At 53.2% G+C, this 70539-nt stretch overlaps 2 protein-coding genes and 1 long non-coding RNA gene across 3 annotated transcripts in view; 1 reads left to right on the forward strand and 2 right to left on the reverse strand.

Annotated features, from left to right (window-relative positions):
- Positions 1-224: 224 nt before the first annotated feature.
- DCHS1 (dachsous cadherin-related 1) lies at positions 225-41082 on the reverse strand. Its single transcript, XM_032101287.1, is given in 35 exon segments — positions 225-5292; positions 5515-5653; positions 6220-6506; positions 6972-7102; positions 8940-9094; positions 9237-9448; positions 10461-10574; positions 11050-11913; positions 12438-12647; positions 12920-13045; positions 13493-13732; positions 13985-14819; positions 16375-16532; positions 16700-16796; positions 21468-21655; positions 22036-23055; positions 23348-23584; positions 24582-24813; positions 24912-25100; positions 39273-39401; positions 39404-39471; positions 39474-39996; positions 39998-40291; positions 40293-40313; positions 40315-40338; positions 40340-40432; positions 40434-40475; positions 40477-40575; positions 40577-40594; positions 40596-40673; positions 40675-40746; positions 40748-40797; positions 40800-40920; positions 40922-40963; positions 40966-41082. Coding segments are annotated over 35 exon segments (9807 nt in total). The 5' UTR covers positions 41050-41082; the 3' UTR covers positions 225-2677.
- Positions 41083-59948: 18866 nt separating this feature from the next.
- On the reverse strand, positions 59949-62658 carry LOC116440465. Its single transcript, XR_004238591.1, has 2 exons — positions 60360-62658; positions 59949-60153 (listed from the first exon to the last, which is right to left on the reverse strand). It is a non-coding gene; the product is annotated as an uncharacterized LOC116440465 (long non-coding RNA).
- A 974-nt stretch (positions 62659-63632) lies between these two features.
- Positions 63633-70539, forward strand: part of LOC116440453 (tRNA wybutosine-synthesizing protein 4-like) — an 18853-nt gene continuing 11946 nt past the window's right edge. The window contains exons 1-6 of the mRNA XM_032101302.1: positions 63633-64127; positions 65857-65938; positions 66249-66429; positions 68752-68908; positions 69343-69532; positions 69937-70044. Of these exons, the coding sequence (XP_031957193.1) occupies positions 63958-64127; positions 65857-65938; positions 66249-66429; positions 68752-68908; positions 69343-69532; positions 69937-70044 (888 nt within the window). The 5' untranslated portion in view covers positions 63633-63957. The remainder of the gene's footprint in view (positions 64128-65856; positions 65939-66248; positions 66430-68751; positions 68909-69342; positions 69533-69936; positions 70045-70539) is intronic.

Here is a 70539-nt window from a genome sequence, read left to right on the forward strand (position 1 = left end):
CCTCGCTGCTGGACAGCCCAGGGCCATGGTCCTGCTGCAGCTTCGCTGGCCTCTCAGGGAAAGAACTTGACAGGATGCAGCCATGGATGTGGGTGCCAGGGCCTGGCCAGGCCCATGTGAGCCCTCCGTGGTGCAGGTCCAGTCTCCCTCCCCCTGCCCCCCCCATCAGTCCCATGGGGACATGGTGCCAGCCTGGCATGAGCCCACGACAGCAGGGATGGGGCTGTGTCTGTACAAACGTGTGGTTTATTAAGGCATTTTTTGAGACATTGGCACTTGGGTTCAGGCTGCACCGGGTGGCCCCTGCGCGGCCGTGGGCAGCGCTGGTACATGCAGCACCACGAGACACAATACAAAAGGTACAAACGAGTAAAAACAGGAATTGTAGTACAATGTGTAAAAATAAATAACTGGGGGCTCAGTGACCCCAGCCCAAAGCAGGGTGAGTGTGTCTGACCCTTCCTGTGGCGTGCAGGGTGACCCATCTGTGTCCCCATCCCAGATGTGCAGTGGAGCTGGGCTGTGTGGGCAGCCTGGGCAGCACAGGGCCAGGGGGCATGGGGCACCCCAGCATGGGACTGGGGGGCACTGGGTAGCCCTAGAGTGCCCCCACAGAGCTGGGGGACACAGGGCACACCCAGAGTGCCTCTGCAGGGGCCGAGGAGCACAGGGCACCCCCAGAGTTCCCCCATGGGGCCCGGGGAGCACAATGTGTTCCCACAGTGCTTGTGAGCAGGACAGAGAGGGGATGGGGATGGGGCTGTCCCTATGCCAGGGCATCTCAGGTCCCTGTGGGTCCCTGGCAGAGTGGCCATGGCCCCGTGTCCCCTTGGGGGTCTCCGTCACTGTTGCACAGGAGATCCCTGTCCCCTGTCACTGCTCTGTGCTCAGGACAGCACCTGGGACCCACTGGCGTGTGCCAGGACCCGCCAGGACCCCATGGCACAAGGGGGATGAGGGGCTGGCTATAACAGATGGAGCTGCAGCCACAGATGGCTCTTCATGGGAAGTGGGGGGGACGGGCAGAAGTGGTGCATTTGTCTGCTGTGACAACACCTTTGGGGCTGGGGCTGCAGCCACACTGCAGACGTGCTGGGTCTGGGGAAAGTGATGGGAACGAGCTTCCCCCTGGCCCTGCTCAGGCATGGGCTGTCCTCCCTGACCCCCAAATACACTCATGACCAGACTGGGCATTCAGGGCTGCTGTGGGGTACCCCATGCTGTTCCAGCCCTCGCTCTGCACCCATGGCCGTGTGGGGATCGCAGCCTCCGGGAGCACCAGGGCTACAGTGGCAGAACCCAGGGTCACACTCCCAGGGCCCACGATGCAGGGCTGCTCCCTGTGAGCAGCCGTGGGCTCAGGAAGAGCTCTGGTGCGGGCTAAGGGTGCTGTGAGTGTGACGCTGCCTGTGTGGCTGGCTGTGCACAGTGCTGGGAGGAGATGGGGACCGGCTCCACTGCAGGGGCTCTGTCTGGGCTCACAACATGCATCATGGGGTTGCAGAGCAGCCCTGTACAGAGGGCTGGGGCCAGGGGCAGGGGATTCTGGCACTTTGACCATGTTCTGGAGGTGGCCCAGATGGTCCTGGGGAGCAGTCATGCAGTCTGGGAAGGCCAGATGCCCCTTGTCCACACTGTGGCTATAAGAGAACATGCTGGGCCATGTGGCTTTTTGGGGTACCCCCTCCCACCTGTGCCCCTGCAGCTGCAGGCTGCCTGCTGGGCCTGGGGCGGGTGCGGGTCACAGCAGCCATCACCACTGCTCCTGAGGCTGGGCTGTTCCCGTCAGCTCTCACACAGCTCTGCCAGCCCCATTGTGCTGCCCGTGCCTGGGCACTGTCCCTGCCTGGGACCCCTGCCCAGAGAGGTACGTGGTCCCAGGAACGGGGCTCCCATGCCGAGCATGACATGCGCCTCCCTCCCAGGACCACAGGAACCATCCTGAAGCTCTGGGCAGGAGATTCCCTGGAAGTGTCACCTGCATCAGTGGGTAGTGAAAGGGCTGTAGAGACCTCAAAGGCTCTCCTGTCCCCGCCCAGCCACAGACAAGCAGCGAGATGCAGGCATTGCTGCCTTTTGCTGCAGCCAGCTCGGTGAGTGTCCCCTCCCTGTCAGGGGGCAGGTTCATCCCCGCAGGGAGTACACGCTGATGGGCAGGCAGCATGTGTGCCCTGGGCATCGCTCCCTGCCCTGGGACATCATCCCCAGCCATGGGTCATCGTTCCCTTGCCCTGGGAGCTCCTAGGGTCCCTAGGGAAGGCTCAAGGTCCTCCTGCACCCAGGCGGCCACATGGCCCCCGGAGCTGGGTAGGGCAGGGTCTGGGCCTGCAGTCCCTGGCCCAGCACCCCTCAGCTCCCAGCCACTCCCGGAGCACCAAGTACCGTGAAGCACCATCCTGCCCAGCGCCAAACTGAGCCACTGCAAGCAGCACGTGGACCATCACCCCGGGGTGCCAGCACTGGGGTCAGCAGTCCATAGGGCACCAGCCAGCACAGGGTCTGCCAGACTGTGGGGAGGGACAGGGGCCCCAGCCCCCAAGGACACCTGCAGACCCTGGGGGCCCAGGCCTGGCACAGCGCTGGGAGCAGGATGAGCACCCATTTTAGCAGCCCTGGGCCGGGCCCCGCTCTGGCGCCATGGCAGCGGGCTGGGGCAGAGGAGTCCAGGGGCCCAGCTCTAAATCCTGAGCTCGGCCTCCTCAGGGGGCTCCAGCGAGTGCTCAGCGCTGATGGTGGAGGTGGATGGCCCCTGCGAGATGCCGAAGGGCGAGACCACGGGGGAGCGGGCGGCCAGCGGGGACAGCGATGGGGAGAAGCTGGGCGACATGGCGGAGGACGAAATGGAACCCTCGTGGCTGATGGGCGAGCGGCGCAGGGAGGATGGGTGCGGGAAGGTCCTGCCTGGTGGTGGCTTGGGGGGCACAGACTTGGCACCTGGATGGGCCACCGAGGTGATGAGGGGCGGGGGGTCGATGCGGGGCTTGGGCTCTGCTTTGGGCTTGGCTGGGAAGGGTTTGCGCAGGGAGCTCTCATCCTTGAGGCGGGCGATCTCTGTGAAGACACTGGCCAGTGGCTGAAACTGGGGACACCAGTTCAGCAGGTAATCCCAGTTGTAGCTGCCACGGAGCTCCTCGTCGCTGGCCACAATGGCGGTGAGCGAGCCCTCCACGGAGGGCTTGCCGTCCTCTGGGAAGGCGTAGTCCTGGGGCTGTGAGGAGACACTGAGGCCGCAGCGGACGCCCAGGAAGGCGCTGCCCCCACCGTCCTCATGGTACAGCTGCAGGGGTGGCCCTGGCAGCAGCAGCCCAGAGCCCTTCTTGCTCTTGAACCACTGGGTGCTCTCCAGCGCAGCTGGCTCACAGGAGATGTCGGAAAGCTGGTCGGCATCCTGCTGGATGCCAGAGTCAGGGCCACGCGCAGCGATGTGCTCCTGCATGGAGGCTGTGATGCTGGCCACGCGTGGGTACTCATTGATCATCCGTATCTCGTCATCCTCAGCGGCTTCAGCAGAGCCACGGCCACTGGAATGCGAGGGGTCCAGTGAGCCGCCCCGGGTGTAGGGCCCTGCCGGCTCGGTCCCATACCCTGGCAGTGCCTGGTGGTAGATGTGCTCAGCCCCAGGCAGTGCTGGCTCCTCACGGCCCAGCTTCTGCAAGGACCCACTCTGTGCGTGGGCCAGTGCCCCCTCCCCCTCTGCCTTCTTGTGGCCCCGGCGCTGTCGGGAGCGCACCAGCGCCAGCACGATGGCCACGGCGGCCAGCACCACCACGACGCCCAGCGAGGCGGCCACAGCCACCAGCAGTAGGTTGAGGTCGGCTGCCAAGCCAAAGGAGGTGTGTGTGATGTCAATGGTGACCTGCGCAGAGGCCACACGGGAAGCAGGCAGGGGACTGCGTGCCTGCACCTCCAGGCTCATCTCCCGTGGCTCCCTCTTGGCGCGCCCAGCGCCGGCTTGGGGCTGGCTGTCCACACGCAGGTAGATGAAGCCTGTGGTCTGGTTGATGGCGAAGTATGGTGACGGCTTTGCCAGGGTATACAGCACAACACCGTCAGCCCCCTCATCCTCATCCGTGGCCAGCACCCGCCCAATGCTCTGCCCTTTGCGCGCGCCCTCAGGCACCTCGAAGTTGAAGGAGGAGCTCAGGAAGATGGGATCATACTCATCTTCCCCCGTCACCAGCACCCGCACAGTCACAGTGGCCGAGGCGTTGCCAGCGTCGGTGGCCCGAACCAGGAGCTGGAAGGCTTTGGCCCGCTCATAGTCAAAGGTGAGGCGGGAGCGCAGCTCCCCAGAGCTCCCATTGACAGCAAAGGCGTCCCGGCCATCCCCCATGGTAGGGTCCCCCACTGCCTGCTCCAGCACCATGTACCGCAGCTCCCCAAAGGTGCCGGTGTCGGCATCGATGGCACGCAGCGTGGTGACCAGTGTGCCAGGTGGCAAGTTCTCCCGGATGCTGGCGCTCAGCACCTCCACTGGGAAGTATGGCTTATTGTCGTTGATGTCCTTCACCTCAATGGCCACGGGGACCAGCGCAAAGTGCCCACCTGGTATGTCTGTGGCCCGCACCACCAGTGTGTGCAGCGCCTGGACTTCCCGATCCAGTGGCCGTGCCAGGCTCAGGGCCCCTGTGCTCTCGTGCAGCTGGAACAGCCCATGCTGGTCACCTGAGCTGATGGTGTAGTGAATGCGGCCACGCGGCCCTGAGTCGGCATCGTGGGCTGCCACGCGCAGCAGCTCGGTGCCAGGCAGCGCAGCCTCGCTCACTGCTGCACGGTACTCGGCCCGGGTGAACACGGGCGGGTTGTCATTGACGTCCTGCACAGTGATGAGCACAGGCACGGTGGCACTGCGTTGCGGCAGGCCCCGGTCTGAGGCTGCCACGGTCAAGTTGTACACCGGGATGGACTCAAAGTCCAGGGACTCCACAAGCACCAGGGCTCCCTGCGTGCGGAGCTGTCCCCCAGCCCAGGCCACCCGGCTCTCCACCTGGAAGGCGTTGCCGCCATTCCCACTGACGATGGTGTAGTCAAAGCCAGCATTCTCCCGGGAGAGGTCGGCGTCACCTGCCTCCAGCGTTAGCACAGTGGTGCCTGGGCGCAGGTCCTCGGGAACACTGGCATTGTAGCATGGCTCCTGGAAGCGGGGACTGTGGTCATTAACATCCAGGACCTGGAGTTGCACTGTGGCCCAGGATGAGAGGCTGGGAGAGCCGTGGTCGCGGGCCTCCACCACCAGGTCCAGGGTGGGCTGGCTGACATTGAACTCCACCTGCCGGGTGGTGAAGAGGGTCCCTGTGGAGCACAAAGCCAGGGTCAGCATGGGAACCAGTGGGAGCTGGGAAGGGTATCAGCTGGAGGGGCATTTGATGGTCACCCTGCTGTGTCTGCCTCACCAGCTACACCAGAAAGTGACCTGGTGAGGGCTTAAACAGGGCCAGCACGGGAGCACTCCCCTCCACAGGCACCCTTAGATTGACCCATGAGAGAGGCCCACAGAGCACCAAGCCCACACACCATTGCTGGGGTCGATGGCAACATCAGGGCTGGGCACAGCCAGGTGGAAGGTGATGTCCCCATTGCTCCCTGAGTCGGGGTCAGTTGCGCTCACAGTGAGGATGACACTACCAGCAGGTGTGTGCTCTGGCAGCAGCACCTGGAAGAGAAGGAAACTCCAGTCAGCATCTGGTTTCCCCCTGGCAGAGCCCCCAGCAGCGCTGGGATGGGAGTCTGGGGCTGGCCAGGCAGCCATAGCCAAGGTCGTCCAGCCTCTCACAGGCAAGGGGCTTGTGCTCCCAGACCCTTCAAGCATTCCTGGGGCTCCCCAGCCCCTTGCCCAAGTTCCAGAGCTGCAGCACACACTGCCCAAGCCAGCCTTCAACATGGACCTGCCCATGTCTCGCCACAAACATTTGTCTGGGCTGTGGCCCATTTCCCACCCCCTCTGGCCTTCCCACTGTGCTCATCCATTTCAGCTGGACCCTCTGCATCCAGCTGTGCCCCTTGCAGGGGCTGGTCCCAGGGTCACCTGCCTGGTTTCAACTCCTTCTATGCCACAGTGACAGCATGAGGGATGTCAGGATGTAGATATGGGTCAGAAAGCGAGACCAGAAGGGGCTCAGACCCATCCTCTGTGCCTTGTAAGGGCAAGGGAGGCAGGCAGGAGCTGCAGAGGGCGTGTGTGGGATGGCCCCTGCTGCCTGGCACACCTGGTGCATGTACCTGATAGAAAACCTGGGTGAAGGTGGGCACATTGTCGTTCACATCCTCCACAAGGACGGTGAGGTTGGCCTCAGTCTCATGGCGTGTGTCAGAGGCGCGCAGTGTGAGGGTGTAGCGGCTGCGCTGTTCATGGTCCAGTGGCCCTGTCAGGGCAATGTGGCCACCATAGCGCAGCACCCCGAAGGTGTCTGCTGCGTCCCCCTCCAGCAGCAGCGTGTAGGAGAGCGCAGGGCCCGAGTCCACATCGTTCCCAGTCAGCTGGGCTATCTGGGTGCCCAGCAGTGTGTCTGTGGGGAGCAGAGATGTGAGTGAGCAGACCCATCCCTGCCCAGCATACCTGGCTCAGCTGGTGGAAAACCAGTTCAGTCCAGAGCCTGAGCACCGGGAAGAGGGGAAGATGCCATGGGAGAGGGAGATGCCGGGGGGAAAAGGAAGGTCTCGGGGGCTTGGCAGGACAGGTGGAGGTTTGCATGGGCACAGGGCACACTGGCTGAGGACTGTGAGCAGGCAGGGCAGGTGTCTGCAGCCAGAACCCCGGACATGAGGCAGGGGCTGGGGTTGGGTTGGTAATTCAGGTTCCTCCCTCAGGACACAGCAGCACCACAGAGGTCATGCTGGAGGGCTTGGGGGGCTTCAGCGGGCCAATGTGACCCAGCCCCTTGCAGGGACTGGCCTGGCCTCCCTGTGGGCTCCTCCCCACCCCATGGTGCCCACTGTACCCCAGTTCTGGCCCTCAGTGCTACGGCACTCACTCTCAGGGACACGAATCTCCCAGGGGACCGGGATAGTAGGGCTGTTGTCATTGACATCCATCACCACCACGGTCAGCGTAGCCGAGCCCATGAGCGGTGGTGTTCCTCGGTCCATCGCTGTCACCACCAAGCTGTGGGCAGGCATGAGGGTCAGATGTGTGCCCACACATGTGAGGGAGCACCTCACCTGTGTACAGTTCCTGGGACATGCACTGCACACCTGCATTGCACCTGGGACATGAACTGCAGGTGTGCACGGGGCTGGAGCGTGTGCACATGGTGGGGAAACCGCACAGCAGCTCAGAGTCTGGGGTGATGGATCTGTGCAGCACCTTCTCCGGAGGTGTTTAAGAAAAGACTGGTTGTGGCACTCAGTGCTCTAGTCTAGTTGACAAGATGGTGATCAGTCACAGGTTGGACTCAATAACCTCTTTTCCAACCTCAATGGTTCTGTGGTTTGGAGAGCATGTGTGGGTGTGGCAGGGCATATCACCCCTCTCCCCACCACAGGCGGCTGGTGCAGACAGGAGAGACAACCCAGGCAGGCAAGGCCCAGCAGGTATCATCTCCTGGCACCAAAAGGTCTGCCAGCTTAAGAGATGTGGGGAGAGATAAACAGAGGTGACCAAAAGGCCTGTTCTTACACTACATAAGTACTACAGATTACCACAGAGGCAGAAGCCCTCTACACACACGCACTGAAAGTGTGCAAGACTTCTCCCTGGAGTCTGGACACATGTTCTGTGGTTACTTTCCCGGGAATTGAGGGAAAGGATTTCGATGTGTGCTCCATCAGGAATTGGATGGTAAGAAACATTGGATCCTAAGTTATATTATTTCTTCTCTAGATGTAAAATTAATGGTATCTTTAACCCCGCATGTATAATACTACTTGTCCTCTTTTTGTCCTTAGTCCTGTGTGGTAATAATCTGTTTTAAGTCTTATGTCTGTTAGTTTTGTGTCTATTAAAGAAATAATTCATTCTATAATCGACCGAATTGGCCATGATTAAAGAACTTGCGAACGAGAGTGGGTCTTGGGGTGCTGGCCACCTCAACAAAGCTACTGCCTGCTGCCAGAGGCCTGGGCAAAAGGCAGGGACTTATCTAAACCCACATCATCCATTCATAACAGTGGGGCACTGTGTGTGGTACATGGAGAGCATGGTGGGGCAGGGCAGCAGGTTTTTGCACACCTAAGGCATGTGTTGAAGTCTAGAAGGTGTGTGGGTGCAGGCAGAGCACCTTGCAGGGTGCAGGCAGGTGTCTGGGGTTCTCTGGCTGAAGGGAAACACTTGGAGCCTCTCTGGAATGGCGAGGGGTGTGTGGGTGGAAGGAATACCCCAGACTCCCCACACTGGGGAACAGAGCAGAGGAACCCAAAGCCATGGGGGCACATGTGGAGAGGGAGAACACAGACTGGGGGACCACACCTGAGCAAGGTGTGGGGGAAAGGGCAGGAGAAGCCTCAGATTCATGGTTGGGTGTTTGCCAGCATTTCACATACGTGTGGCTAGAGTGGATGGATATGTCCAGAGCGTGCACACATTGTGAGGGGCCCAGAAGGCCTGTCTGGATGCAGGGGGACATGTGGGGGACATGCTCAGGTTAGTGCAGGGGTCTGGAGCCATGTGGCAGGACACAAGGATCCTATGCTTGGAGGTGGAAGTAATTGAGCAGATGCAGTGCGGATTAAGGAGGCAGGAAGGGGAATGGATGAACCTAGGGCCCTCTCACAAGCTCCTCAGCTCCATGGAGACCCGACTGAGCTGTGCGTGGGCTCATCTTGGCCATCTGCCTCCTGTGTCCTTCACTCCCACTGACCCTCAGCAGTGTTGCTTGATAGAGCCATTTCACAGACAGGCTGGGACAGCTTTGGGGGCACCAAGAACAGTGCTCCCTATGCTCCTGGGCTGTGCTCCACAGCTCTGTCCCTGTCCCAGCATTCCCTAGCCTGGCTGCACTCACCGGGTCTGGGACCAGATCTCTCTGTCCAGGATGGCAGCAGTGGTAATGGTGCCAGTCTGAGGGTCAATGTGGTACAAGCCCGGCATTGGCAGGGACTGGTTGATGGCATAAGTCACCTGCCCATTTGCTCCCTGGTCCAGGTCATCTGCCAGTACCTGCAAAGCCACACGAGATTCAGCTGTGGAGCCCCTGAGGCAGGACTTGTGTGCTAGTGCCAACCCCAGGCCCATGCAGCCCCCATCCCATAACTCCAGCCAGGCCAGGGCTCGGGTGTCCCTGTTTGTGCCCCGGCCATACCTGGATGACAGGTGAGTCATAGCTCTGTGACTCCCAGATGAACGCCACATAGTTCTGCAGCTGGAAGCGGGGCAGGTTGTCGTTCACATCCTGGAGGTTGAGGTTTATGGCCATAAAGCCAAAGGAAGCCGTGGTCTCTGCCTGGATCACCAGGCGCAGCCGGGGGCTGGCCTCGAAATCCAGGCTACTGGAGTCCTGCACTGAGATGGCACCTGGAAGGAGGACAGCAAGAAGGGGGGAGCAATGTACCAGCACATCCATCCATCCATCCATCCATCCATCCCTCCATCCACTCATCCCTCCATCCGTCCATCCATCCATCCATGCATCCATCCCTCCGTTCATTCATCCATTCATCCATTCATCCATCCACCCACCCATCTCTCCCTCTGCTCACCCATCCCTCTCTCCACCCATCCACCCATTCTCAGGTGGACAGGACACACACTGAGCTCTTCCAAGCCCTCCCCACACTGCCAGCTTCTCATCATTCTCAAGAGCTGACCTGAGTGAGGACACCCACACCTTGCTGGGGACAGGCGGCTCCTGCTGATGTTACAGCATGCGACAGTCCTCCCACCTGGAGGCTCTCCCGAAGGTGTGCAGCAGAAAGAGCTGCTCCTACCATGACATAAGCTCATCCAGCTCCAAGCCAGGGTCACCTCACTGCAGCTTTGAGTCCAGTCAGAGCCTTGCAAGTGCTCTGAGGACAGATAGCCACTGCCACTCACCTGAGCCACGGGCAGCTAGGCTGCTGGAGCGACAAGGTGCTGCTGTCCCACCCAAGAAGGAGGAGGGCAGCCAGCAGGATCTATTAACTAACTGACAACATTTCTATGGGCACATAGGGACACCTTCCCCTATCCCAGGTTGCTCAAAGCCCTGTCCAGCCTGGCCTTGGACACTTCCAGGGATGGGGCAGCCACAGCTGCTCTGGGCAACCTGTGCCAGAGCCTCACCACCCTCACAGGGAAGAATGTCTTCCCAAAATCCCATCTAACCCTGCCCTCTGAGGTTTTGGGAAAATGTCTAATTATGGGGGACCACAACTGCACTGGGAGCAGTGCTAGCAGGTGCTGGTCAGTGACAGGGCAGCGTCCACATTCCAGTACTAACACCTCTCAACTAACTGGTACAGAGTGTGGATGGTGTTCCTGTGCCCTGGGGGCCCTGAGCACTTGAGCAGGTGTGAGCAGAGCTCCCCAAGTGTTCCTGGAGCTGTACCTGAGTTGGGCTGGATCAGGAAGGTGTTCCTCTCGTTGCCACTAATGATGCTGTAGGTGATGCGCCCCGAGGAGCCCCCCGTGTGCATGGCCTGGACACTCGCCACCTCAGTGCCTGGGAGAGCGAAAAGGTATGAAGGGACAGTGGAGCCTTGGGGCACGTGGCAAAGGGTCAGGGTGATGCATGGCAGCATGTGCTGTACCACAGGACCACCAGTCTGCCTGAGGACACTGCTGACAGGGGACTGAAGATCTCATGGTAATGTTGGGCTGGGAGCCTGGAGTCATGGTGCCTGTCCACGGCTCCTCTGTGGTCTCACTGTGACCCCGGAGACCTTCTGGCAGCATTTGGACACCTGTGGCTGCCTACAGTGATCTGAACCCACTGAGGCCAGCCCAGAGGGACACCACCCTGACCAGCCTGGGCACCACTCAGACCCTGCAGTTCCTTGGGTCTTCCCAAAGCATAACAGGACTTCCCCAGACCCCATAGTGCCCCCTGGTCTGAGTTCCCCACAGCGCTGCTCCCACTTCCCCTCGTGCCCTATCCCATTCCATCATAGCACTTTCTGGTCACTGCCATTGGGTACCTGGGGTGGCATTTTCGGCCAGGGCCACATCACTGGTGCTGCGGGGAAAGCGCAGCCCCTGGTACGGCTCCTCCTGCACATGGATCACCACTACCCCTGTGGAGGAGAGCGCTGGCTGCCCCAGGTCGGTGGCCAGCACGAAGAGCGTCCGCTGGCGCTGGCTGAGTGAGCCAAGGGGCTGCAGCAGCTGAATGTCCCCCGTGTAGGAGTTGATTGCAAAGGCAGAGCTGGGCGTGGCAAAGCGGTACAGGATGGAGGCATTTGCACCTGCGTCCCTGTCCTCAGCCCTCATGGTGGCCACCACCTGCTTGAGCGGCGTGTGGCGGGACAGGTTGACGGTGAGTGGGCTGTGCAGGAATGCCGGAACGTGGTCGTTGACATCTCGCACCATGACAGTGACACGCACAGCCGTGCTCTTGGGCTCCCACGGTGCCGAGTCCACTGCCATGGCCAGGAAGCTGTAGGTGGGCTGGCGCTCCCGGTCCAGTGCCTGGGCACTCCGGATGCGCCCACTCTGTGGCTCCACCTGGAACATGCCCAGCGACTCATTGCCCAGGTAGTAGGAGACCTGCCCATTGGTGCCCTCATCTGGGTCTTCGGCCACCAGCTGCAACACCAGGTCACCGACTGGCAAGTCCTCTGGCACCTCCACCATGTAGGTGGCCTGAGCAAAACCAGGTGCATTGTCATTGAGGTCCAACACCTGCACAGTCACCGACATAGTGGCACTGCGTGGGGGGGAGCCGTGGTCCTGCACCACTACAATGAGGCTGTAGGAAGCAATTTGCTCTCGGTCAAGGGCGTGTGCAGTGGAGAGGACACCAGAGATGGGGTCTAGGCTGAAATCCTGCCCAGGGTCTCCACCTAAAAGAGAAGAGGGGGAATAACAAGGCAGCATGCCTGTAACTGGAATGAGAAAGGCCCTGGAGAACATGAAGCCCATCACCACGGGGTCTGGCAGGGTGGGTAGAGTGAGCCCTAGTGGGAGCAAACCTCCTTGGGTCAGCTCCATGTGAAGAACTGACTCTAACCACTCACAGGCCAGTGCTGCAGCCATGGGGAGCCGCCAGACAGCATGTGACAGGATACAGCGAAAATCTGACTTGGCAATCTGTGAATCAACAGGTCAGAGCAGCCAGAAGAGGTGTGGAACTGGTCTAAGCCTGGGAAACCAGACACAAGCCTGGGGAACGAGTAGTGCAGCCTGTCTGGATCTTAGGGTGCTCTTTACTGGGGGCAGAGAGCTGAGAGGTGGCAGCAATGCCATGCAGTTTGGAGCAGGAGAGAACTGAGGTGGAACGGGACTGCTGGAGGTGATGTCCCCAGATCCAGGGAAGCCCAGGGACAAGTCCTTGCCCAGCCCAGCACTCCCAGTGCATCCATCTCACCTGCCACCCGGTATTCCAAGCGTCCGTTCTCTCCACCATCAGGATCAGTGGCCCGCAGGGTGTAGAGTGCCACATGACTCTGGTTCTCAGGAACCTCCACGGAGCAGGACTCGCTCTCCAGGTGTGGTGCATGGTCATTGTCGTCCCCCACGGTGACCCGCACCGTAGCCTTGGTGAGGCTGGGCGGCAGGCCGGCGTCCCGCGCGTAGACTGCAGGACACAGTGAGAGCAGCAGAGGCTGCCCTGACGACTGCGAGCTACGGCCACAGCGGGTGTATGCCAACGCCCAGGCACCCACCGGGGCAGCCAGGCATGAGAGCATTGGCATTCCTGCACCCCCAAACCACCCCACAGCCCTGCTGTGCCCCACAGCCCCTCCCCCCTCCCCATGGCCTTCCCTCTCTGCAACACTCCTCGCCCCAGCAGCAGGAAGCCCCTGCCTACCCCCACCAACCCCCTGCCTGCTGCCTCCCTCTGCATACCTGTCAGCACATGCTGCTCCTGCTCCTCCCGGTCCAGGGGACGCGTGGTGACAATGAGCCCCGTCTGTGGGTGGATGGAGAACGGCCCCCCAGAGAGACCCCCATAGGACACCTGTCCATTGGCACCTGCGGGGACGAAAGTGGTCCGAGGGCAGCCTAGCAGCAGCCCCAGTGCCTCATTTGGCTCCCAGCCCTGCACCTCCTTGCTCCCAGCTCTCACCTGGGGCTCATGGGTTGTGTGAGATGGTGGGCTCGCTCCCTGGTGGCAGAGGTGCGGGGGGGAAGGGGGGTCCCAGCCTAAGCCAGCTGGTGGGAGGCCAGATGGGCCAAGGAGACCCCACAGAACAAAGGCCACGGGCCAGGGGACCAGAAGGAACCACAGTCCTTGTTCCATTCCCACCCTCTCCCAGGATTCAGCCCATCTCCCACCTCCAGGCCAGGTGCTGATCCTTCCCTCTGGTCAGCCAGGCTCTCCAGACCAGCAGAAAGGAGCAGGGTATGCCCAGACCTGGGACTGCATCTCCAGATAGGCCCTGACTGAACTGGGCAGCTCACCCTCGCCTGCATCCTCACCCAGATCCCGGTCCGTGGCCAGCACCTGCAGCACTGGGCTACCAGCCGGAAGGTTCTCCATGATGTGGGCTTCATACTCAGGTTTCTCAAAGGCAGGAGCCTCATCATTGACGTCCAGCACCAGTACGGACAGCAGCTGTGTGGCGGAGAGGCGTGGGAAGCCATGGTCTGTGGCCACCACCGTCAGGTTGTGCTGTGCCACCTCCTCCCGGTTCAGGGCCCGCACAATGGACAGTGCACCTGTGGACACAGGATAGGGGCAAGCTGGGACCAGTGGCACTGGGGCTTATACCTTGGGACTACTATGTGGCTGCAGGCCCTGGGGTGTGCTGGGACAGAGAGGTCTCAGGAGACAGCAGCACTGTGCCAACCAGCTGCTGTGCTTGGGCCTCCCCACACCCCCAGTCTCGCTCCTCCAGGCTCCACAGCCCACACTCTCCTCCTGTGCACTGCGTACCCCTGACACCACCCCTGCACCCTCCCCGCCCTCACCAGTGCTGGGGTTGAGGTGGAAGCGGCCATCACTGTTGCCTGCTCGCAAGGAGTAGCTCACACGTCCGTTCTCTCCCAAGTCGCTGTCCTGGGCCACCACATGCAGTGCCACAAAGCCTGTGGGCTGGTCCTCCATGATGCTGACGGTGGCCGGGGAGAGGAAGACGGGCACGTTGTCATTCTCATCGGTCACAAACACACGGGCTGTGACGGCAGCTGAGCGGCGCTGGCTGACATTGCGGGCCTGGTCTGTGGCCTCCACTACCAGCAGGAAGGAGGCAGCAGCCTCCCGGTCGAGGCCCTGGCGCAGGGTCAGCTGCCCTGAGCGGCTGTCGAGCTGGAAGGGGGCTCCGGGCGGCTCCAGGTGCAGCAGAGCATAGCGCACCTGACTATTGGGGCCCACTCCATCCCCATCCAGCGCCTGGAAGGTGAAGATGGAGGAGCCAGCCTGGGCATTCTCAGGCACCACAATGGTAATGGGGTCTTCGGGGAAGGTGGGTGCCTGGTCATTGCAGTCCTGCACGTGGATCTGGACCAGCACCAGCCGGCTGGAGGGATAGCCATGCTGCGTGTCCTCGGCACTCACCTGGAGCACGTGCCGTGCCCCAGTTTCATAGTCCAGCTCACGGGCAGCATAAATCTCCCCTGTCATACTATCAACCACAAAGGTGCCATCCCCACCACCTCCTACTACCGTGTAGGTCAGTTGTCCTTGTGCAGGGGCATCCAGAGGGGCCACTGAACCAATCACAGACCCTGGCTTGACCCCCTCGAGAGGATGCAGGGTCAACACGGTGGCATCAGGCCGTGGCAGCACACGGGAGGATGGCAACACCTGTGAGGAGAGGAAGGAGTCAGGGGCACGCACAGGGGGCTGTGTGCCAGGGCACACACTGCAACACAGGAGGGTCCCTCTGGTCCTCAGAATACACTTTTCACTGTGAGGGTGCCTGAGCCCTGGCACAAGCTGCCCACAGGTGGTGGAGTCTCCAGCCTTGGAGACAGCCAAAAGTCACCTGGACAATCCCATTTGAGCAGGGGGCTGGAGAAGGTGACCTTCACAGGTACTTTCCCTCAGCCACTCCTTGGGTCTGTGACTGGGTCAGATACTGCAAAGCCAACAGACAGCAGCAGAAACAATTCTGCAAACATAAGCATGAATGGGTAAGAAGATAGGTCACGCTCATCCTGATAGGAGGCACAGGAAGAGAACCCAGTATGACCCCAAGATAAATAAATACTATCACTAGTTTTGTTAAAGATACTGAAGTTAATTTGGGGGTGAGGTGCACTCGCAGATGGGAGAGAGGATGCTGTAAAGGCCACCACAGTATGATCTGAAGGGAAAACCCGCTGAAGAAGCACACTACTGTCAAAGAGCTGAGGAAAACGGGAGTAACAACAAACCTGTCAGCCCAGAGGGGATCAAACCCAGTGACTGTCAAACAAATATCTATTACAGGGATGCAAACCAGCATGATGGGGATGGCCAGCCTGGCCTCAGTGCTCTGGAGGCTGCAGAACAGCTCTGATTACAAGAACAGTTACAGACATGGTGTAAAAAGGAAATGGTACAAAACAAGCTGGTGGCTGAAGGCAGATGTGGCAAGCTAACACCCGGCTCCACTCCTCAAGGGGATGCGGTTTATCACACCCACCTGGGCTAGAACTCATCTCTGGACCTCCCACACTAGCTGGGGAAAGGCACAGAGTGGGGATGGCTGTGTGATAGAAAGGACTGAGAGACCAGCTGGCTCAAGGGAGGAATGGGCAGGGCTGGTGGAGATGGCACAGCAAGGACAGTCAAATGGCCTCGGCAACTGCAAGGACAGGGACGGGAAGATGTGAAATGATGTTCTGTGGGAGTGCCTTGATGGGGGCAACCAGAGCCTCTGCTGCAAAAGGAAGCTCATTAATAACAGCAGAGAAAGGATGTAGCTGTCTGGGCAGTACCAGGCAGGGAGTACCAAAGTGACACAGACATGAGGGACATGCTGCAGGTCAGAACACTGGTTTCATTAGATGCTGGGAAGAGTGGAAGTCTTTGTGCAGGGAACCTCTGATGTCTTCCCTGCACAGGGTATCTAGGACAGGGTCGGCTGACTAAGGCTGGAGAAGGCAGAACTGCAATTGGCCACTTTGGAAATGAGGACACGTGCAGGGGCAGACAGACCTATCCCTTCCCATCCCAGGTTCTCCATGCAGATTTTAGGGCTGGATCAACAGCTGAGCAGGAGCAGAGGGTGCCCAGGGATGAAGGTGGTAGAGGATGCAGAGGTGGGGAGAAAGGCTGCCAAGGAGCTGGATGGTGTCTTCCAAGAGGCAAGTGAGGGGTAGATGGTACAGGGACAGGAGGAGCTGGGGTGCAGGAACAGGAGGAGCTGGGGTACCTGGACACGAACGATGGCTGATGTGCTGCGAGGCACTGTGCCACGGTCACTGGCTGTCACAGTGAAGATGTACTCGGCACGCTCAGTCCGGCGCAGAACTGTGGCTGTCCGCAGCTCTCCGGTAGCCATGTGCAGAGTGAAACGCTCTGCCCAGGCTCCTGCAGAGGGAGGGAAACACTGTTGGGAGAAGCATGGAGGAGGGAGGGCAGGAGAGGGTGGGAAGGAAGGGGAGTGGGTGTGGGGATCCCAGGCAGTGGGCACCCATCCGCCGAGGTGATGGCTGCAAGGCAGAGCAGCATTGATTTGCCAGTTCTGGAGCTCGTACCTATCAGTGAGTAGATGATGGTCCCATTCTCCCCCTCGTCGGGGTCCTTGGCCTGCAGGGAGGCGACCAGGAGTCCTGATGGCTTCTCTTCCAGCACCTGCAGCAAGGCCCAGGGAGCAGTTGAGTGGCACAGGGAACCTCTAAGATCACCCCACAGCCCCCCAAGCATGGCATGAGGTCTGCACTGTCTTGCACCAGCCCTGCACCTCACCCACAGCACAGACCCCTGGCAGACAGGACCCACAAGCTGTGCCTGAGGCTGGGAACATGGAGCAGCCCACAGCAATTGGCCAGGGGAGGTTCTGCCTCACCAGCCCTCCTCTCCTTCTGCCCCATTTAACAACACACTCGGCAGGGTGGGGGCACACTGAAGGGCTGTGGGAGGGCACTGCTTCACCTGTGTTACACATGGAGCCTCTGCAGGTAGGTAAGTGCAAGGCTCCACAACAGCCCTGGTTCTTTCTGCCCCAACAGACCCCTTCAGCTGCAAACGGCCAATGTGTGAGCCCTTGACAGCCCAGAGCCAGCCTCCCCGGCCACAGCCAGGGATCTTCTCAGTTCCCACAGTTAGCCAGGGAGGTTTGCCACCTCTGGAAGTGCATCTGGCAGACCTTCTGGGGCTCAGGTACCTCAACTTGGGGCTTTTCCCTTCTCTCCTTTGTTCCTGGGTAGCACCACCTATCTGTAGGTACTTTAGACCCCCATTTTATGCCAGTGCAGCACAAGACCATTGAGACATCAATTACATGTGCTCAGGTAACCTCATGTCCTGAGGGGAGCTACCTCCTTTGCCACAGAGACTACACAATAGAGCATGGCACACAAACACCTTTTCTGGATAGCTATGGAACTGGATGCCTCCCCATCACTGTCCCGCAGCACCTGTCAGGTTTTGGAATCATCCTCAGCAAACATCCCCTCCCTGCTGCAGTCCTGCCCCCTCCAGCACGTACTCTTTGGTGGAACAGGACTCCCACTCAGCACAGGCTCTGCTGTTCTTTCCACCCCAGCAGATGCCAAATTCCCACCTCAAGGGGACAGACCTTGCATTCCCATCCAACCAGCACATCCTGTGGAAGAGACCACCCTCCCAGACCCAGCTGTGCAGAGTGATCTGACCACTTAATGCATTTAGGAAAGGGACAAGAGGAATCCAAGCAGGATTCTGGAGAAGAAGATGCAGGTTTCCAGGTGGAGGTGAGGGCCAGAGCTGTTGCCCAAGCTGCTGGCACTGTGCTGAAGCCCCGGGAGGGGAGACCAGAGGAGCTGGACTCGTTCAGCCAGGATAGGCAGTGCTGGGACTGTGCTCTGTAAACACTGGGAGAGGGAGGGAAATTCCAGAGAGAGAGGACAGCTTTTTAAGCAAAAACACAATATTGGCACAAGAACAAATGAGTATAAAATGGTCAGAAATTAGTTTAGGCTGGAAATGAAGAGATGTTTTCTAGTACCAGATCAAGGAATCTGGAACAGCCTTTCACAGCAGTGATGGAGGCACAGACCTAAATACAGCCTGGCCCTTGATGAAAGGAGGGTCTGCGTGGACACCTCTACGTGGGGCCACAATTCAGAGGCCCCTTCCAACCTCTCCCCGCCACAGGCCGGGGCAGGGTCTGCCCCCACTGCCCTCAACCCAGACTTGAGTGGCTCCTGCTCAGCAGGCAGGGACACTCTCCCCTTCCATGAGCAATCAGACCCCTTTGAGAAAAGCAGACATGTCAGAGGAGTTACATGAGCAACACCCACACAGCCCCACGTACAAATGCCACTTCAGTCACACAAACAGGAATAAACAGCAATAGCAGTGGGCTTGCCTCTGCAAACTGGTAAGACAGTGGCCACATGGGCACATTTGGGTCTGCCCACCCTGCCTGAAGGTTGCTGCAAACACCAGCCTGGTCCCAAGCTCACAGAGCCATTCTGGCCACAAGCACAGCTCTGGCAGGGGCTGGCAGTGGATATACAGAAATGTGAGAAACATGGTACATATGGAACAATCCTCCTGTGAACTTCCCCGGCTCCCAGCCCGCTGTGGCTCAGACACTTCCCGAGCCACAGATCATATTTGTGTTCATCAGCCTTTGATGGACTTTTTTCTTTCCATGAATTCATCTAGTTTTGAACCCATGCAACTCTGGGCAATGATTTCACAATTTAATTACATTCTGCATGAAGAAGTGCTGCCTGTGTTTATTTTAAACCTGCTGCCTGGTCAGTTCTTATGGAGCTGCCCGGTTTTGTGTTATGAAAAAAGCAACTCCTCATTTCCCCATGACTCTGTGCACACATGTGTGATATTCCTGCAGCTTTGTCCATGTCAAAGAATGTTTTCTTTCTGCTTGGAACCATTATCTGCCAGAGATCCCAATAACATCTTTTTCTGAATGGTTTCTAGCACTTCTGCTCACTTAGAGAATGGAACCGGACAGAGAGCGTGGGCAGAATCTGAGCTGATGATGAGCTGATCACCCAAATATCATCTGGGTGATGATATTTTCTTTCATTCTGTTTCTTTTCTAATTAAACTCAGCATTTGATTTGCTTTTTTGCCCGCGCTGAGCCTGGTGTGGCACTTTCACAAAGCTCTAGGCTTCTCCCCAAACAGAAGCAGCCAGTTCAGAGCCCACTACTGTGTAAGTGCCATCCATGTTGCTTTCCAGCAACTTGCTCAGCAGCAGTGATTTCATCTCCCATCTTCTTCCCTGACTCAACAGTGAAACATGATCCTTTTACAGGTCTTCACAGGCAGCCCTCACCTTGAATGCTTTAAATAGACCAGTGACATCAACCACCACATCTTTGAGAGGATACAGCAAAATACCAGCACCAGGGGCACCCCCTCTGTGAAAACAGGCACCCTCTTCCTTCCCTTCGCTCTCTCTCCCCTCTCCTACCAATCATTCCCTGGGAGGATCCATTACTGCAGACCCTTTGCAAACACCCCTGGTCCTGCCAGCATTATCACCAGTGTGTTTCATCTCAGAGCCCCACAGCTGATGCTGGAAGGTACCGACACAGAACCCTCCTCTGCTTTGCCTGATGAACACTGACATGAACGCTGCACTGAGAATGTCTGCAAGAAATCATGGAGCTTTGTGTTATCATCCAGTTTTCACTTCTTCCTCCAAGTCTATCTTCTACATCCAAAACATGGCTAGCAGCGGGCTGTTACGGCGCTTCACCCTTCTGTATCTCTGTTTCCAACACCTGCAAATCGAAGTGCCCAAACCAAAGGGCCCAAGCAGGTGTTTGCTCAGAGCTGCTGCAGCATTTACCTGCCCTCAGAGCTCTGAACCCATCTCAGCCTTGCCCTGTCCCCTGAAGGATGCATCTGCTTTCATGGTCTCTTTGTAAGGGCAGAGCCTTCCCAAGCTCTAGCAGGGCACTCGCAGCACTTTGTGCCCCCAAACACTGGGATCAGCTGCAGATCCTGCCATGCAGTGTGTCACAGGTGTCCCCGCACAGGAGCAGGGCTCACAACAGATGCCAGGTGCGAGCAATGCCACATCGCAGAGCCCATCCAGTGCACCCTCAGCCATGCCATGGCTGGCTGGTCCCGGGCCTGCTCTGGTCCCAGAGCCTTGCTCAGAGAGAGGGCAAGACTAACTGTGCCCCCTTTGCCTCCTCTAGGGTCTTGGAGATGTGCTCACCCAGGCCAAGCCCTGCCAGCAACTTTGCCAGCAGAGCAGGGCATGCACGAAGATGACTGGGCAAGGGATGACTGTACCCTAGAATGGGAAGGGAAGAGGCAATGAGCAGGGAAGGCCTGGCTGGAGCTGCAGAGTGTCCCCAGATCTTGTGTCACCCAGCTGGCTACCAACACAGTCCTGTCGGCTCTGACCTGTCTGGGGTGCACAGCTCAGGCAGGACGTGTGACAGAGAGTGGCTGTCACCATTGTGATGTTTCTGACCCAACCCAGAGCAAGGGGCTTTGAGCACACAGCCTGATGTGCAGCAATGGACGCAGAGTGGGCACGGCCATCCAGCTGCAAGCTGTCCCTGCTCTGTGCCGAGCAGATGAGGCCAGGGCCTGGCTGCCCATTGTGTTCTGCTGCTGCCAGCGCCCCTCAGCTGGCTCCCACGAGCCCTCGCCACTCATGATGCTCTCAGGGACACAGCTGAGCAGAGGCAGGTGGGTGGGGGGCTGGTCCTCACCCAATTCTCCTGAGCAGTACCCATGTAGCTGGGTCTGCAGCACATGCAGTGCCCGGTGACTGCTGCCACCAGAGTGCTGAGGGAAAGCTTGGCTGGCAGACACTGTAGATTCACAGAAAACTCTCGTGCGTGCCAAGCCCAGCTGGACAATGCTTTCTTGACCTCCCAGAAAGACAAGTGGCTGTACCAAAAATCCCCAGACCTAGAAGGTCATGGCCTCCTGTGTCTCCCTGCTCATAGTTGTCTACCCTGGCTCTTCTTTGAACCTGGGTCAGGTTCAGGGCTCCTTTTGCTGTGCCTCCCTACATGGACATGTGAGCCAAGAGCTTCTGCCCGCTGGCCAGTCCTGATTGTGCCAGAGCCCTCCAGAGGCCCTGCCTGCTCTGTGCACTGGGATACCTGCATTGCCCAAGGACATGCCCATCCTACCAAATCTCAAATTTACCAAACTATCCTGGCTGCTGCACAGATCCGACTCATGCCTGCTCATCTCCCACTCTAAAACTCTCCTGGGTCCCCCTGCCCACCCCCTTTTCCCCAGCAGTACCACCTGCCCCCACATGCAGAGGCCATCAGGCCCCTGCCTCATTGGTGCTCTAGCCTGCACCCCTACCTGCACAGGTAGCTCCTGACCACTGCCCACATGGAGGAAAGCAGGAGCGTTGTCATTCTCATCCAGCACCGTGACATAGATGGTTCCGGTGGCACTGCGGGGCGGTGCTCCCCCATCCTGCACAATCACCAGGAGCTGGAAGCTGGACTGCTGCTCCCGATCCAAGCTGTGCTTGGTGCTGACCTCTCCTGTGAGGGAGAATCCCAGAAGGGTTTGGATGGGAAGGGACCTTCAAGCCTATCTTGTTCCACCCTGCTGCCATGGGCAAAGACACCTTCCACTAGACCAGGTTGCTCCAAGCCCCATCCAACATGGCCTTGAATACTTCCAAGGATGGGGCAGGCACAAGTGAGGGACACAGATCAGTGGGGACACAGCTCAGCCCACAAGCTGCCTTAGAGCAGAGCCTGTGCTCAGCTGTGTTATTCAGGTGTGCTGCTGGAGCCCAGCACTGCAGGGGCGGTAAGGTGAATATTCTGTTGCTGCATTGGCCGGGCTGCCATCACTGCTGCCCCACCCTGGGCTTTCTCACCAGCTGGCCCCACCTAGGAAGCCAGGAGTCTCTCACCTGTCTGTGTGTGGATAAGGAAGTTGGGATCGTGCTGGAGCAGGCGGTAGGTGAGCCGGCTGTTCTGCCCTGCGTCCCGGTCGCTTGCCATCACCCTTCCCACACTGCTGCCAGGAACCTGATTCTCAGGCACGGTGAAGAAGTACCGCTCCTCGCTCAGCCGAGGGCTGTTGTCATTCTCATCAGTGATGCTGATCCGCACGGTGCTGGTGCCAGTTTTCCGTGTGTCCGCCGCAGCCCCGGTGCCTCCCACCGAGGCCAGCACCGTCAGCACATACAAGTCCCGTGTCTCCCGGTCCAAGGCACTCTTGACGTATAGCCAGCCACTCTCAGGCACGATGCCGAAGCTGGCAGCGTCCCCATCTGCACGCAGGTGGTAGGTGAGGGCCGTGGATTCCACATCGTGTGCCAGGGCCCTCACCTGAAGGAAGTGGGTGGAGACGGGAACACCCTCCTGCACCTCCACACGGTAGGTGAGAGTGTCAAAAATGGGTCCGTTGTCGTCCTCGGCTTGCACGTGCACCAGCAGCGTGAAGGTGGAGCTGAGCTGGGGAATGCCACTGTCCCGGGCCATTATGGCCAGGCTGTAGGCTGAGCTGGCCTCATACTGCAGGGCCCCAAGGAGCCGCACTGCCCCTGAGGCACGCTCCACAACAAAGGTGCCCTCACCCCCCGACACCAGCTCAAAGGTCACCTGTCCATTGGCACCACTGTCACGGTCCTCGGCCTGCACGGTGTAGACTGTAGTCCCAGGTTCTGTGGCCTCTGGCAGCAAGATGGAGTCGGAGGGAGTTGGGAATGCCGGCACATTGTCATTCACATCTGATACAGAGATCTTCACACGTGTGTTGCTGTAGGCAGGAGGTGAACCGCTCCGGGCCTGGACATCCAGGATGAGAACTGACTGGGACTCGTGATCCAGAGGCAGGCTGGTGCGGAGCTGCCCTGAGGCCGAGTCGATGGAGAAGTAGCCATGAGGATCCCCCGAGGAGATGGAATAGAAGATGTCATCAGCATGACCTGTGGACAAGAAGTTGCAATCCAGCTCACTCCCTCAGCCCCATGGTCGGGAAGCTGTGGCCCAAGGTGTCCAGCAGCACTGGGCCCATGTGCACAGAGGCACAGGTGTGCATACACACTTGTGTAGGCACAGGTGCTGAGTTGGGTGACAATCGCAGGGTGCACATTCAGATGTGAGTATGTGGAGCTCTCAGAGCAGGGCCACTCCCTGAGGAAGTGTGGTGGGTGCTGGACCTCAAGGATGATATGGGGACAGGGAAAGTGGCAACATGCAAAAGGGACAAGCCCATACCTGGTGGGTTCTGGGCCTGGACAGCCCCCACACTGGCACCCTGTGGCACGTCCTCGGGCACGGTGAAGAAGTACTGAGCTTGCTCAAAGACAGGGGGTGAGACTGTGCCCTCCACGATGCTGATGTTTACCCGGGCATTTGGCTGTGCGTGCAGGCCCCCCCCATCCTGAGCAGAGATCACCAGCTGCACCAAGGTGTTGGCTTTGCCACTCAGAGCCCATGACAGAGAGATGATACCTGAGGAAGAAAGTCATTGATGTGGCATTGTGCTGCACCCCTGGCACCGGGGGACAGGCCAAACCATAAGCTGGAAAAGACAGACCAGAAGGGGCAGGAAGCAATGTGCATCACAGTGGGAGCCCACCGTGGAGAAGCTGGAGTGAATGAGTGGAGCTCTCCCAGGAAAGCCTCCCCAGATCCTCCCTGCTTAATCTTACACCCAACTCTGAGCTAAGCAGTGGCACAGGCTGTGGGACATGAGTCAGAAGACAGGTCTTGGGAGAGGGAAAGGAGGGGAAAGGGCGTCCAATCTGGGGCACAGGATGAGTGTCATAACACAGCAAGTGGGCCCTGGGCTGGCAGGGACGCTCCGCAAGGGGATGTAGAAGTGTAGGACCATAATCGATAGGCCCTACAAAGGAGGTGGCCCTGCATTGGGAGGGCTGGTAGGGCTTGTCTCATTCCAGTCACCTGCTGGGAACTTGAGAACCAGTGTGCAGGTCTCCCAGTGCACCTTTCTGTCCTGCTGAGAGCCCCTGGCACCATGCACCCATGCACCCACTTCCCCAGAAGAAAGTGCTCTGGCTTCAAACAGATGCAGCCAATGAGAACAGTGGGATCGAGAGTGACAGAGTTATAGAGGAGAGTTAACTGAGCTGGAGAAGAGGGGACTGGCAGGGACAAGAAATGAAGCAGGATACAGCCTGATGGGGCAAAGCGTCAGCACACAAGAGGAAGGGCACAGTGAGTCAGGGATGGGGAATAGGGAGAGGAAGGAAGACAGGACAAATGAAGAACAGAACATGGAGCAGAAACAAAAAGTCAGGGAAAGGGTTGGTTACCAGAGGCTAAGGAAGTTCAGCAGGGAAAGATGCAGCAGGGAGAGGAACAGATGTATGCTGGAGACAGACTGCACTGCTCAGGTGGCCAAGCAGTGATACTCAGGCTGGTTTTGACACCTCCCACATCAAAGTATTCCAACTGCTGCCTGCTCTGGCTGCCTGCCACTTCTCACCTGTGTCCTTGTTCAGGGAGAAGAGCGGGGGCGAGTTTCCCAGGACGATGCGGTACGTCACTCTCCCATTCAGCCCCTCGTCCTTGTCATGGGCAGTGACACGCAGCACAGCTGTCCCTGGCATGCTCTGTGTGCTGATGCTGGCAGCGTACTCCAGCGGGTAAAACACTGGCCGGTTGTCATTTGTGTCCTCCAGGAACACCTTCACGTACACCATGGAGTTCAGGCCGCCCTGAGGAGGAACCAGATCAGAGACAGTGCAAGGACAGCAGCATCCCCTGCACAGTGCTGAGTCAGCCACACTGCATACGTGGCCTCACTAGCACTCACCCCATCCACAGCAGTGATGGTGAAGTCGTAGGCAGATGTGCCCTCGTCGCGGTCCAGGGGCTGCACCGTGCATAGCTGCCCTGAGTGCTTGTCAATGCTGAACTGTGTGGGGACAACACTGCCAATGCCAGAGCCAATGGAGTAGGAAAGGGAGCCAAATGCGCCACTGTCTGCGTCTGTGGCTGTCACCTGTGTGAGGGAAGGCACTATCTGAACAGAACAGACCACCAGCCAGACCCAGCCCAGCACCCCCACCCCACCCCAGTGCCACCCTCTACTCCACAGCCACAGTCGCCACACCATCCTCACAGCTGGCCACCATGACGCAGTGTGACAGCAACTGTGGCTCTTGTCCCAGACCAGCCACTGCTTCTTCTGCAGAACATGCAGCACCGCAGCAGCAGCAGCCCCTGCACCTCTGTTCCTTCTTTTCTGCAAAGACACTCAGGATGGGACAGGAAGAAAGTCCTGTCACTGTGGCCCTGGCTCTGTCCTGCTCTCAGAGCTCTGTGTCTAGCAGTCCCAGACACTGGGCAAGAGGATGGAGGGTGGCACTGCTCTGTGACAGTCCAGTCTGACGTTGCTTGTAGCACAAGAACTGCACCCTCTGTGACAGACGTAGCAGGAGGATGAATGCTGTTCCCTGCTTGCCCTCCCCAGCTCCTCCTTGGGCTCCTACAGAGCTCAGGTCAGCAGAAACAAACTCCTGACTCCACATCCCTGCCCACAGCTCCTCCACCAGCTGGGAGCTCCATGGAGAACAAAGCTGGGGGACAGAGCTGGGGGAAGGCAGCTGGGCCAGGCCCGGGTGAAGTGGAGTTCAGGCCTCGTCAGCCACAGCTCCTCCCCGCAGCAGCCATGGGGCCTCGGCTCCCGCACGAGGAGTGCAGGAACGCCACGCGCGCGCCAAGTAGAGGGCCCGGCTGGGGGCTGCAAGCCCGGTCATCAGGGATGGAGGAACAAGGGTAAGGGGACACAGAACAGCTGGGCCCGGAGGGAACAGTCAACTGGGCAGGGATGGGACCACCCTGTCCCGACCAGGAAGGGGAGGCAGCACCTGAGACACCCCCACCAGCCCTGCTGCCTGTGGTCTGAGGGGCTGCCTCAGGGAGAAACCGAGACTACATCTCCAGTGAGCACTAAGCTCCTGTGCAGAGGATCTGCTCCCCAACCCTGCAGCAGCTGCCAGAAGAAGCACCATGGAACAGGATCCCCCCTCCCCACTCCAGCTGCAGAGCACTTGGAAACACAGGTGCTGTGACAGAACTGGGTCAGGAGGCACTTTGGGAAACTGGACCCATCTGCCACTCAGAGCTCACCGCCCCCCTCCCCACTGCCCCAGCCCATCTTCCTGGGGAACTGCTCAGCAGAGAGTACAAATCTGACTTCACTGACATCACTGGAGCTCATATGCAGGTTACCAGTACACTGGGTCCATGTTGGCTGTCATTACTGGGGTACAGCCTGTACCCACACCCCAATGTGCCTCTGCCATGCCCAGGATACAGCCCTGTACCCACACCCTGGTGTGCCTCTGCTATTCCTTGGATCAGCTGCCAGCCTTCTCCACCACTGCAGACGGAAACGCATATGAAACTGATCAGCTGCCACAGTGACTGGAATAGGTACTATATGGTAAACTAAGACTTTTCTTTCCTTCAAAATGAACTACTTCTCACTCTGAAAATTACCCAAAATGCACGTCAGCTGCTTTAATCACTATACAGCAACACGCTCTGCTGCAGAGTAAAATAGTAGCTTCAGGCTCCTTAGGCCAGGGGCTGATGCTTCCAGAAGAGCCTCGCTTCCCCACTGTAACCATCTTCTGATGGGTGCTAACCTTGGGAGTACCCAAAGGGGGAATATCCAGCTTCCTGCCACAAGCCCTGGGTCAGGTTTTAGGAACAGGGGAGCTCTCACTAATGCGTAGTGCAGCACCATCTCCCTGGCAGCTTCCTGGTACCCAGAGCCAGCTTCCAGCAAGATAACTGGTGGAGCCAGCAGTCTGGTATCAGAACCAGCCCTGGCTGTGCAGCCAGGACAAGGTATCCCATGTATCTAGTGCTTCACCTTCCCATCCTGTGGTGGGACCATCTGTGGACCACCGGTCCAACACAAAACTCTGCCCATATGAGCCTACACGGGGTCTAAGAGAGGTCACATCACTGGTGCAACCACAACTGGAGCCCTTGTCTGCCTTGTCTCCCTTGGATCAGTGATGCTAAACTGGTGCCTAGAGAAAAGCCACAGGAACATCAAACACCTGCTGGACCAGGTAACAGTGCTGGCTGAGTTTGGGGCCACTGGACACTTTGCTCTGTGCTCTGCCACTGTGTGCAGAGGGAGGGGGGCTGTGGCTGGTGCACCCCCAGTCCCAGCTCCCTGCCTGCAGACTGCTGATATCCCATGTGTGAATCCCATGGGATGGGGCTGGCTGACTGCCTGTGGGTGGCCCAGGCTCAGCAGGGCCTGGAGAGTCCCAGGGACAGCAGGATCTCCACTGCAGTTGGGTGATGCCTCCTAGGGACTCTTGAGAGACATCACAGGGGTCCACCAGTCACCAGGTATGGCAACCACCTCATTTCAGCTGGCATGTGCTGCTGCAGACTCAGAGCACACGCAGTCTGGGACAGGGACACATTTTTAGCTATGAGGGCAATTAGCCACCAAAAGGGCTCATTAAGGCCTGCGGTGAGTTCACCACTTGTGGAAATTTTTAAACCAAGCATGGATATTTTTCCAGGAACTGTGCTAGAAGCTAATGCGGGGCAGCTCCAGGCTCTGTATTTAGCATCCGCCCCAAATCTTGGATTCACAGCTGGCTTTACTGCAGCTCACTCATGAGACTCCTGATGTTTGCCTGAAAAATAGAGGGAAACAGGGTCAAGCTGCCTCTGGAACTGCCCAGGAAGCTCTCCACTGGGGCTGTGCCAGTCCTGCTGCTTGAATATGTGGGAGCAGGAGCCAGGCCTCTGAGCCTGAATGGCGCCCCTATCACCCTCTCACTCTCACCTCTGACTTCTGAACAGGGTCTGCACAGCCACTAAAGCATTTAAGCACAAGGACATCAATGCTCTGCCAGGAGACTCCTGACTTGAAGCTGCCAAGGAGGCAGCAGTACCTGAGGAAACCAGGATCACAGACCCCTGGTCTCCCCAAGACTTGCAATGTCCCTGCCATGCAGGGATGGCATGCCGCTGGACCTGCTGTTCACTAGAACGGAGTACTAACTGGGGATGTGGCAGCTGGCAGTAGCTGTGACTGCAGTGGCCATGAAGCAGCAGATTCAGGATCCTAAAAGGAGTGAGGAAGAAGAGAAGCAGAGTACAGACCCTGGACTGCAAGACAGACTTCAGCTTTCACAGGGAACTGGTTGATGAAAGGGATCTCATGGGAGGCAGCACTGAAGACCAAGGCAGCTCAGGAGAGCTGGCAAGCCTTCAGGACAGCACACTCCAGAACAGTCCATCCCAGTGCTCAGGAAAACACAGAGACGTCAGCAGATGGCCTGGGGTAAGCAGGGGCCTCAGGGCTAAGCTGCCATGCAAAAGGTGGTGTATGCTAAGAGAACTGGGATTGTTCAGCCTGGAGAAGAGAAGCTTTGGAGTGACCTAATTGTGGCCTTCCAGGACCTGAAGGGAGCTGACAAGAAAGACTGAGAGAGGCTATTTATAAGGGTCTGGAAAGACAGGACAAAGGAGAACGGCTTCTCACTGACAGAGGGTAGGTTTAGATTGGATATTGGGAAGAAGCTCTTCCCTGTGAGGGTGGGGAGGCCCTGGCTCTTGGGTTGCCCAGAGAGGCTGTGACTGCCCCATCCCTGGAAGTGTTCAAGGCCAGGTTGGACAGGGCTTGGAATAACCTGGTCTAGTGGAAGGTGTCCCTGCTCATGGCAGGGGGGTGGAACGAGAAGATCTTTAAGGTCCCTTCCAACCCAAACCATTCCACAATTCTTTGAGATGGGCACGAAGGCAAGATACATAGTAGGAATCTACAAACATTGCCAGGCATGTCAGGAGCATGTCAGCAAAGTCAAAGTTCAAGCCTGAGTGTGCCAAGAAGAGCCTCTACCACTGCGCTGGTAGTAAAGGGCTGAAGAAGGGCCCATTTCTGAGTGTGGCCAGTGATTTAGCAGCAGCAGGCTCAGGTAAGACTGGAACACTCAGTGCCTCCTCCACCTTGGTCTCTGCCAGCCTCCCACGCCTACACGCTGTTCAGAGGCGTTCAGAGAGCTACCAGAAAAGGGTGAAGATAGAGTCCGTTTTCTTTAGAGAGACTGATCCACGTGAATCCATGGGACTCAACAGGCTGCATCAATGGATTCTGACAGAAATGGATTTGTAGGGCTGCTCTTCACACATGGTGCAGATCAGGGGAGATCCCTGACAGCTGGAGGAAAGCAAATACCACGCCTCACCTTCAACAAAGGCCAAAAGGATCATCTAAGGGTCTACATTCTTGTCAGCCACACTTTGGGGCCTGGGAGAATCATGGAGTGGGTCTTGTAGTATGTATTAGGTCACATGAAAGATCCTGGAAGGGAAGAGCCATCGTGGATTGACCATCCTGTTTGCTCTCTGTGGTGGAGTGATGGGATCTGGGGTCAAAGGGCTGACAGCTGTGTGTGACAATTGCCTTGACTTTAGGAAGGATTTTGACACCTTCTCCCACAACCCTCATATTCAAGGCAGGATGTTACAGTGTGGAGGGCTGGGAAATCAGGTGGGTCAAAGACAGGTTGGAAGACAGGCTCCAGGGCAGAGGTTCATGACCAGTGCTCTGCCTGGGGGCCATGACAAGGGAAAGGATCTGGATGAAAGTGACAGAGGAAATACATCCTTTCTGTCAGATAATGGATGCAAATGAACAGGCATGTGCCCTTGAGGCCAGAAGATACGTTAAGGAACCCAGGGGATGACCCCAATGCTGTGTTTTGATGACTTTGTTGAGAGGTGTAGAAGAAGCTGCTACCATGGCAGGGTTTGGGCAACACATCTGGGGAACACTTCTGCTGAAATCACTCACTGATCAGTGTAATTACATGGGAACGCAGCTGTTGGCATCCAATTCCCAACTGGATTTGAATCTGGCAAGGGATGTCAAAGTCAACAAGAAGGGCTTCTATAAGTACATGGGTGACAAAAGGAATGCTGGGTAAAATGTAGGCCCACAGCTGAAGGAGACTAGGGACCTGGTGACACAGCACATGTCAAAGACTAGGGTACTTAATGCCCTCTTTCCCTTACTCTCCACTAGTAAGGCAGGTCTTCAGGAATCTCAGGTCTCAGAGACCAGGGTGAAAGACAACACTGCCAGGCCCCTCACAATAATCTCTGCTCAATCATAGTGTTTGGGAAGTGCCTGAATGCTACAGCGCCGTTCGGGCCAGCTCTCTGTCCTGGCACTGAGCAAACTCCTGCCTGCCCCGGGCGGGGGCTGGATGGAGACCGGTCATGGTGCGCGGGAGAACGGGTGAATCCCCAGCTAGGGCTTGCCTCGCACCCCGATGGCTAGTGCACATGAAGGAGGTAGGATAAAGCAGAGGGACTCCTTCGTGGGGGGTAGGGGATTTATTGGAGTATAGCAAAAGCCACGAAGAAAAGACCAAGCCAGGTGGCTTGCAGGGCAGTTTTGTACGACAGAACGGGCGTGGAAAACACACAGTACCCAATGATACATCAACCAGGGGGTGTTACAAAGGCAGGGAGAAGGGATTACAGCAAATGGGGAAGGGGTAGGTGGGGAGGAGTACCAGAAACCAATTATCTGCCGAATAACCTAGACCTCTCTGGAAAAGCGGCCAGATATGAGAAATATGGGGAAGGGAGAGCTGGGGCCGCTGGTAAGGCACAGATTTATGTATTTTTCACAGCTTTTTGGGTGTTCTATTAAGGCTTTGGGCTGTAGAAGCATCAAACCACTGGACCTTTCAGTCCCCTGGTCCAGCTGAACCATGGTTCACTGCAACACCTGAAGACCGTGGGAAGGTCAATCTATTTCCTATCTTCAAGAGTAAGAAAAAGGACCCAGGAAACTACAGAACAATCAGCCTCACCTTGATTCCTGGAAAACTGATGGAGCAGCTAATCCTGGAAATCATTTTTATGCATGGGAAGGACAAGAAAATCATCAGGAGTGGTGAGCACGGCTTCCCCTAAGGACAAGTCATGCTTGATCCACTTGATAAAAGACTGGGCTGGTGGATGACAGAAAAGGAGTGGATATTCTCAACCTGAAGTGCACTAAGTTCTTTGACACTCTCCCCCGTAAGATCCTCATTCAGCTGAAAACCAGCTGAGCAGCTCCTGTCCAGAGAGTGGTGATCAGGGGCACAATGTCTACTTGGAGGCCAGTAGCTAGCAATGTACCCCAGGGGTCAATCCTGCGTCCAGTCCTGTTTGGCCTCTTCATTAACGACCTGGTTGATGGTGCAGTGTGTACCCTCAGGATGCTTGCTGATGACCCCAGATTGGGAGGAGTGGCTGATATGCCAGAGGGTCATGCTGTATCTAGAGCAACCTTAAGAGGCTGGAGGGAAGGACAAGAGGCCTCCTAAAGTTCAACAAGGGAAAGTGCAAAGTTGTGCCTCGGGAAAGGAACAATCCCCTGCACCAGTATATGCTGAGGGCCATACCACGGGTGAGCAGCTTAGCAGAAGAGGTCCTCTTGGGTGCCAATTTGAAGATGAGCTAGCAATGTGCCCTTGCTGCAAGAAAACATAATGGTATCCTGGGCAGCATCAGGATGAGTGTGGCCAGCAGGTCAGGGAGAGGATCCTGCCCCTCTCCTCAGCAGTGGTGAGGCCACAGCTGGAGCCCTGGCTCCCCAATACAGGAGAGAGATGGCCATACTGGAGAGAGTCTGGTGAAGGGCCACAAAGATGATGAAGGGACTGGAGCACCTCTCCTGTGAGGAAAGACTGAGGGAACAGGGATGGTTCATCCTGGAGAAGGGGTATAATCCATATGGGAGAGGGCAACAAGAGGATGGATCCAGGCTCTTCCCAGTTGTGCCCAGTGTCAGGATCAGAGGACATGGCCACACACTGGAACACAGGAGAGTCCCTCTGAAGATCAGGAAGCACTTCTCCTTTATGAGGTTGCCCAGGGAAGTGGGGATGTCCTGGACAATCAACTCTGGATGGTGCTGCTTGTGCATACTAGATTATCTCAAGAGGTCCTTTCCAAACTCAACCATTGTGTGATCTCCAGCCAAAGACTCTCCTGAACATCCCAGTTAGCCAATTTAGCTCAAATTGTTCCCAGAGAGCTGATCTGCTTCCCTGTCCCTGCACAGCAGCCTTGACCACACCGGGCAGCAGCATCCACTACCTGCCCCTCCTTCCCTGCAGGTGTGGTGAGAAGGCTTTGCTGGAGTGCCTTGCAGCTGGGCAGAAGAGCATGTGGTGGGAGTGCTGTGGCCACCACAGAGCAGAAGAGGACAACAAAGGAGAACAGCAAGATGACTCAGGGTTAGGCAGCAAGAAACAAGAGCACCAGACTTTGAAAAGGAAACGGGGTCCTGGCCCAGTGTGCCTCTCCCCACTGAACAGAGACCTGGGAGGGCCGTGACGGGCATCGAGGCCTTGCTATTTCACACCCTCCTCCCAGTTCCCCAGCAAGACAGGAGGGACAAGCGGAGCCAAGGCACGACAGACTTCTTACATTTCCCGGAGATGGGGATGCATGAAGTACAGCCCCACGCCAAGGTCCTCAGCTGTATCGCCCGTGGGAGTCAAAGCTGCCCCTTCCCATAGACCCATCTCAAGCATATCACCAGAGCCCCTCGCACACACCTCTTGCCTTCACAGCCCTCCTGCTGACCTGTGTACCCCTGCCAGCCCACAGTGCTGTAAAGTGATGGAGCACTGCTCAGCAGCTCGGGCCTCCATTCCTCGGCCATCCTCCCTACTCCAGCCAGCACAGTCAGCAGGCAGGGAACTCATCTGGAGCCTGGCCATGGCTGGGGCTCTGCTGCGCACATGTTATGCTGTGGCTTTGGCAAACATCTGGCTCTGGGGCTCCCGCCCCTCTGAGTGACGGCTCTTGGTGGGAGAGGAGGGGAGGCTGGCGCCAGTGTGGTCAGCGATCCCACGCACGGCTCCCTGCGCCTGAGTGCGTGCCAGGCGTCCTGCCCTCCCAGCCCTGGCACAGCCACTGACCAGCTAAAAGCAGCCAGGGAGCGGCCACGCGGCTATTTCAGGAGCCATTCCTGGCTCCAGGGCTTTGTCTCAGCCTCCAGCACACTCGGGTCTCAGGGGAGGGAGCAGGGTCAGGGTTCGGCCCAGCAACAGTCCAGCACACGTGGCCAAGGCGAGGGTCAGAGCCCATGGCTGCCGGAGCCCCCTGTCCAGGGAGCCCCAGGGCAGCTGCCAGCACTGCTGGCTCACACAGCTGGATCCCCAATGCCCCAGACACAGGCAGGAGTCTGGCTGGTGGTCCCACAGCCAAGGCCTCCGCACTGCCTAGAGGACTGTGACTGCCCCATCCCCCAAGTGTTCAAGGCCAGGTTGGACAGGGCTTGGAGCAACCTGGTCTAGTGGAAGGTGTCTTTGCCCATGGCAGGGAGTGGAACAAGATGGGCTTTAAGGGCCCTTTCCACCCTTCTGTGATTCTCTGACAGACACAGGGCTGCCAGAAACACGTGCAGCTGGGCATGGGGAGCAGGGGCTGCCAATGGCCTCCAGCACTGCTCTGAGATGGGGTAAAGCCTTCAGTTCCGAGGATGAGGGGATGTGGGCTAACCACAGACACTGGCAGGGAGGCAGGATGTGGATGGTGGGGCTGGACAAGAGGTGAGGGAGCCTGGGAGTGCATAGCACCCTTCTGGGAGCCCAGGGGCCTCCAAGCACAGGGACAGACTAAGGCACAGAGGGACAAGGAATGAGGCTCCTACTTGGGAACCTAGGTGTCCTCACTGGTGAAATGGCATCTGCAGCCAGGAGCTACCAGGCACAGGAAGCCCAATGGAAGGTGCAGGAGCTGAATGGGACTTGGAAGCTGAGAAGCAGAAAGGGCAGGGAATCCTGGAGCAGAGCAGGGCTGGGAAGCTGGGCTATGCAGGGAAGAGTGCTCAAGGTGGGGGGTTTGAAGGGGGCAGCCACAGCACAGGGCAGAAATGGCAGGGCCCTGGGGGGCACTGAAGCCAGAATGACCCCAAACCAGGGTGTGGGGCTGGGTTTCAGCCATGTGGAGCTCAGGCAGGGAGTTCTCAGAGAAGGTCTATGCAGCAAGATGGGATGTAGATCAGTGAGATGTGCAGGAGAGACTTGGCTGGGGTCAGCACAAGATTGAGCATGCCAGGCAGGGTGAGCCTAGGGAGCAAGGCAGGGATGGGGCCCCCAACATCAGGAGGACATGGAGCTGCTCTGGAAACAGGCTGGGAGAGATGGGGGTGTTCAACCTTGAGAAGAAAAGGCTCCAGGGAAAACTTAGACCCCCTTCCAGGGCTTAAAGGGGCTCCAAGAGAGCTGGAGAAGGACTTTGGGCAAGGGCCTGGACTGACAGAACAAGGGAGAATGGCTTCCGACTGATGGAGGGCAGGATTAGATGGCATATTGGGAAGAAGTTCATCCTGTGAGGGTGGGAAGGCCCTGGCACAGGGTGCCCAGAGAAGCTGTGGCTGCCCCTGGATCCCTGGCAGAGTCCAAGGCCAGGCTGGACATTGGGGCTGGGAGCAGCCTGGGACAGTGGGAGGTGTCCCTGCTCATGGCAGGGGGTTGGAACTGAATGATCCCTTCCCACCTAAACCATTCTGGGATTCCACAGGGAGCAGGCAGAGGCTGCCATGTCCCAAGGGCTATGCAGGTGGAGGAGAGCTGTCCTGAGTCACAGTGGCAAGGGTCCTGGAGGAGAAGACAACTGCAGCTGGCACTGACCAAGGGGTGTGGGGAGAACAAGAGGGAGCAGAAACTGGGGGAGGGGAGGCATGCTGGTGGCTGGGGCCACAGGAAGGGGGGCAGGAGGACTGGCCCTTCAGAGGGCAGCATGCATGGGTGAGTCTGTGGGTAGGCATGGAGGAGGGAGCTGTGTGAGCAAGGGCAGTGGTAGAAAGAGGAGTTCTGAGGGGCCTAGAGCTGAAGCAGAGGTAAGGGAAAAGGGGCAGCTGTGAGGGGGCTGGGGATTGCATGGAGGAAGGAGGGAGCTGTTCAAGGGGGTTGGGAGGAGGAGCAGAGGATGGGGGGAGAAGAGCGCGAGGGGCTGGGGCCTCTCAGCTGCAGTGGAAAAGCTGCTGCAGCTCCAGGGGAAATGCTACTTGAATTAATCATGGCGCTGGCTGCTGTGCCAAGCCCAGGAGGAGGCTGCTGGCAGCGCAAGGAAATAACTTTCACAGGAATTTGGAACAAATGCAGCTCTTCTGGCGGTAACAACAGCACTCACCTCCCCCCACAACCTCCCCATGTACCAGCATCTCCCCCATGACCACACTCCTGTGTACCCCTAGATCCTTCTACATGGCAGCCTGCTCCTCAGGACTCAGATGCTATCCCTCCCCTCGTTCCGCTCCCCAGCACACTCACAGGCGTCTCCCCATTTCGCTTTGGAAAGCTTGCCTTCTTGTTTCTAAGGAGGGGGAGGCCTGTTCTATGTTGTGCAAAGGTCTGAAAATAGGTTGATGCTAAATCCCTTGCCCTAAGAACACAAATGCAGGCAGCAATGCTCCCCTTGCTCCTACCACTTTCCTTGACTGCAGCTGGTGAGCATTAGTCCTTATACTGCTCCATGTCTCCTCAGAGCTGCCCCTTTGGCAGCACAACCAAGGCATCAGGATTAGCCCTCCAGACTCTCTTTTGGTAATGTAGTGTATGTGGCCTGGTGTAGCCTACAGCTCTTCATGCAAATCTTCCTCCCTGGGGCACAGCCCATGGGGTTGTCCCAGTGCTATGCATGCAGCACTGCCCATGAATGTCCCATGGAATCACAAATCAGAACCAAAACCTCATCAGACCTGTCCTCAAAACCACGGAGACTCTACATTAGGTGCATTGCTGGTCAGCTTTTCATTTCTGATGTTCCCCAACATTTGTGTGTATGGGTGCAAAGAGAGTATGTAAACCCTGGTTCCAAAATCATCAATATTGGATCTATGCAAGAATCAATAATCCACCATTCCATGTCATTCAGGTTGCTGTTCAGTCAGCCCATGCTCACCACAAAGGGTTCACAGTTCTCTCTGCCAGAGCACAGACAATACTTGATTTAGCATGAAAAGTCAGAAAGTCCCAGAAAAACACTATCTGACCATACATGCAGTATGCTGGTACACAGTCAAATTTTTAAAACAAATTTAAACTAGCAGGGTGAATTTATACCAGAGCAGTGCTTCACATCACAGACCACAGCATTGGAATGTGGTCCAGTGCCCTAAAGCTTCTGCATCATCAGCTCATGGCAGCAGAGAGGAGCAAGGCAGCCAGCTGGGGACTGTCTTCTGCTCCATTTTCTGCTGGTCTCGTGTTCACTGGTACCCTAGGCTCTGTCTCCGCCGGTGTTTCTTTCTCATCTCAGATTTGAACAGTGAATTTGCAATTTCCTTTGCTTCATGCTCAGTCTGCTACTGTGGGACCTGGCCCACAGTAAACACGAGTAATAAACAGAGAAGATGTTATGAGTTCCTTTTTCTTTCTTGGAAGCTCAGGCCAACAACCTGCTCCGCTCATGCCTGTTCATCCCCGTTCGTACCCAGACACAAAGACTGACCCAGCAGACAGAACGGAGTCTACAAGGGAGCAGGGGATCTGTAATGATTCTTCAGGTCTCTCCTGCTCACTCGCAGGGACTCCTTCCTTCCTCACCTTTCTGTCCTGCCCATGGAGAGCAGACATCACTGTCTGAAAATAGACCTGGTCCTCCCAGGCTTTTCTGCTTGAAAATGTGGCAGACCGACAGAGAAGTGAACCCACTGAGTTCTGTGCTGACCTAGGTGATTGTCCTGTGTCCTGTACATCATCTGGCAGGGCCTGCCCATGACCTGAGCTCTCGTGACCATTGTGTGGGTCTGGACAAAACCCAGACCTCGACAGAGATGCTTTACCATCCCGAGGCAGGGTGAGCCCCAATGCCTGGAAGCCATAGAGAGATGGAGTCAAGCAGGAGCAATGGCACAAAAGGGCTCTGGGGGCAGCACACCTGACATGGGCAACCTTGTGGGGGGACAGTGCTGGGCACTGGCCACCGTGAGGCCTGGCAGCACCTCTGGAGCCTTCCTCCTTGAGGCAACAGGGTGGTCATGCCAGGCAGCTGTGCTCCAAGCCCAGGGCTCCCTGACCTGGCTCTGCCCAGCTCCCAGTCTCGGCTGGCTCCTGCTGCGTCCTCGATCAAGCCATCGGCCTGGCCAGCCTCCTTTCCCATCCTCTCACATTTCCCGGCTCAGAGGAAGCAGCAGCAGATGTGTGAGCTGTTTGCTTTGCGCCGAGGCCGCGCGGGACTTACCTGCGCTCAGCCCAGACACGCTGCTTCCAAACGAAACACAAGGACTAAGCCAAGACATCGAAATGTAGCCAAGCCTTGGTCACTACCAGCCACCAGGCCAGCCCTGTCCCCTGCACAGCGCAGAGCCAGGCTGGCCCCTGCCAGAGCCAGGCAGCCACGCACTGGACTCTCTTCTGGGTGTGCCCCACAGCCCCACCTCTTCTGCAGGGTGCGCTCTCCTTCCAGCCTGGCCTTGCACTCGAAGTCAGGAGCCCAGCTGCCATCTCCGATTGCATTTCCAGAACGCCTTCCCACACGGCGAGCAGCACTAAGCAGGAAGGCACGGACAAGGAAAGAGGGGGGCCTCCCTTCGGGGGCTGTGCAACCCAGACGCCCCTGCACGCCCACGCTCACGCAAGGACACACAGCATCTCTGCTCTGACCCTGTCCCTGAACCCACCCCTGACCCCTTCCCCATCTCTGTCCCCAGCCCTGCCCCATCCCTACTCACCTCAGACCGGGACAGTGTGTAGCGTTGCCCTGCATACATCAAACCCAAATCTCCCCTGACCTGCATCTTTCTCATCTCCCACTCACTTCTTCTGCCCAGACTTCCCCCTAATCCTACCTTAACCCGTCCCAAGCCCCCTGATCTATGCCATCCTACACTTGCCCCCTGCCCCACATGCCTTCTCTATTCCCACACCTGGCCCCTTGCTCCCACCCAGTTCCTCCTTCCAGCCACCGTCTACCCCATTCCCTGCACTGATTCCACAAGCAGCCCCTCTCCAGCACTCCCACCCCACACCGTCAGTCACCTGCATGTACCCACACCACACCACTGACCAGCCCACACCTCCCCAGCCCCCACTCAAAACCCCCCATGCCCCTGCAGTGTAGCCCCAGGGCACCCATAAGCCGTTCTTCTTGCAGCTCCAAATTTTCCTCCCAGTTGAGCCTAGAGACCCTTTTTCCTGTCCAAGTCATAGACCTCCTCTGGCCTTGTCCTATGGACCCCAAGAATTCCTGCTCTTCCTGGCCCCGTTGGGCACCTCTTCCGCCAGCCTGCACCAAAGCTTCTCATGGTCCCAGCCAGACATCCCCGTGCCCCGACACCTCTAGCAAAGAAGTGCCCCCAGTGCCACTGGGCTTGTCCCAGCAGACAGCCTGGATGCTGACAAATGGGTTGGCATGTGTCTCACTGCACCCCAACACCTGCCCTCATCCCAACTCAGGCAAGGCTGGCATCACCTGTACCCAGGGAACCAGGTGCTTCAGGACAGAAACACCAAACACAGGGGAACACAGAACACGCAGAATCCAAATGGCATCGCTAGCTCATCAAGGGTTCACAGAGCTTTGGAGGCCCAGCAGCTCTCTCACTCCAGCTGCAACCCTCTTTGCCACATAAAGGCTTGGTGCAGCAGTAGTGTCTCAGCTCATTAACTCATTAGCATAATTAATGCTAATGACCACAGCCCAGCTTTACCAACACTGATGAACTTGGGCTAATGACCACAAGGGGGAGAGGGAAGTTTGAAGCCTGGCTACAGGCAGCTTCCCAGAGGCAGTATCACGTTCCCGAACTCCGTTTTGAGTGTCCCGGCTGCAAGGCAGCTCCACACTGGATGCAAGCAAGGCCTCGCACAGCAAGGACCCACCTCAAGAGAGTGCCCACACTGTGTTCTGCACGATGGGCAGCTCTTGCAGTGTGGCCGATGTCAGTGGCATTGCTCACTCCTTGCACACAGAAAGGGCGTACATGACTTGGCCCCATTCCAGACTCACACCAAGTGTGGGGGTCTCTGCTCCAGCATTCCTGCTGCAAACGCTGCCCATCAAAGCCATGACACCTGCACCAAGCACCCTGCAGTGGCAGGTCTCCCACCCCAAGCTGCTCACAGCCCTGGCCGTGCCCCCCACAAGCTCAGGCCTCAATACCTGTACCTACTTGCAAGAAGCAGGTCCCAACAGGGGTGTTCTCCTTCAGGGACACATTGTAGAAGTTACTCCTGAACACCGGCTCATTGTCGTTGACATCCTGCAAGGCCACGTGCACCACAGCTGAGGAAAGATGAGGGCAGGGGTTCCCCGGTCTGTGGCCAGCACAGTGAACTGAGGCTGAGGGTCCTTCTCATAATCCAGTGGGCAGCAGTGGTGATGATGCCAGTGGCAGGGTCAATGGTAAACCAGCTAGAGTGGGTGTCACGGCCATGCAGGATGCTGTACTGCACCTCTCCGTTGGGACCCTGGTCCTTGTCACGAGCTGTCACCTGCAGGACAAAGCTGCCTGGGTACACCACCTCAGGGATGCTCTGCTTGTACTCCTGCTGGTCGAAGAGCGGGGGATTGTCATTAACATCCATCACCTGCAGCACAAAGGCCGATTCTGCCCGGAGTGGGGGTGTTCCTGAGTCAGTAGCTGTCACCCGCAGATCATAGGAGTCTCTTTCTTCCCGATCCAGAAGTTGGTCCACACAGATCAGATAGATGATGTTGTCCTTGGTAGTGAGGGCAAACTTGCCGTCTCCTCCCTCCAGTGTGACATTGACATTGGAGTACTCTCCATAGTCTGGATCGGAAACAGAAATGCGTGCCACATACTGTCCAGGCTGAGCTCCCTCCTGAGATCTGTGGGAGCCATCCTCACTCAGAAAGATGATAGTCATGGTGGGGCTGGTTGTCATTGTAGTCACGCACATGGATAGTGACAAAGGCTGTGGTGACCTCAGGATGGACAGCCTTATCCCTTGCCTGCACCACCAGCTCATGCACCTTCCTCACTTCATAGTCCAGACCCTTGTTGAGCTTGATGACCCCAGTCCGGGGCGTCAATGGTGACTAGTACTGGTCAGGATCGCTCTGCCGTCGGTTGATCTCATAAATCACATCCCCATTGTCACCTTCGTCTGCGTCAGAGGCAAAGACCTGCAGGATGCTGCTGCCAGGTTTCAGATTCTCTGAAATGAGTCGTATGATAGCGGCTCTGGTTGGAAGCTGGGAGCATTGTCATTGATTGTCCTGAATGGACACATCCAGTGTCATCTGGGTGCTCCGGGGAGGAGAACCACCATCATAGGCTTCCAACAGCAATGAGTATGACGAACGGTTTCTCCCGATCCCAGAACATTGCGACCACCAGGTCCAAATATATGGACCCCATTGGGTCCTCGACGCGGTTTCCAGTGCGGAAGGGCCTGCCCCCACTACTTCCCTCCCTTAATCATATAGCCTTGTGTGTTCAGGAGGCCACATGTCAGCATCAAAGGCTGGTGTCCAAGGGAAACCTGCTGCCAATGGGTGGTGTGGCTCTTGGGATCTGAAAGGTGCTGTGCTGTTTGGGAAGGGCTGGGGGCATGATCATTGATGTCATTCACTTGGATGTTCACTTCTACCGTGATCCCTCCGGGGTGACAGGCAATGAAAGCTGTAGTGGTCCCGAGTCTCCCGGTCCAGGACACGAGCTGTTTTGATGATCCAGTATTCTCATCTATCCCCAAGTCAGTGGAGACGCCACTGCCCTCCTGTGCTGAGATGAAATACATGTAGGCACTAGTTTCAGGGGGTAGGCCAGCACTGATGTCCCCAATGATGGTGCCATGCTGGCTGCTCCTCATCTATTTGTAGATCCAGGGTGCCCAGGGACAGCAGAGCCCATTCCCTGCTCTCAGGCCCCCAAGAATAAGCAGCTCCAGCAGAAGCATTGTTGACCTCTTCATTTGCTCCATGGCTGGCAACCAGCAGAGCAGAGGGTGGCTTGATCTCCTTGCAGAGTTCACTTAATCCTGCTGGAATGCAGACCAGAGGATACTGGTAAGAGGGAGCAAAGAAAGAACAAAAAAAAGCCTGGAGAGAGAAGGCCTGCCAGGTGCCTGCTGCCCAATCACTGTGTATCACCAGTCCCTCACAAGAAGCGAATGTGACAATGTCAGAGATTGCCCAGAGCAAAGGCCTGGGACAGCACTTGGAGTCAGCCCAGCAGGTCACACCTGACAGTGCACCGAGGTGAGCAGCTAGAACCCTGTCACCTAGGTGCTTTCCTACATCCTCAAGTGCTTCTTTCCAGCCACTGCCTGCCTGGCAACAGTGGCACCATGCTGCCCCAGGGCAGCATGCTCCTGTGTCTTTAACAGCCGAATTCTTCCTGTGAGGTTCAGAGCCTGTCTGCAAGAGGACAGAGGTTTTTGGGCAAACAGCAGCCTTGCACCTCTCCACCCTGAAAAGAGCTGGTCTCAAATTATGAGATAGCTCAGCAAGTGACTGGTTGAGACCCTAGCCCCCACCCCTTTCTCCCCAGCAGTGTGCCTTTCAAGACCACAGGGATAAAGGTGCCAAAAACCCATGAAGTGCAAATCTGGTGTCCCTAGGAGGGAGCACAGAACTGGAGTGGGCTTCCAGTGAACAATAAATCAAATAGGATGTTTTGCAAAGGATGTGCCCACAGCTGGGAATGCCCAGGATAAAATCAGACCATGCTCATTGTTTGGGCTGGCACAGAGATCTGTGGGTGCCCCAAGCTGGTACCATGGAGGGTGGTGGCAGTGCAGTAGGAACGCAGCAACTCCCTCTGAGCTGCCAGCTGCTCCGTCCCCCACCCTCCGCTGCTCACTCCCCTCCTTCTGTCTCCTTCTCGCTGCTCCTTGCTGGCTCCGGCTCCTTCCCTCCCTTTCCCCCCGTAACTGCATTTCATTGCAGCAGTGGGGGAGGGACGCACAGCCAGCCATAGCTCCTGCAGCACTGCAGCCGGACACGGCAGATATGCCGGACACACTCCCTGTGCCCACAGGCTGCCAGCCCCTGCACTGCCCACTCCTCCTGATAACAGCCAGAATAACCCAGCGGCCAAGAAGCTGCTGAAGAACACCAACCCAGCACTCGCTCAGCCCCAGCGAACGAGGCTTCGTGGTCTGCAAGGATGGCGGCAGCATGAGCTCACACTTGGACTCTCTCTGAAAGCATTTGCTGCTGGTCCCATAACCACACTCAGGAGCCGCTCATGTCAGATGCAGGAGCAAGAACCTCCTGTCTTGGGGGATGGAGGTGGCTGGCAGTGCCTAGTTTGGGGACTAAGAATATCAGCTCTTGACCAAAAAACCCCACGACAGTGTTAAACCCTTTCCTAGGGAACATAGGATGGTATTCTTGGGTCCTCTTTCCTACCTCAGATCTGCTGTCTAGATTTTTTTTTTTCCAGTGGAAATCCTGGGTTATTGACAGAAACAAAATCATTCAAAAGTATTTTCTACTCATAAAGAAGTGTTTACTTCAGTGGGCATCCGGTCTCAGGCCTGTCCATACATTCTGAGGTAAATGCACATGCTCTTCTTGCACCCAGCAAGTAAGAACCCTCACAATACCCTAAGACCAAAAGTCAAAAGAAGATACTTTTGTGGGGCTGCGATTTGGGAATCTGCACTAACTCCAGTAGTCCTAGGCAGGTCTGTCTCTCTGTAGGAGCTAGTTCTAATTCCCCAGACAGAGGGGTAACTGCCTACCCCCAGAACACGCAGTGCTGGGGGAATGGGGTCCAAGGTAGCTTCTGTGATGAGACTGCACCATTCCAATGGTGCTCCAGCTGCTCAGGTCATGGGAAGGGACAGGGCAGAGGGTTTAAAGCCTTGGCAGGAGCTTAGACAAAAAAAAAAATAAAGTGTAGTAAAGCAGGTAGAGGGCCAGGATTCCCCGGGGCAACCTCAGTGACTAAGGACAGGATGAAGCTAACAGTTCTTGGGTAGTGTCTGGAAGAGATCAGGGCATAGACATGGGGAAAAGCCCACCTGGTTCGATTAGTAATGCTGCTCTTGAGAAGCCAGTAAGGCTTTGTGGGCTGCTGACGGGGAGGAGAGAAACTTGAAAAGCGAATCTGGGGAGCGTGACGAGCAGCTGAGAGCACTAGCACAATCAGGGAACAAAAATTAGGGTCCCTGGGCTGGAAAACTGGTGATGAAAGCCTGTATAAACTTTTTTATTTCTATCGTCCCCAGATGCAATTGAGTAGTTTCACAGCAAGCCTATCTTTCAGCAAGAGGTGCAACTGAACAGCTACTAGACTGCACCAGCCAGAGGTGGGCAGAAGCCACCTTGGTACCAGCAGTCCCCATTACAATGAGGTCTGCAGGCTTGGGTCAGAGGGAAAACAGCAGTTGACCTCAGTGGATGCAGAGTCACGAAATCTGAACAGCTGCTTTCAGTTAGCAGAAAGCTCAGTGCAGGGGCTGGCTTGGCCAGTCCATGTAATGTGAGCCAGACTGCCCCGCTGCCTTTCTGTCCCTCCCACCACCGGGCACCAAGATCCCTTGTGAAGAACGGCAGCAGGACTCTCTGAAGAAAACTGCCAGGATGAGAATCTCTTCACATAGGTCCTTGAGGTCCACAGCCATGGTGAGGAGGTTGACAGGAAGGGCAGCTAAAATTGAGCGAGCTGCAACATCCATCTAAGCCTAGGGCTGACAGGCTGGGGCACCAGGGGAGCCCAGCCTACACTTAGCAGATGTGTGACATTTCGAAAGAAAAAATATATCGAATAACATTGGGACCACTGTGTTCACCCTTGCCTGCCTGCCAGTGGCAGTTTGTGCCTTGTATCAGCCACGAGAGAGGGGAAGTGGGCTCAGAGCAGCCCCAGCAGAGGAGCTGGAAAGACGGCACTCATTGTGCATGCCACAAACAGATGTCAGAGTGCTTGCTGTGCAAAAGGCTCCATGAAAGCTGCAGATGCTGCTGATGCCATATCCTAGGTCAGTCTGACATGAGAGGCCATGACTCATGTAATGATATTTTTGAGACTCCAGTCCAGAAGAGGAAGCCCTCTTTGCCGAGTACCACTCACTGACCTCGAATATGCTTTCCTCCTGTACATTCACACAGATTCTCTCTCTCTAGTTTCCGATGATCTGCCCTCGGAAACCATGCACAGCCCTGACTTGCCTGCAGTGCAGCCTTGGGCTAACAACTCGCTTCCAGCCCTCTACTCAGCCTACCACTGTCTACAGCCACCTCCGGGCCTCCTGGCTCTCCTACCATCTCCCATCTCCCACCTGGGCTTTCAGGACCGGCACTCCTTCTGCTCGCTAACCAGCCCCGGCCACACAGCCTCATGACCCTCTGATACGGGCTCCGAGCAGTCAGAATGGCGGTGGCCAGTCCTTTCCTGCGGATGCAGTTAAGCCCCACTGCATCCTTGTGAATCCCCATTTTTGTGCCGTACTGGAGCTCCCCGCGGCTCTCGTGTCTCTCAGAACGCATCTCCCACAAAGGAAAGTCTAATGAAATTTTTTCGCACCCGGAGCCAATTCCCACAGTCCCCGTCTCGGGACATCCCCGCGCTGCATCGGCCCCTGCCAGATGGTGCCCATCGCCAAGACGCTGCGGGGCCTCGCCTGCTCCCTGTACACTGGATCCCCCGGCTGTCGAGGCTCGCTCTCCCCGGAGCTCCGGGCTCCCGGGGCTCCCCAGCCGCCGGCCCACCGTCCCGCTGCCGCTCCCTGTCCCTGGTCCCTGGCGCTCCCGGACGTCCCGCACCGGGCGGCCTCGGTGCCGGCGTTCTGCCAGCCCCGCTCCCCGCTCCGCCCGGGCCCGCAGCCCCCGCCCAGCGCCTCCACGGTTCCGCTGAGCGCCCCTTCCCTCGGCGGGTCTGCCCTGCAGCGGCACCGTGAGCGCCCAGTCCCGTCCCGTCCCGTCCCGCCCGGCAGCCGCCAGCGAGCCCGGTCCGGCCGCGGCTCCGCGGTGTTGCGCCGCCTCGGGCGCGTCCCCCCCTTCCCCCCCCTCCCCCCCCCCCCCCCCCCCCCCCCAGCTCCATTGTCTCCGCGGCGGAGGCAGAACAAAGCGCCTGTGCCGGTCCCGGTCCGGTTCCACCGTGCGACGATGCCACCGCGCGGGACAACGGGCGGGGGCGAGCTAGGGCCAGTCCCCGGCGCTAGGACTTACACTGCGCGTCCCGTGCGGCGGACGTTCACATCCCGCAGGGTCCGGCCCCTCCACGACGTCCCGCAGCCTCCCCGCTGCTCCGGCGCCACGGTCGCTCCCGGTACCACCGGCCGCTCCAGTGCCCCGAGCGCTCCGGTGCTCCCCCGGTGCCGCGGCCGCCCCCGGTGCGGCTGTAGCCCTGCGGAGCGCTCGGCGGCCGGTCGGCGTTGGCTCGGCGCTGGCTCGGCGCGAAGGCTCCTGCTGAAACCCGACCCAGCGCCGCCCTCAGCCCCCCGCTCCCTCCGCCGCCCCCCTCCCCGCCCTGCACCGGAGCGCGCCGGCGGAGCGCGGCCTCGAGGCGGCCCCGGGCGGGCGGGGGTGCGGGCGGTGGGCCGGTGTGGCCGGGCACTAAGGGGTCGGGGAGCAGGATCGGCACGGAGAGGGAGAAAGGGCTGGACCCGGGGTACAGAAAGATGGAAGGAAGCGGTGGGCGCCGGGAGCCCGAGAGAAGGGGTTGGCAGGAGCAGGAGTGGGACGGGACCGGGCAGGGAGAGGGCTGAGGCAGGGGATGAAATGAGGCTGTGGCGACACTGGGGGCATGTGGGGACATTGATCACAGGCCCATACTTTCCTCTCTACCGCAGTTGCTTCTTCAGCACATAACCCAGAGCTCAAGTACCCCTGACCTGCAACACCTTGACTCACATCAGGGCTCCTAAGGTCCAGACTGGGAGATGCTCACCAATGTGCCTGTGCTACAAGGGACTGGGCCCTCCACCAGTCTATGCCAGGGAAAAAAACAAGACTCTGATGACTGTCCAGGCATCTCCTCCAACCAACTGGCTCCTCAGCTCGGCTTGGCCACCGAGGCAGCTTTTCCCTGCTCTAAGACAGGTCTCAGCAGTGTCTGTGTCTGTTGGAGCCACACAGCCTCTAGGCCAATAACCACTGCTGGACCTTCTTTAGTTTCTTAGTGGAGAAACTGCTGTTGACTAGCGTCTGTTGCTAAGATCTTCTACTGAAGGACATGGCTCAGTGTGCTCTGAGATGGTCAGATGGTCCTTACAATCTTGTGCCTGTTCCAGTTTTAACAACTTTGGCTTTGACTTAGCTATCACGTCTCTTATTTCTCTGACAGACCTTTGATAACATTTTGTGTAGAGTACAACAGCTATCAATCGCCACGTGTAAGAAATCAGGCAAGGAAGGCGAGAGACTGGCATGGCTGAGTCAGGACCTGCTGGTCAAACTAAAGAGCAAGATGGAAATGCACAGAGAGTAGAAACAGGAACAGGTATCCCAAGAGGAGTACAGGGACCTTGCCCAGCTATGTAGGGAAATTGTGAGGAAGTCCAAGACACAACTGGAGCTGACCTTGGAGAGAAATGCAAAGAAAATAAAAAGAGTTTCTACAGGTATGTCATCCAGAAAAGAAATGTCAAAGACAGTGTACCCTGCCAATAAACATGACTGGCAAACTGGTAACAAGGGACCGAGGAGAAGGCTGATGTGTTCAGCCATGTTGGGCAGGATCGTTGATCTGTTGGAGCATAGGAAGGCTCTGCAGAGGGATCTGGACAGGCTAGATTGATGGGCTGATCAGCTGATGTATGACGTTCAACAAGGCCAAGTGCTGGGGTCCTGGATTTGGATCACCACAACCCGGGCAGCACTCCAGGCTGGGAACAGAGTGGCTGGAAAGCTGGAAAAAGGACCTCGGGATGCTGGTTGACAGTGGCTAAACATGAGACAGCATGTGCCTGGGTGGGCAAGAAGGCCAAGGGCACCTGGCTTCTGTCACCAATAGTATGGCCAGCAAGGACCAGGACAAATAATTCTTCCCCTCTGCTCCACTTCTGAAAGACCTCACCTGGAGCACTGCTCCCAGCTCGGAGTCCTCAGTACAGGATAGACACAGACCTGTTGGGTTGATTCAGAGAAGAGCCCCAAAATTACCAGAGATCTGAAGCACCTCTCCTGTGAGGACACACTGAAAGAGTTGGGGTTGTTCAGCCTGGAGAGAGTGGGCTCTGGGGAGATCTTAGAGACCCTTCCAGAACTTAAAGGGGATTATGACAAAGATGGGGACAGACTTTTTAGCAGGGCCTGTAATGACAGGACAAGGGGTGATGGTTTTAAAAAAACACAGTAGATTCAGGACTAGGTATAAGGAAGAAATGTTTTATGGTGGGGGTGGGGAAACACACTCAATGTCAGGTTTGGACGGGGCTCTGATCCACCTGAAGATGTCCCTGTTCGTTGCAGGGGAGTTGGAGTAGGTGACCCTTAAAGGTTCCTTCCAACCAATCCGTATTGATTCTATTATTCAAACATTACACTCACCTTTAAGAAAGGGAATAAGGAACTCAGAGAGCCACCAGTTTGTCAAGATCAATCACCATACCTGGAAACTCATGGACTGCATTGTCTCGGAATCCGTATCTGACTATATGGAGAACAAGGAGGCAATCAGGAATAGTCAGCATAGATTTAGCAAGCACAAATCATGCTTGAGCAGCCCAGTTAACTTCTCTGACAAAATGACTGGCTGTATGGATGAGGGGAAAGCAGGAGATGCAAAGTGCCTCAACAGCCTTGACAGGTGCTCCCACAGAATTTTAGTTCATAGTCTGAGGACATATGGTCTGAGTGAATGGAGCATTAGGCGGGCTGAAGACTGGTTGCACCTCTGGGCTGTGAGGGTAGTGATCAATGACTCAATACAGTGTTGGTGCCTAGCAGCCAACAAAATATACCAAGCATTGATTTGGGAGCCAGTATTGTTTGGTGTCTTGTTGAATACTCTGTGATGACATGGAGTACAAGTCTGAAGATGACACTAGAAGGGGTCACTGATATGTTGCACTTTAGTCCAAAGAGGTCTCTAGAAACTCACAGAAAGGAATTAGTAGAAACCTCATGAAGTTCAATAAGGAGAAGTACAAAGTTCTGCATCTGCATCAGAATAACGCCAAAATTGCTACAGGTTGGGAACGATCTGGCTAACTTGCAGTCCTGCTGAAAGGAACATGAGGGTAGGGGTGAGCATGGAATGAAGAGTCAATAGGATGCTCTCATTACAAATCAGGCAAACAACTTCCTGCAGTACAATAGGAGAATGGTCAGCAGCAGATCAAGGGAAATAATCATCCCCCTTGAACTGGGATATAGTGAAGCCAAATCTGGACTTCTCTGTACCTTTTTGTGTCTCCCCGTTCATGAGGGATATTGAAAAACTCTAGGAGATAGGTAGTGGTCTGGGACATCTGATCAGTTTATAACAAGACACTGAAGAAGCTGGGCTCTCTTGTCTGGTGATGCTAAGCAGTAGGGCTGTTTAACAGCATCCTGCTGCTACCTGAAGGACAGATTACAAAGATGATGGAACCAAATGCAGACAAGAGCACAATAACAATGACCACACTTACACCTTGAGAGATTCAGAGTGAAGATTAGGGAAAGTTTTTTCACCAGGAGAGTAGTGTAGCACTGGAAAAAGCTACTCACAGAGCAGTGAATCTCATCCCCTTGCAAGTTTCCAAGCCTGATCTGATCTGGTATTGTTGATTGTCTTCACATAAGAGGTTGGATTGTGCAATTCTGGACACCCCTGTTAACCACAGGACTGTCTACTATGAATTGATGAATTTCATTCCATTTCTGTTATGCTACTCCTTAATAATAGCATTTTGCTTTTAAGATGTTCCAGTCACCCTCTATACTCACAATACCTCTTGACTCTGTGTCACTGAGCTACCTTATCCATGTACTTTTTTTTCTGAGATCTTAAATGAAAAAAAATTGAAATAGATGAGCTCTAAAACTGACCTTGAAAGGCTGTGCATTTCCTCAAGCATCAAACTCCTAATTTACTGTTCTTTTTTTTTTTTTGCCAGTCCTCATCATCTTAGAGTTTTCATATTAATATCTGTCTTCTTCAGTTGAATAAATAATTTCTCATATGTTACTGTAGCACTGCAGTTCAAATAATCTGATCAACTGAAAGGTTGATCCTGGCCCCAAAAAAGCCACTTATCAAGGTGTCTGATGTGCTGTTCTGGCATAATTTGGCAAAATCACAGAATCACAGAATATGCTGAGTTGGAAAGCATCCACAAGGATCATCAAAGACCAACTGCTGGGCTTGCAAAGCACCATCCCTTAGAGTCACACCATGTGCCTGAGAGTATTATCCAAATGCTCCTTGAAGCTGCTGTTAGGCTTGGTGCTGTGACCACTGCCCTGGGTTCCAGTGCCCAACCATCATCTTTTTGTAACATCCAACCTAAACCTCCCCTGACACAACTTCAGGCCATTCCCTTGGCTCCTGTCACTGGTCACCACAGAGATCAGTATCTTCCCCTCCTCCTCCCCTCATGAGGAAGTTGTAGGCAGCTTTGAGGTCTCTTCTTGAGGTCTGTTCTCCAACTGAACAGACAAAGTGCCCTCAGCTGCTCCTCACATGGCTTCCTCTCAAGGCCCTTTACCATCTTTTGCCCTCGTTTGGATGGTCTCTAATACCTTTCTTATATTGCAGTGACCAAAACTGCACACAATATTCAAGGTGAGACCGTCCCAGTGCAGAGCAGAGTGGGACAATTCCCTACCTGGCCTGGCCGGCCATGTGCCTGATGCCCCTAGGACATGGTTGGCCATCCAGGCTGCCGGGGCACTGCTGACTCATAGTCAGCTTTCCTCTGACCAAGACCCCCAGGTCTCCTTCCATGGCTCTGCTTTCCTGTATCTCATTCCCCAGTCTGTGTGTACATCCAGGATGCCCCATTCCAGGTGCAGAACCTGGCACTTTCCCTTGTTGAACTTCATCTAGTTGGTGATTGTCCTGTCCTCTAATTTGTCCAGGTCTCTCTGCAAGGCCTCCCCGCCTTAGAGGGAGTCAACAGCTCCTCCCAGTTTTATATTAACATCAAACTTGCTTAGTATCCCTTCCATTCCTGCATCCAAGTAATTTATGAAGAGCACACATTATTACCATGCTTTCAAATTATAACTTCCCTTTAAAATCTGCTTTGAATCCTTTACACTACTGCAAGCAATCTGCATTTTCCTAGGTCATTCCCTTCGGTCCTTCTTCAGTACCAATGAGTTTCTTATTCCTCAGTCCATGGCATTACCCCTGATCATCAAACAACCCTCCTCTCAGACTTGCAATTGGTTCTGAAGTGTTCTTTCTACTCAAAGATGGAAATTAGTGGATTCCTTTTGGTCTCCAAGTAGATTCTAGTTTACTAGATATTCTGGGAGTAACTTTGCAAGAGAGGGGAGAACAGACTTATACTATGTGCTTGGACATTTGGAGAGGCTTTGCACAGTCATTCTGATGTGCATATGTGGACCTGTAGAAAAGATGTTGAGCTGTGCTTTGTGAGAGCAACTACAACACAGAAGCAAGAGCAGAAATACGCTATTTGCTTACTCAGGGCAGACCATTACTGGTAGTAGTATTTAATCAGTGCTTTGGTGAACTCCCAGAATTGAAACAATGTAGGAGGTGATAAAATATGGCAAACTGGAACCCATAGTGGCCCAAGCTCAGCTGAGATGAGCACAGAAAGCACACCCTCTGCATGCTCCAAGAGCTGCAGGCAAACACAGTGGGATGCCATGATACCCACCCTTCATGATGCTGTTCTGCCACCACACTCATCCTGAACCCAGAGTCAAGTACATCCCTACCCAGACTGGACTTTTCATGTTCCCATCCTCATCTCTAGCAGGTGGGAAGCAGTTGGGCAGTTTGGCACCTTCCTGCTAGATGGCAACTTGCTCCCGAAGCAGACAGGAATCACCTGGCCCATAGCATGGCAGGACTGAGGTCGCTGCTCAGAGGCTTCTGCTTGTGCAGGCTGAAGTCTGGCTCCAAAGTCCCAAACAGGAAATCCTTCTAGGATGTGCTTAGGCTCTGATTCCCGGATGTTTGCAGCAAGCAAAGGTTTCCTCCATGTAGAATGGAGGTTAAAAATAAAATAAGGCACCTGCTAGGAACATACATGGCTGGGGCTGGAGGGAAAGTGAGGGGGCAGCTCTCCCTAAGACAGGAGAAAGTCTTTTCCATGTGAGATCCCAAGTTTACCTCTGCCATTTAGAATTCCCTTGAAAACCATGAAAGAGAATGCATTTAATCCTTGAATAGAGAAAAAGCTGCAGGATCATTTCATCTACAAATGGAGCTGGTACCTCAGCTGTGCATCTCTGTATTCACAGCCAGGACAAGAGGAAATGCTCTTCTGAGCTGCTTCTGGATCTAACCCAACTAGAGAGCTTTGAATGCCACAGTGCAAGAGTTCTTCTGCATTCCTTGCTTGTCTGGATGGACACAGAGCTCCTGTCACACAAAGTTCTCATAACAGGCATATTTCTGTGCCATAGGGGCTGTTCTTGAGTAGTCTGAAGCCCTGAATGTAAGGTCGTCTCCCTGGGCTGCATGTGACGGATGCTTTTAGGATAGAGCAGGTAGAATTCAATTTGTTGATGAGAACATTTACATTCTTGCAAATTTGGTGAAGCTCTGGCAGTGTTGAAGCAGCTGGATTGAGCAGTGGCCAGCTTTGGCTACATCATGGATGAACTCAACTATCACCTCCACTTGCTTCCCTTTTTTTCTCATTATAGCAGTCTATTTTCCAAGGCTTCCTCTTGCACAGTCCTAAATGCCCTGAACACTTGGTTGTCAACCTTTCCTCCTTTTATACAGAAACTATCTAGCACAGTAAGACCTGCAAAATAGTTGGGTTTAAAATGTTGCTCCATGCTACCTCTTGTCTTGAGATTACATTACATCCTGCATGGTTCACACTGGAAGTCCCACTGCTCATAATTTCAACTCTCCCAGCCCTGGACTTGCACTTGATTTTGGAATTCTTTGCATTCCCAACTAGCAGCTGTCTTGAAATTCAGCATGAGACATCTCAAACAGCTCATTTGGTAGTATCTTAAGTTATAGCAGCATCTAAATGTTGAAACTTCAAGTGGAGCAATAACATAATCATACACAGAAGACAAAATTTTTCGGTAGATACAACAAAGAACATGGAAGGATAAGGCTACAAGTGAGATGGCAGTTATATTGTCTGCAGGTATTTTCTGAACAGCATAGTAGAGACAGGTTTTAAACAGAAGAAAGAAAGATCTAGGCTGTCAGATGATTCATTCCCTCACCTCAAAGAGGCTCTGGTTGAATCCAGGAGCACCTGCCATACTTAGCAAATGTGTACCTAGCTAGTTCTAAAAGTCCACCCATAATGAAGATTTCATAAACCTGCCAGTCAATCTATTCAGTGCTAAATTTTCTTTACTATTGTTTAAACTTGTTATTTCCTGTACTACCTGTCACCAACACTGGAAGTAGATTGTTCTCTTTGGAACTGTCCTTTACAAATCAAGGTGGTCCTCGTATCTTTTCACTCTTCTCTAAACTAAGTTGTCCAAAGCATTTGATCTTTCCATATTGCATTTTCTGAACCTCTAATTGTCTCCTCTGGACTTTCATGGATTTGTCTACGTTCTCTGAGGTGCACTGACTAGTACTGTGGCTGTGGGCCTGATCACAGCAAAACAGAGCCAGAAATGTTAGTTCATGCATCCTGCAATCATATTCCTGTTTATACCATCTCATATGATGTTATTTTGTTTTTACAGTATGCCCTCAGCTGATTCATATTCAACCTACAGGTGCCTATCAACCAAACCATATAGACTGTTTTTCTCAGTCCAGTATATTATTCCTACTAAGCAGATAAACTTCCTACCAAGGAATATTAATAATTTTTAAATTTCTGACAATGTTTTTATTATCTTGACTAATGATCGTCAAGTAAATATAAACTGATTAAACAGAAGGACACAGAACAACAGGAAAAATTCTGTTACTGTAGCTTTAAGTGATGCAAACTTAATGTTCAGTATTTATAAAGACTGTAAAAACTCAAAGTGGCCAAAGAGTCATGAGTCGGGATCCAAGGAACAAGGTTCCATGTGAAGACCTTTAGAAAGATTTTTAAAAAGTAATGATTTCTAAGGATCTCTAAGAATGAAAATTTTTAATTGTTTCAATAATAATAATGTTTCAGTCTAGCAAATAAAGGTGTAACAGGAGCAATGCTGTTGAACTGAAGTATGCAAACGGAAAGGAAAGAGCAGTAAGTTCAGTGGACAGAGGAATTAATCACTAGAATAACCATGAAAAAGGCGTAACAGATTCCTAGCAGTCAAAGTTGTACATCTTAGCTAATAAGACTGCTGGGCCAGCTCATATGGACCATGCTTTCGCCCAGAAAACTTGCACCAGATGATCCCTGAGATCACTTCCAACCTGATATTCTCCAGTTCTACAAGTCTATGGCCCTTCTCAAGAGGTAGAGTCTGTCCCAGAGCTTCTGTGAGCTTTGTGATTCCCAAATGACATGAACAGTGTCATCCAGTCCTGGTGTCTGAACTGCCCTCTGAACCTGTGTGCTGCCTGCCCCATGAAACCCTTCCCAAAGAGATGGCTGAGCTGTGTCAAACCAAGGAATCGTTGTGTGAGAAAAGGGAATGAGATGATGATGAGAAGGAAACCGTCTAATATATGTTCGTCTGTGAGCCAAGACAAAACTGAAATCAACATTTCCTGAGGGTGAGTTGACTGTGCTACTGACTGCTCTGCTTCCTGTACTGGCTTCTTCCATTCTGCTCCTCTGAAATCTCTTCATGCACGTTTGCAGCGGGGTGACCTCATTTGGCAGCAGTTCTGCGAGTGAACGCTGCCTGAAGCGCACCGCTCTCACCGGCGCCTCTTAGAAAGCTGCTTGCTAAGGCCTGGACTTCCTCCCTGGTAGCAAACAAGTCTCCTTCTGTTCCCCTGAAAATCAGCTGGGAGGAAGCAAGATGGGGGGGTGGTTTCCGAAATGCTGTGGATTGTGATTACAGACACAGCCTCGGAATCCACGGACGGGGGGCAGGGGGCTCAGGGGCTGAAGGGGAAATCCAGGTTATTTTCTGCATGAGGTGACACATGCCTTGGTCAGCAGTGTTCACAAACAGGTACAAGCCCGATAGCAAAGGACCTGCTAATTCTGGTGAAAGGAAGAAAACAATTTGAGGATTATCCCTTCCTAAAGAACATGGCTTTTGCTTTGGAGGAGTTTTCTATATATAGTGAGGTGATTATTTCAGAATGGAAAATGTTTGTTCAGGAAGGAAAGGCTCTGAGATCAGCAGAGTCAAATCTCACCCACATGTTGCCAACTCCATTGGACTCTTCTGCCCAGCAGCAGGGGCTCGGGAGAAGTCTGCAGGCATGAGGGTACTCTCCAGGAATTGCTCACTTGCACTAAATTTCTCTGTGTTTAGGCTTTGGTTCAAGCTCTGGTCTGTCATGGAGTGGCAGGTCTGAAGTAAGATCTGATGATTCCTCCCGGAAAAAAATGCAGATGGGGTGATCTTCTTTTTCCCCCCTGACAAACCATGTTTATCATCCACAACTCTTGCGCACTGGGATGCAACGACATCCCACAAATACCCTGGACTGCAGATGCCAGCAGCAAATGGGAGCAGTGCCACTCTGACCAGACAGTCTGTGCAGAATATGCTATGTGCATATATAAGATACCACAAATAGGCATGGGGAGTTGTCTGTGGAGAGGATCACTCACACACTCACACACACACACACAGAGACCAGCCCAGAGGAAGGCAGAATGAACTGGTATGGTACAGCTCCATCTTGTGGGAGTTTATGTCTGACACAATCCTGATCTCATGAATACCAGTTACCTGTGGCATAGCATTGCTTACGAGTCCCAGACACTGACCAGTATGCCTGCTAAACGTATCGTGTTTGAGCTATTTAAAAAAACAAAAAATAGATTGTTACCTTGCAGTTTAAACTGCCATGATGCACATAATTTGACAAACATGTGACCATTAGGTGACATCACATGATCTAATCCAAGTCACAATCCCAAAACATCCCATAGGTTGAAAGTGCACATATGAGCCTACCATTGACTTTAAAAGTTATTCAGACCTCCAGGTTAAATCCCAGCCCTGTTGCTCCTCCAACAACAGAATCAGGCTACAAATCGCTACTTGGCTGATCCTGTTTTACATAACCTTAAGGGCCATAACTGATGCAGGAGAAAGAAGGAAATTTGCTTTATGAGACAATTTAATGAGTCTTAAATATCAAGAAATAACCCAGGCCATTGAGAGGTGCTGTGAGATGAGAGAAAGGACAGGTAATTCAGGAGGAATATAAAGATGTTATCCAAGCAAGCAGTAAAGGGGTAGGGAAAACCAAAGCCCACATGGAGTCAAATATGGCAAGAGATGTGAAGTGCAATAAGAGAGGCTTCTACAGATATGTCTGTAGCAACAGGAAAACTAAGGAAAACATGGACCCACAACCAAATGGGGCGAGCACCCCGGTGATGACGGACACAGAACAGCAGCCTTCAGGGACTGCAGGCCTCTGAGACCAAAGGGAAGCTCAAGAGCAGGAAATGTATGCCTTCAGTGGAGCAGACTGAGATAGGGACCACTTTTAGCAGAGACCTGAAAGGATGCACCCATGGGTGGTGAGGGAGCTGGGTAACATCACTTTGAGGCCACTCATGATTTTCTTAGAGAGGGCATGGTGATGAAGGGAGGTTCCCGACAGCTGGAAGAAAGTAAATATCACTCCTATATTCCAGAAGGGCAGAAAGGAAGATCCAGGGAACTACAGGCTATCAGCCTCATCTCTGTCCCTAGAAAGGTGATGGAGCAAACCTTCCTGAAAAGCATTTCCAGACACAAGAAGGCACAAAGGTGACTGGGAGTAATTAGCAAAGATTTTAGTTCCATTGGTTAGAGCACAGTGCTAATAAGGCCAGGGTTGTGGGTTCAATCTCTGTATGGACCATTCGCTTAAGAGGTGGACTTGGTGATCCTTGTGGGTCCTTTCCAGCTCAGAATATTCTGTGATTTATGAAGAGAAAATCATGCTCAAGTAACCCAATAGCCTCCTACAAGGAAGTGATTTAGGTCTGTTCCATCCAGTGTCCAGATCTGCACTTAGGAAGGCTACATATTCAACATCACTCACCTAAGAAACCCTGGAACCTACAGCAGCTTCAGCATCCTCTCTCACAGCCCCGGGACAGAATGAACAATATGCAGCTTTTAGAACTCTGTACTTCTGAGAAACATTATCCTTCACCTATATTACACACAACTGCAGGTCTTCTGTTTTATTTGTGTAAATTGATTCTTTATTTCTCAAATAAAGAAGCAAAACATAAGAGTTAACTGTTATTTACAGAAAATTAGCACATCTCACAGCACTTACTTTGTGCCTGAGTGATTTTGTGCATCACAGCTTTTATGTTCACTCTCGCTGTAGCCTGTAGCCTTGGAGGCTGTGATACAGAGCCCACTATGCTGCAAAGTCACTATTTGTTATAAAAACACCACATACAAACTTCACCTTCCCTTCTAAAGCAAATGATTAGTCACATAAATTCTTCGAAATGCTGCACTTGAAATCCTCAGAGTGTGTTATTTGGGATTACAATAACAGAATAGGTAAGAAATTTTTGCATTAGTGATGGGGAGAAGAAAGAGAGGAATGAAACAAGGCAAAGGGAAAGAAGAGGTTATTTCCTGTTCCTTTCCTTTGGGAGGAAGCAGAGAGCCCTTACAAAGAAACAACTGAAAACAGGAGGAAAGAGTTTGAGGAATGAGCTAAAACAGGTCAAATTCACCTGAAATGAAGGACAAGGAAATAAGCCAAACATTGAACCTTCCCATTTAAATTAGGAAGATGGCAAAGTGAAAGTGGAAGGAACCAGGGCAAGAGGTGAAGAAGATCTTAGAAGTCTTTAAAGGCCGAGGACTTTCAGGGTTTAGATTGTAGTGGAAGAGAAGGAGAAAATTAATCAAGGGTAGAGAACATCAGAGCACGAAGAGTGTGAGCCATGGCTGAGCAGAAAAAGAGAAAGAGCCAGAAACTGAAAAAAGAAAGGCTGGCAGGGTGGATCTGGTGACAGCAACACCAAAAAGCTGAACACAGCACTGCTCTGAAGAGAAGATGAAAGGAAGCAGGGTAGAGGGAAAGGCAGCGATGGAAAAGCAGCAGTGCAGCACTCCCCTGGCACCTGACTCTGTTCAAACAACATAAGTTATCAATTTAGACCTGAGAAATGTCAAATAAAGGCATTGAAGCCTCTAAAGGACTCAGGACATAGACAGGGAGACCATGAAGATGCCAGAGACAGATGCATTTCTTACAAAGTGCATTTCAGAAACAGCAGGAGAAAGCAAGGTGATACTAAAATCAGCAACATGACCAGTTGAATAAGCAAAAAATATGGAAGGAAATATCAATCAAATTAAGGGGGACAGAAGGAAGCAGCAGCTCTTGCAAATGGATGCAGAATTAAAATTTATACTTACCACAGGAAAACAAAAACAAGGCAGAGAAAGGATCTAGCAAAGGCAATGAGAACCACTAACAGAGGATAACAAGACTGAGAAACAGCATCAGCAAGACAGCAGGAATAAGAAAAGTAAGAATGGCACATAAACAAGAACCTTTCCTTAAAGCATTTGAAAAATACTAAGCAGACAACTGGCATAGTAGGACCTCAAGGTGCTGGACTGTACCAGAGGAAAAGAGCATGACTGCAGGGGAAGGCATAAAAATTAAGACTAAACAGAATTTCAAGAATGTATTGGGTTTGTTAAACTATAGGAGAGGGCAGGAAAAGTACTAGAAGTTATAACTATGTATTGACAGTCTACAAAGCTACAAATTTATGAAAAATATATAAAAAGCAAAGATCTTTAGGCATCACTCCAGCAAGGACCCTTTCCCACGGGATAACCACGTGCTTCCTCCCTGCAGTCTTCCTCCCTGTGACAGACTGGATCGGGACTGCACTTTATCAACCCCTGCAACTGCCAGGAAACTGTCTGCTCTGCACTGGTGGCAGAAAATTAAAACCTTCCTTGGTGCTGCTTTCTCCACTCAGAATAGAAAGTGCCTTCCTCCCCATTATAAAACCCATTCCCGGCCCAGAAAAAAGGCTGGAAGTTTCTGGCAACTACAGATCTCACCACAAGAAAGCAGGGGCCAGCACAATTTATATTGTTTCCTCCTTTGCCATCTATGTGTGGGGCCCCAAAGTGATGACATTGTAGCTCAGATCCTTTAAGGCCAAATTCATAGACCAGAGACTCTCTGAAGACTGACTAGATGTCTGTGTCAGGTTAGGAGTGCCTGGAAGCAGAAATAACAGCAGGATGAATCAGAGAGAATGAGATGCTGCAGAACTGGGAGTCAGAACACTGAAGAGGGACTTTCCCTTTGCTAGTCCTGTTCATCTAAGCCTCCTGGGAATAAATTGGTATATGTGATTCTGGTGATTTCATGTGGACGGGGAATTCTAACTTGGGGAAAGCAGCACTACATCTGCTGACAACCATTACAATACTGGTGATCCTTGAAACATCAGGAAATTGTTAAGAAATAATGTCATCTGCCAGTAGAATAGAGGCATCGTAGCTGGGAGCTTGACAAAATCTGCTCACAGTCAAAATACAGATTGGACTTTGTTTTCTGAAAGTCTTGTTGTAGATCCATACTATTTAGTCAATTTTACAACCATTTTACAACTGAAGACACTCTGTGCCCTCAACCTCTGAATACAGGGGAAACCTCAAACCACAGCTCCTTTTGACTCGTAACCAAGAGGGGTTTGAAATGCTGATTCCAGAACACTGACATTGTGCCAGTAATCACTATACTAATGAAATATACATAAGTAATGCCAATCCTTCTTGCAGTTGACTAGATGATTATTGGTCTCTTTCAATTGTTTTATTCTATTCTATTCTATTCTACTCTCTTTTTCATACACGCTTCAAAACACCTTTTGGTCTACCTGTTTCGTTAAAGTGGAACCTCTGTTTTGTTGGTCACCTAATGCAGTCACTAATTCCTTTAATTCCTGCTTTCTAGGACACAGACACCAATCTGCAGCCGTGAAACTGTTTCTGTGGCTCTCTCCTAGAAACAGCCCTACTGCTGACAATCATCCATTGGAAAATCAGCAACAGAGTTTAAGTCAAAAGTTGATTAATTACTGCTCAGTGTTTAATCAGCTCTTCATGTAGTACTGACAAATGTCTCACAGACATCCCTTACTTCGCTCCAATGTGTCAAAAAATCCTTTTTGTTCCTTCATGCTTTTTCCCTTGGAGGTATGAAATTTGGTCTCATCCCCATTTTACAGGGAATTGAGACAGAGGTGAGGAGGAAACAATATAACAGCCAGATTTTTGAAAGCTTTCAAGTCACCAAAGAAACTGTGAAATAGTGTGTAATTTGTACATTTGAAGAGAAGAACAAGGCAAGGTCTTTACGTCTCAAATACAAATGGAGCTCTGAGAGGCTCGAGTCTGCTGATCAAAGCAGCTGCAGGAACAGCACCCCAAACACCAGGTCCCTAAACACAGGCATAAAGGTTACTTTTGGAACTTTAACTTCCCTCAGAGGAAGTTAAAGGCTCCTGTCTTGCTCGTAACTCTCTGAAAAAAATCTACACTGTACAATAACTCAAACTGGAGCTCGGCCTGCTCAGAGAGCAAAAGTAAATTGAGGCAGTGTTTCAAGGTCTCTGAACAGCACATGTAACATAGCAGCACATGCAGTGTCAGTTTATCAGGAGTACCACGCCACGAATACAATCCATGTTTATTCACAAAACGCAGAGAATCACTGAATGTAAATGTAACAGATACATTTGGTAATGTGTCCTTAAAATAGGGAAAGCAGCAGGCAGCACAGGAGCTCTGGGGTAGGTGAGGAGATGAAGAGTGCTCCCACTGAGCAAATGGAAGGCAGGTGGAGGTCGGCATCCCTTGATATGGAGCTTATGAGTGTCCTCCTGCAAGGAGAAGACATCAAAGTTCTAGTAATTTTTCCAAAACTGCTGATTCTAGCAGTGCCTAAAGTCAAGCTCTTGTCCTTTGACATGAAAAGGATAACACAACTTTTAAGAAGTTCTAAATTATTAACACATAGATTTTAAAAGACCACAATATAGTGTAAAAATAAAACAGGGAAGCAAAATATCCTGGGATATCAACATACCTCCACTGGTGGTATTTCAAATAGGCATAAATTACATTTCTCAAAAATGTACGTTGGCTGTAGAGTTAATGGCAGTCATCATTCCCTCTGACAACGTGTGGCCAACCCTTCCACTATTCTGTCCAGAGCTGATACTGTAGTATCGAACAATTTCACAAGACATGTCATTTTCATCCTACAAATATCAGCACACTGGTACTTCCCCCAGATCCTCTAGTCCAAGTTCTCTGCAAAACAAAAGAACAAAAACCCCACTTTCAACATTCTTGTTTGCTACATCTCCTCAACTGTTGATTCACAAATCTACGTCCATTATAATACCATTGCAGAACTTATCCCTCCAGGCTAGTATTTTAGCACATCCATATCTCCCTTCCCCCTTCTCTACTGCAGTCTCCACAAGGCAATAAAAGAAACCACTTTTGAAAGTCCTCACAACTGTTTCCTGCACTTCCTAACTTCTGTGACAAGACAGAGGATGATTGTTTCTTCTCTCCACTTCTGACATGACTGCCATTATATCTAAGGATATCTTCTAAAATTCCTTTCCATCACTCTTTTTGATGGAGATAAGAGTCCAATGAACATCAAAGAATGAGAAAATCACAGTATTTTCTTTGACAGTAATGGTGTTTTTAGGAGATGTTTACATTCTTAACAATTACCAGGAAGCAAGTCTCCCGTGACCAGGTTCCTGTGATTGCATTCAGTGATCAAGGCCAGGTTGGATGGGGTTTTAAGCAACTGGGTCTAGTGAAAGATGTCCTTGCCCATGGCAGAGGGGTGGACTAGATGGTCCTTAAAAGTCTCCTCTAACCTAAACTATCCTGTGATCCTGTGACTGTATCTTACTAATCACAGCCTTTTTGATGACACAGAGGTATTTTGTGCAGTATTTATGTTGTACACTCACGGCTTACAGGCACATAACTTACGAGTTGTGTTGTTTGTATTTTCCTGCACCGTCCTTCGCCTGACAAGGTCTTGCCCTATCACTGAGGCCTCTCTGTGATATTACGTTACAATACAATGATTGAGATCTGAGGCTCAAACCATATGTTCTCCCAGATCAAATTCTTACTACATTGTCCTAGAATGGCAGATGAATCCAGCCCTCTACTCTTGCAGTAACGGGGAGCAACAGGACAGTATCGGTAATGCTAGAACCAAGTATTTTAGGTAGCAATCTTTTCAAGGCACAGCCCTTCTGCTTAGCAAAATACAGATCTGCAGCTGCTTCCCAGGTGCAAGTTGATACAGACACCATGCTGATAATCACTGATAACCTTCAGCTTGCACCCAAGTGGTTAAGAAAGCAGAACACCTAAGGGAAAATGCTTACAGATGATCAGAAGCACCCATCTTGTGTTGGTGAGTCAGCCCACAGAGAGACTCAGACTTCCTTGGTTCACCTGGAACTGAAGAGTCTTAATCCTGTGGATACACAGTACCCATCTATGGGGACAATACCTCCCACTGTATCTCCCCTCTCCCTCCTTCAGTGGTGCTGGTGTGTCCCCTCCCAGGCTGGGTAGCCTGGCTGTACCTCTCTCTGGAGCACTCCCTGTTCCTCATTTGGGGTTCTCTAACGTCAACTCTGAGGTCAGGCAGGCAGGGCCCCCTCCCAAACGCAACGGACTATAGATAGCTGCTGCAGCAAGTGCTTTTCATTACGTACCTCCCCCTCTCAACCCAGTGCGGGTGGGAGAGGCATGGGGCCCCCGTGCTGCTCTGCTACGTGTTTTCTGTTATTTGGGGTGAGCTGCACATTCCTCACATGCTTTGAATGTCACGTGGAGCCCTGGGGAATCCTTAGAGGAGTGGGACATACAACAAGAAATCTGGAGGAGATTTCTAGCTGTGACAGCAATCAGGCTCCAAAACACCCTTCCAAACTGAGAAGGACATAGAAAATCCCATCTGCTTTCACATGAAAGCCTGCTGAAGTTGTGAGCGATTACAGGATTTTGTATCTGTGACAGCTAAGGATCAGACGCTCACAGACCCAAGAAGGGCTGCACACTGCCTTCTCATCCTTTACCCTGGAAATCTGACCTCCACTCCCTTCCTGGAGTGCAAATGTGGTACCTTGTACTAAGGACAGGAAAGTAACCTCCCAGCCTGCTCTGCCCCTACCCCCTCAAAACAATTTGGGTCTGTATTAAAGCCAAGATGCCCAGTTCATGTTTCAGTGTCATCTCAGAGTTTGCAGAGAAGATTGTTATGGATATAGAAACATATGACTGAAAGGACTTCCTGGGATGGCCGGAGGCACTGACCTCAGTGGCCATTCCCCAACTTGCTGCCATGCATTTATTCCACCACAACTTTCAGGCTGCCAGTGTAATTGGAAATCCCGCAGGTTCTGAAGGGCCAGCAGGGCAGGCTAGCATTCCCTGTAAGTTTTAACCTGCAACTAAAGCAAAATAAAATTTCCAGATCCCAGAACTACGACAAGATCAACAAAATGATGAACAGTTAAGAAAAGGGAACTTGAAACAAAGGGAAGCCTTCATGCCTGCAGAAGCTGAACATACATCTTGAATACAAACAGAAATACGGGAGCTCCCGTATTGTTCTGCATCCCGTGCTGTAACTGTGGTCGCTGTGCTGGCTACCTCAGAATCTGCCAGGAATCACCTGGAAGGCAACACTAATAAAATACAGGTCAGAGAAACACTTTCATGTGGTTGTTAAGTAGAGCACTGGGCTGAGGACTGAGCTTTATAGTCCCACTTATAAATATACATACTGACCATTCTCTTTAAAACTGACATTCTGAGATTGTAACTTAAAGTGAAATACACTAATTTGTGGATTGCAGGATGTGTAGCGACACTGAATAGAACAGCACGTGCAACACCCATGGCATCTCACATAGCTCAGACTACCACGGCTCCTCTATAACTCCCAGTAAAAGTCCTAAAGAGCACAGAGCCCCGCACGGAGCGCTGTACGGAACAGCGCACCCCGGGACAGAGCCCTGAGCCCGCTCCCCCCGCCGGGGCCGCCGCCGCGCTCCGGGCGCTCCCGACGGGCGGCTCCTCCTCCTCCTCCCCGACGGGCGGCTCCCGACGGGCGGCTCCTCCTCCTCCCCTCCGTGAGGCTCCCGACGGGCGGCTCCTCCTCCTCCTCCTCCTCCTCCCCCTCCTCCTCCTCCTCCTCCCCTCCGTGGCGCTCCCGACGGGCGGCTGCGCTCGAGGCTCCCGCGGCGGCGCCGGCAGTGGCGGGGCAGGCCCGCGAGGGGGCGCGCGCTCGGCGCGCTCGGCGCGCTCTGCGTCCGGCGCGGGGCTCCCACTTCCGGTCGGCGCGGCGTGCGCGGGATGGGCCGTCGGCACCGCGAGTGACCCCCGGGCCGTGAGTGACCCCTGAGCCGTGAGCGAACCCCGGACTGTGAGCGAATCCCGGGCCCCAAGTGCGCGGGGAACGGCCCGGGAAGCCTCGGCCCAGCTGCTTTGGAGAGCGAGGGGAAGCGGAGACTGGGACGGAGGGGGATTCGACGGCGGCGGGCACTGCCGTCCCCTCCCCTCGGAGCCCTCTTGGCGCTGCCCGGCCCCGCCCTCCCGCGCCGGGCGCCCTGTGCACTTCTCGGGACACGATGTTGGTCGGAAGCGGCAGCGCCGTGTCATTGTCCCGGCAGATCCAGGGCACTGGCGGCAGCAGCGCCGTCAGCAAGTGCTCGGCGGCAGCGCGGGGCTACATCCAGGACCGGTTCCTGCGGCTTCTGGCGGGGCGGCGGCGGCGGCGGCGAGCGCCGCTTATCCACCGGTGAGGAGCAGGCACTGCGCCGGACCTTTCGCTGCTCCGGCTGCTGAGCCCCGGTGCCCGGGGGGCGTGGGAGGGTATCTCGGACTGCGGGGGGCCAGGAGTGACAGGACAGGGGGAGGAATGGCTTCAAGCTGAAAGAGAGTAGGTTTAGGTTACGTATTAGGAAGGAGATCTTCCCTGTGAGGGTGGCGAGGCCGTGGCTCTCGGGTTGCCCAGAGAAGTTGTGGCTGCTTCATCTTTGGAAGTTTCCAAGGCCAGGTTTGACGAGGCTTGGAGCAACGTGGTGCTTGGAGCACCCATGGCAGAGGGGTGGAACGAGAGTAGCTTAAGGTTCCTTCCACCACAAATCCCCATGCTCAGAGCTGTCAGTTGTGCAAGGCACAGATTCTCAAACATATTTTAAGCAAACTACACAGAGTGGCAGAATGGCAACGTGCAGTGCACTGTCTCACAGTCGTGTAACCTTGTTAGGCTGTTAGTATAATGTTACATGACTTCTGGACCAAAACTGAATGCTTTGTCCTGAGTAAAATGTGCCACCAGACTGGTTCCTAACTTCAGTGTCTAATGCTGCTGAAAACTAATTAATATTTGAAAACATACTGTTAATGTAATAACATCGATAGTTTTTTCATTAATTCCCCAGAATGTTACAATTTCCATAAGGTATTTGGTGGCTCTGGGAAGCAATATGTTTTGAATCAGTGGTGTCTGACCAGGAGGACTTCTCCAGAGCTTTGTATGACACAAGCATGTTTTAATGTGTGTTTGCAGAGGGCTCTAGGCTGATGTCGTTTTGGAATTTACATAATTCGAGGTGACTAGTTTAATGCAATCCAAATGACTGTGAATTGCCAAAGGAGTTGCATTCAGGGGAAAATCAAACAGTGGTGTTCAAGCAGAAGCTTGCAGGCCTATGAAGATGAGTGTGGCTCATCAGGAAACCTGCATTGGCTTGTCACACAACATTGGCATGCCAAGCTGAATTCACAGGGAGGGTTGTGTATTGCATTTATCAACACTGTCATCAATTTTGGGACATCTTAGACTGTCAGGTGAAAACTTTGTCCCCATGAGGCATGAAGATGATAACATGCTTGTTAAAGGGGTGATAGGAGCTGGGATATAGCCAGGTGGATATAGGATGAAACTAACTGAAAGAGAATGCCAAGAAACAAGAGGCAGCAATCCATGCCAGACTGTGGAAATGGTAAATGCTTTCCAGGAGTTAGACTGACTTAGTTCTGTTCATTCAAAAACCAAAGAACGGAATTCCTCTCCTAACTTTGCTTTTCTTCCCTTTTTTCTTCCCTTCTCGCTACATTAGCACACACTCATTAATTCTGTTGTTGCAGCATATGATTTGGGGCAGGAACTCAGGTATCAACCATCTGCATTGTAGGGGAGCATCCTCGCTGTCTGGATTCATACATTTTCAGTCAGCAAATATTTACTTATGCAAAACAGAACAGGTCCAGCTAGGATATCTGCACATTTTCTCTGGGTTACCCATAGTCCTGATGGGTAATGTGCGCACTGAGTGCAGGAGATCTGTATTTATTAGCAAGCTCTAGAGATGACAAAATCATCTCCCAGTGCAGGTCTATAAACAGGGAGTTGTTGGGTAGAAGCTGAGAGAAAAAGATCTTTATTTTTTTTAAATGAAAGTTGCCAGTGCTGGAGAAATCGAGTCCCTGGACAGTGATTACAACTGAATTTGTTCCTACAGGGGTTATTACATCCGTGCCCGTGCTGTAGATCACTGTGTTCAGGACTTCCTGCTGAAGACACAAAGCCTACCCAGGACACAGGTGCATTTTATCTGGGGCTACTGGCATTTCCCACTAAATGTGTGTAAAGTCTTTCTGGCATCTGGGCAGTAACTCGCACTGGCATCTGTTCAGATCCATTCCCATCAGGGCACAGAAATCTGACTGTCAGTACTGTGGCTGTCCATGTGTCACTTTGGCAGAAGTATCTGGGAGGGGGCAATATCCTCTGCCTCTTGCAGGAGGTTGCCTGATTTTGTCACTCTACAGATGATATTTAATATTTTTCGCACCTAGATACTCAAGATGCTGCTAGAGTTGAGTATAACTTTTTCTGATGCTTTCTCTGCAGATCCTATCTTTAGGTGCTGGTTTTGATTCCTTATACTTCCGTTTGAAGGATGTGGGTCTTCTGCGCCACACTGTGGTATATGAGGTAGACTTCCCAAATGTGGCATGCCAAAAAGCCACTCTGATCAAAAGAATGAAAGAGTTGTCAGCACTGGTGGGAGACACTGGAGGGGAAGGATTAGGTATGGCATTCATGGAAGATTTCTTTTGTGCAAAATGTTTAGAAGAAGTAAACATAGCTTTAGCCTTCAAAAAGTGACAGATTATAGTAGGGGGACTATGAAATTGTAGATAAAAAGCACGTTCATTTTATGAAAAAGTTGAAACAAATCATTTGTAAGCATTGGGAGATAACAAGAAGCCAGGATTTGTCAGGAGCTGATTATACCAAACCAAAGTCAGGTTTTTTCTGTTACAAATTCTGAAAGGGTGTGTCCAGCTTTGAGTTCACTGGTCCAAAAACAGTGGCAAACTGTAGCATGTCCAGTGGGAGGTGATGAGGATGATGAAGTGATGGAGCAGGTGATATAGGAGGGGGAGGCTGAGAGAACTGGGTTTGTTCAGCCTTATGGGGAGGAGTTTGGGAGGGAGGTGAGTCTTAACAGCAGTCTTCAGCTTACCTATTGGGAGAGGTTAGAAAAGACAGAGCCACACTTTTCTTGAAGGCATAAAACAAATAGTCAAGGGACAATGGTTGAAAGTTGCAAAAAAAAAAAAGGAAATTCCGGTGATGTATAATGAAAATGTTGGGGAGGAGATTGCACCACATGAGTAGTTAAAAATGGGAACAGATTGCCTAGAAAGCAGATGGAATCTTCAGCCTTGGAGATAGAGCTTGACTGGACAAAGCTTTGAGCAACCTGATACAGATAATTGCCATGAGGAAGTATTTGTACGAGATTACTTTCAAATGTCCCTTTCACCCTAAATTATACAATGATTTATGGCCTTGATGGGTAAGAGAGAAGGTTCGACTCTTAAGTATCTTGACTGTAGTAAAACATTAGTCATTCTGTTTCCTGACTTTTTTTTTGCCCTCCAAGGCAGGAGAAAATGAGCCTTGTGAAACTACTGCAGAATATTGTGCAAGCTGAATGCTAAGGGGCAAAAGGAGGAATGTAAAGTATCTAGGAATGCTAAGGGGCAAAAGGAGGAATGTAAAGGATCACTAGAGGTTTCTCCTGCATCTGTTTTCCTCCAGGATTTCCTGTAATGCTCTAGATGATAATGCTGTAGAAGGTGAAATGTCATAAACCTGCAGGAAACATGGGGACTTGCAATAAGATGAATGAGAGTAGGAGTTTGACGTAGTACACAGATGGTCTGGAAAACATGGAATGAAATGCAGTAGGGACATATGTAAACCACAGCATTTAGATGGTATTAATCAATTTAAAGACAGATGGAAGACAGCTATAGAGTGTGAGTTCCTGACTTCCAGGTCTTAGTGAGTAGCTCTTCCATGAACTTTTTCATGTTCTTCCTAAATCCATTCACATTTTTAATATTGGCAGAGACCTGTGGCAAGGAACTCTGTCCATACCAAGAATCTTCAAGTACTCAAGGGAAGGTGTCGGATAGTTGGAATTACCCTATTCCCTGTGTCCAGAGGTCAGGAAGGAATGGATGGACAAGTTAGAAGAGAGTAGAAGGGAACACTCTGATGGGCTTCTGCAAAAGGCCGTTTTTTGGCTCCAGAAGTGTACTTTGAGAACAGTGTAGGTTAACTGTCCTCAGGACAGATACAGTTGTTGGGTTGCAGAGACAGAGTAGGTGATTTCTAAAGGTACTTTACAGTTTGCTTTGTTAATGATGTGGTTTTGGCTGAAAAGGTCAACAGGCCATAGCTTACCATATTCTGATGGGGTACAGAGGTATAATAATACTTACAGATCATAAACTGGAACTTATTTCTGAGGATGGTGATCTGTGAGTCAGGTCCTGGTGTTTGCCAAGAGCTAGCATGTGCAGTTTCAGGACTCAGTACCATTATACAGAAATGAAATCTGTTTAACAAACAAACCAAGCCTAAGAAACCTGAGAACAGTTTTCTGATTGTGAGGGAAACCATTGAAATTATACCAAAGCAAGGGTGCTTTCTTAGCCTAAAGTGAAAGGTGTATAAATGAGAGCCCTTTAGGTTTGATTTTGAATTACAGTGGTTCTAAAAAATTCTCTTAAAGTAAATATAATAAAGTTTTCTTGTTATAGTAAGTGTAGTTCTATGAGAATTATATTATTTTTCGTAATTCTATGAGAAATCTGTAGGTGAAATTTGCATTAGGAGTAATGGAGTTTTAGATTTGCAGTTAATGGATCACATAGCACTATCCGTTCATGGGTTATTTAATGATGGGGATTTTCTTGTACCTGTTTCAGAGAAATATAGTTGATGGATGTAGCCTTGTGAGTGATTGCCTGTGGGTTTGATTTTCATGTTCGTCCCTTTTGGTCTCAGTATTGCAGCAGCACCATAGTGAGGTTGTATCATTTTTGTCTCCCAGGAGCCATTACCTTTTCTGGAGAGGATTATAAATTACTGGGAGTGGATTTATCAGAGCTGTCTGAGCTGGAGAGAACCCTGGAGGAAGCGGGACTGAACAATGAAATCCCTACCCTCTTCATCGCAGAGGTGGTGCTCACCTACATGGAGAACACCAGGTCAGCTGGATTCTCCTCTCTTACCCAGGTGGTAAAGGGAAAACAACGAGCTTCTTTCTGAGTACATCACCTTGGGCTGGGAGATGTGTTCTCTTGAAACTAAAGCCTTGGGAATTCTGTGGAGTCCCAAATAGCTCCTTACATCATCATTATGATGATGTAATTGATGTCCACACGATAGCCTAAAAGGAAGGAAAAAAAGAAGGAAAATCTGAAATGAGCAATTTTAAGGTTTTTGTTCTTCTCATGACCTGGATTGTGTGTGCAGATGGGGAGGAGACGTTCATGAGTGCCCAGCACAGCACTCTCATTTGTGTATTGCCACTTGTCAGAATGCCTTAATAGCACCTTTATGGTGTTGCAGGAAGATACACTGCATCTGTCCTGTGATGGGTGTGCCCTCAATTTAATTTCTTATGCACAATCTCCCACAGGTCAGATGCCTTGATTCAGTGGGCAGCAGAGCATTTCCCTCAGGCATGCTTCCTGGTGTATGAGCAGGTGCACCCAGAGGACCCTTTTGGATGTGTCATGCAGCAGCATTTCAGCCAGCTGAACTGTGCGCTGCGCTCCCTGGCACAGTACCCTGACTGTGAGGCACAGCAGAGGCGCTTTCTGGGAAAGGTATGCACCTGCAGCTCAAGGGCATGCATGAAGCATGATTCATCTGAGGAAGATTGGAACACCAAGTGTTTGGTCAGTTATGGGCTGAAGCCTGAAGCAAACAGGGCTGAGGTACTGCCTTTTCTGGTAGCATGACTCATCATTAGAAGGTGCTTCCAATTGGCTTGCACCCTACTGTCTCATGTGGGCTTAATGGGTTCCTCTGTGACTTTTGATGCACTAAATTAAGTTTTTAAGAACTTTACAGATGAGAGATCTATTTTCACCAGTTTTTGGGCTGCTCTTGCTTTATCTAGACAGTCTTAGTGGCTTATGCAGGTGTTTAATTTAGGGTCTTTGTTTTCCTGTGGGAAGTGAGTTTCTATCTTTCCAGAGGTGATGACTTTGAGGGATTTGTCTTTTAGGGCTGGACTGACTGCAGTGTCATGGATATGAATGAGTTTTTCACCTGTTGTATTCCAGAAGATGAGCAGCAAAGAGTGCAGACTCTGGAGCCTTTTGATGAGTATGAGGTAACCCTCCTTTATTCTGAAGATCAGGGACCTGGCTTTGATATCATAAGGTACCCGCAATTTCTTATAGTTGCAATTCTGTACAGAGCTGCTGAGGCACATGTATTCATGGAGGCAGAAAGGACCTTGGATCAGCTTAGTTTACACAGAGGCCATGGGGAGCTCCTGGTGAAGCAGCATGGGAAGAAGTCTCTCCTTGATCTTAGAAAAGCTGCATGTTCCTTCCAGTCTCTCAAGGAGACAGGCTTGTCATAGCAAACTACTTGGTAGTATAAAAGAAGTTGTACATGGTAAAAGTTGGCATGGATTCAAGGGACAATTACTTTAATGAAAGAGAAATCCATTAAGGATTACTGAATACATAAATATACTCCTGATGTGCTGCTCCTGACTGCAGTTGGTTGAGAGCATTCCTGGGGAAAGCAAATGCACTTGTCCTGCTCTCTTCCATTTCCATAGACTACTCCATTGTTTGTCACTGTTGGATACAGGTTA

This window comes from Corvus moneduloides, chromosome 2 (assembly GCF_009650955.1).
Source record: "Corvus moneduloides isolate bCorMon1 chromosome 2, bCorMon1.pri, whole genome shotgun sequence".
Taxonomy (NCBI): Eukaryota; Metazoa; Chordata; class Aves; order Passeriformes; family Corvidae; genus Corvus; species Corvus moneduloides.